General features: G+C 45.3%; 2 protein-coding genes across 18 annotated transcripts in view; both read left to right on the forward strand.

The window, feature by feature from the left end:
* The first annotated feature begins 780 nt into the window (after positions 1–780).
* Positions 781–43,084, forward strand: CNGA3 (cyclic nucleotide gated channel subunit alpha 3). 3 transcript variants are annotated; one of them, XM_045980186.1, is made up of 9 exons: positions 781–888; positions 14,722–14,843; positions 22,265–22,378; positions 24,855–25,034; positions 28,213–28,263; positions 34,379–34,447; positions 35,732–35,839; positions 37,543–37,649; positions 40,395–43,084. In XM_045980186.1, the coding sequence occupies exons 2-9, from the start codon at positions 14,758–14,760 to the stop codon at positions 41,804–41,806; spliced, it is 2,127 nt and encodes a 708-aa protein (XP_045836142.1). In that variant the 5' UTR covers positions 781–888; positions 14,722–14,757; the 3' UTR covers positions 41,807–43,084. The 3 variants fall into 3 exon arrangements, with proteins under 3 accessions (XP_045836142.1, XP_045836139.1, XP_045836140.1); XM_045980183.1 differs by lacking the exons at positions 28,213–28,263; positions 34,379–34,447; XM_045980184.1 differs by lacking the exons at positions 781–888; positions 14,722–14,843; positions 22,265–22,378; positions 28,213–28,263; positions 34,379–34,447 and adding an exon at positions 22,958–23,018.
* A 12,642-nt stretch (positions 43,085–55,726) lies between these two features.
* INPP4A (inositol polyphosphate-4-phosphatase type I A) overlaps positions 55,727–71,083 on the forward strand; it is a 130,900-nt gene continuing 115,543 nt past the window's right edge. For 14 of the 15 annotated variants that reach the window (XM_045980623.1, XM_045980629.1, XM_045980632.1 and 11 more), the window contains exon 1: positions 55,727–55,967. The gene's annotated coding sequence lies outside the window, so the exon portion shown is untranslated. Of the gene's footprint in view, positions 55,968–56,487; positions 56,604–71,083 lie in introns of all 15 variants that reach the window. The other variant, XM_045980618.1, reaches the window with a different exon arrangement.

A 71,083-nucleotide genomic window follows, 5' to 3' on the forward strand; every position in this document is an offset into this window, starting at 1 on the left:
GGATCTGCTCCTGCAGTTTCTTCCCATAAGGGTGTCAGCTATGGGGACCTGGAATCCAAAAGGCTTCCAGATATCATCCCAGACAAGAAGGCTAGGTTCCTTCTGGGACCTGTTCCTGCAATCCAGAACCAAAGAGTGAGGGGGAAGTGAGTTTAGGTTTTCATCCTTGATGAAGAGGTGTGTACTTGGAAATATGGTTTCTGTGGGGAAATTGAGTCTGGAGAAATGTGGAGGATTTGTTAAGTTCTTTTCTCCAACAGGAGTTTAAGTTCCTTTGGCTGGATTGGTGGGTTTTAATGTTTAGGTCAGGGAATAGGGTGGTGTCCGTTCCGGCAGAAGGGAACAAACCTCTGTAAGGAGAATACACAATATCTATAAGAGAGATTTGTTTCTAAAACCCTCCCTAAATTGCAAGCGAGTTAAAAGATACATATTCCCACCTTTAAACTTCAGACTCCCAGATCTCCGCAGGGTCCTCATCCAGTGTAGATTACATTACTGGTAAAAACGTCCCAGGAAGAGTCCAAGGTGGCCGCTCCCGGTTAGGAGAGAGTCCAGAGTTGACAGGCAGACTTTCCTGTTTTGTTGCTCCTGGCTCGCCCCCTTTTCCCCTGGAAGGGATGCTGATAGGAATGGGCAGCTTCTGCCTCTTCCGGGACCGCCTTTGAGACTAGAGCCTCACCTGACTTCCCAGAGAGAGAGAGAGAGAGAGAGAGAGAGAGAGAGAGGAAGGCAACAGACTCCTTCCGCCATCCGCAGAGGAGGGTCCTGGGGCCAGAGCGCTGGGGCTGAGAGTGAGACCAGAGCTGTTGCCCAGAACCCGGAGGGAGCGAGGAGGAGACGCTTTGCCAGACAGAGGCGCGTCGCAGAGAACTCAAACTTTAGCGGGTAAGGATTGTAGGGGCTCTTGAGCTGGGAGTTTTGGGGGGCGCTGGGAGATGTACTGGGTCTCTGATTCCATCCAGACAAAAGGTGGATTTAAAAATTCCCGGCTGGGCCGTGGGGTTGGCAAAGCACTAGTGCGGTAGTGGCGCTGTCCGCAGCCCCCGGTGCTGAAACGGGTCACGTCTCCGTGAGTTAAAGGGGCAGAGCAAAGGGCCCGCTCAGGGCATATGTTCCCATCCCCGACACACCCCGCCCCCTCCAGCCTAGATCACAGGACAAAGCCGCCCCTGTGCCCAAGTCCATCGCACCCCTTATACTCACGTCTGGCAACCGCACTGGGCCAAGCCGGGCTGAGCCCTCGGAGCAGGAGGCAGAAGGAGTTGGACTGGCTCCCACTGGGTACAGGTAGGGGGTCTGGGAATGGCGCCAACCCGGGAACACCTCCTTAAGACAACCTGTAACCCAGAGGCCGGGCCCCACGCCTCCATCACGGCTTGTCCTGGAAGAGGCTCTTTGGCCACTGCCTCATTTCTGTGGTTTCAGGTCAGGGATTTGCAGAGTCTCCTCCAGTCCACACTGCGTGTGGGGAAGTTGTGTCTGTGGTTTGGAAGCAGCAGGAGCTAGGGAGATCAGTGGACCAGGGTTGAGGGACTGCCTCTGCTAGACCCTACTCAGCGTTGGGGATCCAGAGATTGGTGGGCTGAGGAGGAGGTAAAGAGTTCAAATTATTTAGGGAAGCGAGAAATCACAATTTTCTTTCTTTCTTCCTTTACTTCTTTTTTTAAATGATAAAAATCATAATCTGTGATCTTGGCCACACTGGGCCTCTGGGCTTAGTGCTTAGGTATTGAGGAGAAGGGCAGCAGGCCCTCTGATCCTTTGCAATCCCCTAACCCGATAATCATACGGGCTTTCTGTCCAAGTCCTCAGGCTTTTCTCTCCCCACTCAGTATTCCCAAGGGAGCTGGGCCAGCCTTTCCTCACACTCTGGCTGTCCTGGGGATTCCCGGCAATCCCCAACAAAAGCTGGAGCTGGATGACTAGGGAGATAGAGGGTTGTTTCATTTTTCTCCCTTTGTAATTCCTCAATTCACAACTGTCCTACTTTATGCTGTTGCTGAGCTTTTATACTTTGTCATTCTAAAGTGGGTATCTCCAGCTAGACAAGAACTGTGGCTGAGGTTGAAGGGAGGGACGAACAGAAAGGACCCGAAGTCCTCTGTCCATGGGTCAGGTGCCTCCAACAAGCACTTTGCTTGCTCAGGACTCCCAGTGTGAGCTCTGCAACCTCTTGCCTGGAAACCAGAGAGCCTGACAGTGGACACTCCTCATCAAATCTTCCAAAGGGGAAACGGGTTGATATGGTCCTTAGTACCCCCAAACTACAGGGCAGTGGTGCTCCCACCTGGTTTGGGCTCTTGCCCCGACTGGGCTGTCCAGACCCCTAACTTTTTCTAAGGACCATCCACCAGTACCACTTCCCTCCCCCGCCTTCCACACAACACACACACACACACACACACACGCTTTCCTTCATAAAACCCAGTAATAATATAATTGTCTGGAACAAAGTCACATACTCCCTCGGTGAGAAATCATTGGAAATGGCAGTGAAAAGTTGGGCAAAGAGAGGGAAGGTGACTACTGTGGCTCTGTTCTCCATACCAGGTCTTGTGTGCCAAAGTCTTGGATTCTTGAAAATTCTGCCAGGCTAGGGAACCCAGCTGGGATTTCACTGAGCTGGTGGGAGCTCCTTTGGTAGGAGTGGGAGTAGGGAAGACACAAACTGCCCTTACTTCACATGAATGCCCAAGCACATGCTCTTTTCCTCTTCAGCCTCTGTTCAGCTATAAATGAGGTCCCTGCTGGGCGCAGGATGCGAGGAGAAGCTGAATGTTCACTCTGTGGGTAACTGACTGGTCAGAGCAAGATCTCATTCTCTTTAGTGGGGACTTTGGCCAGGACTACGTGTGCCCCTTGTCTTTGGTGTACCAGTTTTTATGCCTTTTCTGTCTTCATTCACTATCTGCCAGCGGTTGCTGCGTCTGGTTAATAATGGGGTTGCCATGGTGACCAATCTCCCGTCGCCATGGTACCCAGGAGGTAAATAGTTGGAAGCTGCAGAGGCTCTTTGCTAGTTCCCCCAGATTGTGCACAGGCTTTGGATTTCCTGGGGGAGTTGGGGAGGGATGCAATGATGAGGCTCTGTGAACAGCAACCTCCCAACACACACACCTTGCCTAGAAACCTGTTCACCTGAAACCTTCTCTAATCCTTGCCAACGACTGTGCCCTCCAGGCTCAGATGGGTCAAGCTTTTGTTTTCCACCCCCAGTTGCATACACCGAGGTAAAGGGGTAAATACTTTTCCACAGACTCAATTAATATTAGGTGCACACTAACTACTTCTAAGTACAAATCACAAGGCTAAGTCCAGTGGGAGACAGAATTAATTAAACAAATGCAGTCCATGCTCTCTAAACCTCACAGTGTTGTGTGATAGACAAGCCTTTATATTTCTTGTCAGCTGAGCTCTGCTCTGCGCTGAAATAGAGGTAACGATAGTGCTCTGAGAGTAAAGAGAGGTGGGAGTGACTGACTCCAAGAGGAGGTCATACTCTAGTTGAAACCTGAAGGATGATAGAAATTTCAACTGGAGAGAAAGAGGAAAAATCTCTCTCTAGACAGACTAGTGGGACCAAAAATGTGTGGAGTGGTCAGGAGAGGATAGATCATACTCTGGTAACATATAGTCTTGGAACCTCTCAGGGACCAACCCATCCATCTCTTCTGCAACATCTCAGGTTAGGAGGAATTGGGGGACCCTGCATCATGGGAGGAGTCCACTGGCCAGAGCCTGCTATTCAGCCTTCACCTGGCCTGGAAGTGAGACTGAGAAATACAAGAAGTCCAACATGAGATTTGGTGTGTCTGTCAAGAGAAGGGACAAGAAAGTTTGCGTCAGCATGAGTAATTTTGTTTGAATGGAGCTTTCCCATTTAGGCTGATGTGATCCGGGTTGTGAAAAGTCTTGAATGTCAGGTTAAGACTGCATGCTGGAGAAAATACATAACCTCTGAAAGTTTCTGAGTGACATGATTCAAACTACCTTTTAGAAAGACCCTGGTGTTAGTGCAGAAGATTCATTCATTCATTCATTCATTCATTCATTCCACACTCCCTGAGCACCTCCTAAGCGCCACACCTTGGATGCATTAAAGAGATGAGGCAATTATTTTAAAAATACTAGAGAGGGAGTCCAGGACCACTGCCCTCACTCCTTTTCTGAATTAATGAATAAATGGTGGAAGGGGAAAGAGGGGATAGATAGTTGGCAGTGTAACTAAGAGAACTTGGGGATTTTCGATCTGGGGAGGTGAGGGAGAAGTAGGAGCAGAGGCTCATCCTTGGTGATCTGTTGGCTTGGGTGTTCATGGTGTTAACCAAGACAGGGCTCCAGGGAGGAAGAGCCTATTTGGGAGTAGCTGAGGTGCTGCCATTCTGAATAGTTTTGTACCAGTGATGCTCTTAGCTGCCTATGCTGTATCCTCATACATTGCACCCTGGACATCATCTAGTCCCCACACTCTTCGGTTGCCCTTCTCTGCAGGATATCACACATTCCCTTTTGCGTTATAACAATGCAGTGTAGGGGTTAAACTCAAACAGGGTTTTGTTCCCTAGTACTGCCATGGGGTGACTTTGAACAAGTTATTCAGCCATTCTGAGTCTCAGTTTCTTCATGTGTAAATTGGAAGTAATAGTTATAATACCTGCTTCAGTGGGTTGTTGGGATGAGTAAGTGAAGTCATTGGAGTGAATTCATGAGCACAGCTCCTGACGCACCAAGTGCTTGAAGTCAGATATGAACATCTTTTTACTTTTCATAATGACAGTGCATGACTGTTGTAATCACATCCCCAAAATTAATTTAAAAAAACAACAACAAAACACATTACCTCTGTGCTAGCAGCTAGGCTAGGTGAAACACTTCCTTGGCTTGGGGAAGGAAGCCTGGCCTTGTTAGTCCCGTGTGTGTGTGTGTGTGTGTGTGTGTGTGTGTGTGTGTGTTTGGGGTTGGGGGGGAAAGATGGAATTCTGAGGAGAGCATCTATAGGGCTGGCTACAGAGATCTGGGTTCTCTGACTCTAGCAACATCTGGAAAGCAATTTCATCCTCTTGGAATCTCAACCTGAGCAGCTGAACCTTATTGTAAAGCAGTCACTTAGAAATTGAGTGCACTTAGAGCAGAGGAAACCAGAGTCCCATTAATTCTGAGTCATCTCCAAGGAAGACCAAGACACTTTCTAGGCATGAGACAGGTCTCTGTCTGGTGGTTGAGTAACATAATTGATAACCTAGTTACACTTTCAGTGCATTCTCTTTCACCCCAAACCTCTTCCTGTTCTTGGGAACAATGTTAATTTTTTCTCAGACAGGAATTGAAAAACTGCTGCTGGCATACCCAAATTTCTCTTTGCTTGTGTTATAAAAATGCATAGAGTTCAGAAGAGAGGGAACTCTACCTCACAGCCATTCAAAGTTTCCTTGGGAAACCAGACATAACAACTCTATCTTGGACTTCTCTCTGTCTTGGTGTGGGAACATTTCTGGGTTTGCTTATCCACCTTTATCACAGAAAAGGGAGAAAGGGAGAACATGAATTCTGACCTCCATTTCCCCTCATCACCTCAAAGCTCAATCTGAGCACAACTGGACACACCCTCATGGTCTAAGACCTGAGCTGCCCTTTTGGACTTTTACTGGGCAGATGGAGACAGCTTTGAATACCTACTAGTCCCAGAAGTTGACCTTGTTTCTTGAAAGGCAAGGGATTGACTTTGTGGGCTCTACAACTAAATTGCCTGCCATAGTGCTGGCTGTGTGAAATGTGTGTCTTGGTTTGCCAACTATAAAATAGGGATAATAACTTACCTCATAGGGTTATTGTGAAGATTAAATGAGTTCTGACTTGTGAAAAGCTGTAGAGCAGGACCTGGCGTAGTGCAAGCCCTCCAAAATGTGATCAATATCATTATTAATGTGATATTTTGACATTTGTTCCCTTTAGTAGACTTATATTTTGTGAGTTTCTTGTAGCAGATACAGCTAGTTTTGCATTTTAAAAGAAGTTTTGGTGGGAATGCAAGCTGGTATAGACACTCTGGAAAACAGTATGGAGGTTCCTTAAGAAGGTAAAAATTGAGCTACCCTATGACCCAGTAATTGCACTACTAGGTATTTGCCCCAAAGATACAAATGTAGTGAAAAGAAGGGGCAACTGCATCCCAATGTTTATAGCAGCAATGTCCACAATAGCCAAACTATGGAAAGAGCTTAGATGTCCATCGACAGATGAATGGGTAAAGAAGATGTGGTCCATATGTACAATGGAATATTATTCATCCACCAAAAAGGATAAATACTTACCATTTGCATCGACATGGATGGAACTGGAGGGTATTATGCTGAGCAAAATAAGTCAATCAGAGAAAGATAATTATCATACAGTTTCACTCGTATGTGGAATTAAAGAAACAAAACAGAAGATCATAGGGGAAGGGAGGGAAAACTGAATGGGAATAAATCAGAAATGGAGACAAACCACAAGAGACTCTTAACTTTAGGGAATAAAACAAGGGTTGCTGAAGGGAAAGTGGGTGGGAGGATGTGGTAATTGGATGATGGGCATTAAGGAGGGCACATGATGTGATGAGCACTGGGTGTTAAATGCAACTGATAAGTTATTGAACTCTACATCTGAAACTGATAATGTACTGTATGTTGGCTAACTGAATTTACATTAAAAAATAAATACATAAAAGAAGTTTTTATAGCAGATTTAACATGACTTCCTTAGATATAATTCATATGTCATAAAAGTCATCCATCTAAAGTCACCATTTCAACCCTTTTTAGTGATATGCACAGTTGTGCCATCATCACCACAACATAATTTTAAAACTTTCAATATTTTTTTCATCTGGAGAATGGGGCTGATGTATTTATCTTATAAGTTTGTTTTAAAGTTTAAATAAAATAAAAAAGAAACCCTCTAGCAGTCACTCTTTGCTGGCCACCCCCAACTTGAGCCCTTTCCCCCAGCAACCACTAATCTATTTTCTCTCTCAAAGGATTTGCCTTTTCCAGACATTTTATATAAATGGAATCATGTAACATGTGGCTTTTTTGCATCTTACTTCTTCCACTCAGCATGATGTTTTCAAGGTTCATCCATGTTGTAGCACGAGTCAGTAGTTTCTTCATTTTCATTGTCAAATAACATTTCACTATGTAGATATCCCAGTTTTGTTTATTCAGTTCTCAGCTGATGGACATTTAGGTTGTTCCACTTTTTGGCTATTACAGATAATATTGCTACGAATACTCATGTACAAGTTGTTAGGTAGATGTATGTTTTCATTTCTCTTATGTATATACTCAAAAGCAAAATTGCTGGGTCATATGACAATTATCTTTAGCATTTTGAAGAACTGCCCAACTGTCTTCCAACATGGCAGCTTCATTTGCATTCCTACCAGTAGCGTGTGGAGTTTCCAGTTTTTCCATATCCTTGCCAATGCTTGTTACTATCTGTATTTTTATTATAGCCATTGTAGTTGGTATGCAGTGGTATGTCATCATGATTTTGATTTGCATTTCCCCATGACTAAATATGTTTATATTCATGTGCTTGTTGACTATATATCTTCTTCAAAGACAGGTTCTACTCAAATCCTCTCCCCACTATTTAATTGGGTTGTCTTTTCTTTATTAAGTTGTAAATATTCTTTATATATTCTGAATACAAGACCCTTACCAATATATGATCTTAAAATATTTTCTCCCATTCTGTTGTTGCCTTTTTACTTTCTTGATGGTATTGTTTGATGCAGAGATTTTTTTTTTATTTTGATGAAGTGACCTTTATTTTTCTCTTTTAGTTTATGTTTTTGGTGTCATATCTAAGAAACCATTGCCTAACCCAAGGCCATAAAGATTTACTCCTGTGTTTTCTTCTAGGAATTCTATAGTTTTAGCCCTTTCATGTAAGTCTATGACCCATTTTGAGTTCCTGTTTGTATATGGTGTATCATACTTTATGAGGATATCAGTTTTCTTAGTAACATTTGTTGAGAAGACTATTCTTTCTTCCATTAAAGTATCTTGTTATCCTTGTCAAAAATCAGTTGATCATAAAGGTGGGGGTATATTTCTGGACTCTGAATTCTATTCCATTAATCTATATATTTAACTTTATGCCAGTACCATACCATCCTGATTACTGGAAGTTTGTAATAAGATTTTGAAATCAGAATGGGAGAGTTCTCCAACTTTGTTTTTGTTTTTCAAGATTTCAGGATTGTTTTGGCTATTTGGGGTTCCTTGAATTTCTATGTAAATTAGGATCATCTTGTCAATTTCTGCAAAAATTCCAGCAGGGATTTTGATAAGGATTGCATTGAATCTGTAGATGATTTGAGGAGTATTGCCATATTAATAATATTAATCCTTCCAATCTATGAGCAAGAAATATCTCATTTGTTTATATCTTCAATTTATTTCAATAATGTCTTATAGTTTCCAGTATACAAATCTTCAGTTTCCTTGGTTAAATTTCCTAGGTGTTTAATTCTCTTTTGCTGCTATTAAAAATGGGATTGTTTTCTTAATTTCACTTTCCTATAATACAATTGATTTCTGTAAGCTGATCTTGTATCCTGCCACACCACTAAACTCATTTATTAGTTCTAATAGATTTTTAGTGGATTCCTTTCCTATATCCTTAAATCATGTCATCTGCAAAGAGAGATAGTTTTACTTTTTCTTTCCAATCTGCATGCTTTTGTTTTTCTTGTCTAATTGCCCTGTCTGGCTGTACAATGTTGCATGGAGGTGATAAGAGTGAATACCGTTGTCTTGTTCCTGATCTTAGGGGAAGGTATTCAGTCTTTCATCATCAAGTATGATATTAACTGTGGTTTTTTCATAGGTGCCCTTTATCAGTTTAAGGAATTTCTATTCTTATTTTGTTGATTGTTTTTATTCTGAAAACATGTTGGGTTTTGTCATATGATTTTCTCGTGTCTATTGCATTCATCATATGCTTTTGCCACTTGATTAATATGGTGTATTATATTGATTGATTTTGGATATTAAATCAAGTTTGCATTCTTTTTTTTTTAAAGATTTTATTTATTTATTTGACAGAGAGAGATACAAGTAGGCAGAGAGGCAGGCAGAGAGAGTGAGAGGGAAGCAGGCTCCCTGCCGAGCAGAGAGCCCGATGCGGGACTTGATCCCAGGACCCTGAGATCATGACCTGAGCTGAAGGCAGCGGCTTAAACCACTGAGCCACCCAGGCGCCCCTCAAGTTTGCATTCTTGGGAAGGATTATAATTATAATGTAATTTTCAAAGTGCCCTCTCATGTAAGTTCTGATCCTCAAATTCTTGTTTTTTTATTTTACTTATTTACCTGAGAGAAAGAGAGGGCGAGAGAGAGAGAACAAGTTGGGGAGAGGGGCAGAGGAAGAAGGAGAAGCAGACTCTGCACTGAGCAGGGAGCCCAACATGGGGCTGGAGCCCAAAATAGGGCTCAATCCCAGGACCCTGAGACCATGACCTGAGCCAAAGGCAGATACTTAATCAACTGAGCCACCTAGGCACCCCTCAAGTTGTTTTTATGCTCAGAGAATTTTAACATTATATAGCTTTTTCCTTTCCATTTTTGAAGCTCTGAAATATTTTTATGTCTTCCAGTAGGATCACATTCACACGTAAACTATGAGAGGACTGTCAGGCACAATATTTGCATTCTACAGTTTTGTTCCATCATGAAACTTTTGAAATGGAAGGACCTTTAATAATCAACTGAGCCTTGGTTTTCAGCTCTGTTTCACAGAGTTCCCTAAGGCATTCTGTGCACTTTAAGATTTTTTAATGTGTTTTTTTTCCAAATTTTAATATACCAAACACCGTGGTCAAAATTAACTTATGTCCCACTGATTTTTTTTAACTGAAGGATAGTTGATACACAATGTTACATTAGTTTCAGGTATACAACTAGTGATTTGACAACTATACATTTTGCTATGCTCACCACAAGTGTAGTACCATCTGTCACCATACTACACTATCACAGCCCTATTGACCATATTCCCTGTGCTTTACCTTTTATCCTCATGACTTACTCATTCCATAACCGAAAGCCTATATTTCCCACTCCCCTTCACCCATTTGGCTCCCCACCACAACCAACAGTTTTTCTCTGCATTTATGGATTTATTCCCTTTTTTTAAAATTTGTTTTTGATTCCACATATAAGTGAAATCATATGATATTTGTCTCTCTCTGTCTTATTTCATTTAGCATAATACCCTGTAGGTCCATCCATGTTGCCACAAATGGCAAGATCTCTTTTTTTATGGCTGAGTATCTATTGATGGACACTTAGGTTATTTTTGTTATCTTAGCCATTGTAAATAATGCTGCAATGAACATGGGGTGCACATATATTTTTGAATTAGTATTCACTTTAGGGAGGAGGTAAATACCCACTAATTATCTTTCTAAATTTATAAAGTAAATAAATACAATATTGAATATTGTATTCAATAATGAGTACATTATTGAAATGTATTCAAATACATTTAAATAAAGTACTAAAAGTAAGTGTTTTATTCCTTGGGTTTCTGTGGAAGATTCATTTGCAATAAGTCCGTGCCCGTCATTGGATGAAGAAACCAAAATGCTAGGTCACTTGCCCAAATTGGAGGCTGAGCTAAGAAGAGAATCCAGCCTTCCTTTCTCTCAGTACAGTGCCCTTGGCCACCTATATGTCTTTCCAATGCCATTTGTCCCAAACAAAAGATATTTTATTAGTGTCTTCCCTCTATATAAGCCTAGAGCTCCTTGAAAACACACAGCCTTCATCATTGCCTATAGTAATGTCTGTTCTATTCCTTGTGTTTGTTCTGTGGGCTGGTTCACAGCTCTCAGAGTGATTAAGTGGCTTAACATTGGATAGTTTCCTTTCATCCTGCAGTTTCCAGATGGGATAGGGGAAGAAGGGAAAGGCAATTTGAAGTGTGCTTTAGAAAAAGTTCCAAGGCATGTACACCATGTGGGAGTTGTTGACTTATCTTTGGAGTTTAGTTTGACAAAGCAAGGCTGTCCAACCTCACATTTACTGAGAATTTGCTGAGTGCTTTTGCCCAAAGTGATGCTGAGAAACTTGAGCTGTAGAGACGAGAAAAGGATGAAACTCATCTCGGAAATCTTTCTGAGAAGAATGTAGACCCCAAGTGGTAAAAGTGATCTGTCTCAGCTGGAGAAAATAAAGACCTGCGCCCAGGGTGCCTGTCTCTCAGACTGTGGCGATCTCCTCTGACTGGGGTTTCAGTTTTTTTGGCATAACTTTGTGTCTAAACTTGGTGCCTCACTAATGGGACCTGCCAGCCTCTGGCTGCTTAGGAGTCATAACCAAAGGCAATGATAATTCAGAATGTCTTCTAGTGGGTCAGAAGAGTATGCATCTAGGACTCTTGGCACCTCTTTATTGTCTCAGCTACATTTAGGGTTTGGAAAATGATAATGTTTCAAATGACACAAATTCAACCAGGACTGTTTTTCATATTTAAGTCATAATTTAAAAAGGACAAAGCACGAACAATATTTTTTTAGTATAAAGAGCTAGTCATCATAAGTAGGGACTAATATTTTTTTTTTATCAGAAGCACATTTTAGTTTAGAAGAAAGAGCTTTACATGTTTTGACCTCCTTTGTTGCTTACTTGCTCTCTCCCTTATAAAGTTCCAAGGTTTTTAAGGAAGATAAGGACCTTCAGTGTGACTCATTCATGGAGCATTGTGAGAATCAAATGAGCTAATACTCATATGAAGTTATTGGAACAGTACCAGGCAGAGAGTAAATGTTCAGTAAATACACTGTTATTATTAGAGTCATCATTGCAGTTACTCACCTGTCCCTCCTCCATTTATGCCACCATGCATAGAATAAATTCTATTACACACCATGTGTATATATGCTTGTGTTTAGGAGGATATTTTTTAAATAAGAGGAAAGAGTTCTTGTCTTTTTTGGAGTTAATAAAGGAATGAGAAAAGGATGAGAAAAACTGGAGTGCAGGTAAGCTGTGTTAGATTCCTGGCCTTCTTAGGTGTCCAAGCCAAGAATGGTGGAGAAAGTTAAAGATATGCAGAGAGTACAGAAGTCACAATCATAAACAATGAATCTTGGAACACTGAAAAAAATAAAGCTTAAAAAAAAAAAGGAAGCCACAATCAAATCCTTAAAGGTGCACAGCACAGTGGTTAACACATGGTAAATGTTGAATAATGTCAAGTAAATTGTGTGATCGCCACTCACCCAAGAAGCCTCCTCTGACTTCTGTGGTCCTTGAGGCAAAATTAGTGCCTACCCCCTTCCATATTGCTCCCTACCCTGCCTCTACCTCTATCTCAGTACCTTTGTATGCTCCCCAGGCCCCATTTCCATTCTTGTTTCCCTCCACAGTTTTGTGCTTTCAAAGACTGAGACTTATCTTCTTCATCTTCATAATCTTCAGGGCCAGGCATGATGCCTGGGGCATGGAAGGAGTGGGGGGCGGAGGAAGAAAATATTCGGGATTTAGTAACGATGTAAAGAAAATGGGAATTGTCTGAAATTATGTGTCGTTTGTTCCCCAGTCAAGCCCTGAAAATGAAGACTCACGTTCAACTGGGACATGTTCACAAACCACTCTTAGACTCATGCTTAGGCTCCACTTCAAGGTCACCCTGGTAGTTGACAGGATACATCTTCTTCCTGTGCTCGATAATTAAAATTATATATATGCATTTCTAATCTCCTACGGTGGGTGTGATAAACAAAACACACCACCTTGTGGACTTCAGGGTCAGTCCGACCCAAGCCTGCAAAACCAGCTTCACTATTATCTCTTGGGGCTCCTGAGGCATAATGAGTAATGGATATGCAAGTGCCTCACACTCCTGGGGCCCTGGCTGGATGGCAGGTTTCATTCTCAACAGCCACCTCAGGAACATTGACTATAATTTCATGATCTCATTTGTGAGCTGTCCCAGAGTTTGTCTGAGCTAGGAAATGTGAAAATTCACAGGGCAGTTGGGGAATCACTTAGGATGTCAGGACTTAAAAACTGGTAAATAAGAGGAAAGAATTATTTATTCTGCCTTTCCTGTATGAACAGTACCACTGAAGAGACAAATAATAAGTTAAATTTTCTTTAAGATTATGTCAGCTAGGGCACCTGGGTGGCTCAGTGGGTTAAAGCTCAGATGGTTTCTCTTACATGTGGAACATAAGGAATAACATGGAGGACATTAGGAGAAAGAAGGAAAAAATGGAAGGAGTGGATAATCAGAGAGGGAGACGAACCATGAGAGACTATAGACTCCGGGAAACAAACTAAGGGTTTTAGAGGGGAGAGAGGTGGGTAATGTATTAGCCTGGTTATGGATATTAAGGAGGGCATGTATTGCATGGAGCACTAGGTGTTACAAGGAAATAATGAATCATGGAACTCTACATCAAAAACTAATGAAATACTGTATGGTGACTAATGTAATAAAAACATAAAAATAAAATCAAATTTTATTTATTTAAAACAAAAAATTGTTTTAAAATCAAAACAATTTTTGATCTATTGAGAAAAGTATAAAATTTAAGCCATAGACTTAAATTATCAAACATCAGAGATAAACCAAGACTGATGAGCAAACAACTTCCCTTGAGTAAACTCATGCTGGGTTGACCATGGTGAGCAGGAACTACTTCTATGCTTCAGTGCAGTATTCTAGGCTCCTTGCACTCCCCTTCCTTTGGATATGGAACTAATTTAGTCTTGGAGTGAGTCACTGGACTATTTCTAGAAATTGCCATCTTTCTCTAGAGTGGTCTTTACTGACATTTGACATACTTAAGCCATGTGACTGCTCCAGAGAGCCTGTGTTTGTCTGTTTAAGAGAAACTGTCCTCAGGGACTTATCTGCCTAGGAGGTTTTGATCAAGGATAAGGGAACTGGCCAATCTTTGTGTTCCTCACACCAGCCCTATGTTTAAATCAGCTTTCTTTTCTCATCAGTCATAGGAGCACTTTCCAATGTTTGCTGAAGGGAGTACTCATGGTCTGATTTCTAGCACTAGGATCATGGCATCAACTGTTTTTACCTATTTCTTTGCTTGAACAAGATGCTTAACATCTCTGAGTCTCAATTTAGTCATCTTTAAGTAGGGATAAAAATTGTAAATACCCAATGAGGTTATTATGAGGATTAAATGAGATGAAGTGTGTTTTGAGTATAACATCACATTGTAAAGGTTTTATGAATGTCAAGTATTGTTTGTTTTTATGCTTTGTTTTTGAAATGGGATTTGGGGGAGCTACTAAAACATGTGCAAAGTTATGAAATAGAAATAAGCCAGTGAGAAAACCAGAGTCACGGGGAACATCACATCATTCCATAGAATCATGAGGATGTTAGTTTTCTTATATCAGATACCAACTTGGCCAATCATTCATTCATCGGCTGGATCAGCATTTAACTTTGACCAGCTCGTTGGCATGGCAGCATACACAAAGAAGTGAAAGACCTTGCTTTTGCTTCAGACCTTGCTCCTTTTGAAGAAGAGTCCAAAGTTACCCAACTAAAACACAGTGTAGCTGGAACTATGGGAGAAATGGAAGAGGGTATGTGTGCCAGGGCTTGTCCTGGGAAATAGCCCTTACCTACAACAAGCTGGGTTTGCAGCTCATTCCCTGTCCTGATGTGATCTGCTTTGTATTCATGTTTCAGTAACCACCTTGGAGCTGAACGTGACTAAACAAGAAGATGGCCAAGATTAACACCCAATTCTCCCACTCTGCGGTAAGGACCACACACAGAGATCTCAACCATGTTGAAAATGGCCTCAGCAGGTAAGATGGGCTTTCCAGTGCATGCCCACAAAATGAGTTGTTTCCACAGCTGATCTTGCCTGTGGGGTGAAGAATGCCTTAGCCCGCGGCCAACAGCAGGCTGAAGTGCGCAGGCTATTTACAGTGCTCCTTCGGACTTCACTACTTCATCTCACCTAAGCCTCACAACCCACTGAAGTAGTTTTTAGTCTCATTTTAGAGAGGTAGAAAATGAGACTCAAAAGATTATGTAACTTCTAAAAGGTAACAAACTGAAGATTCAAATGGAGCAAATTAACTTTTATTGTAAAAACTTCTCCAAACTGGCATACTTTTCCATGTATACTTCAGACATTTATTGGACTCTCTGCACCAGTCATTGTGCTGGGCGGTAGGGATGAGTACGAATCAGATGCCCTGTCCCTCGCATTCAGTGGAAGGGCAGTATTCATGCTGTGCTCATGGTCTGCAGGGAGTGGGCTGTGCCTTACCAGTAAAGCCATTAGCCCCATCAATGACATCCCCACACAGGCAGCCATAAAGAAATCTGGGCCTTGTGTTCTACTTCTACCCCTATTCATAGCTTACTAGTAGACTAGGGAAAATCCAGGAAAATCCACTTAATTTCTCCATGCTTCAGTTTCTTCAACTGCAAAATGGAGCAGCATCTTTTCCAAGCTCCTGGCACAAGGGTGAGGAAGTGGGAGTGTACCTATTTGGTGCAAATGGACTTACATTTTTATGTTTCTTAAATTCTCAATGAGTTGATTGAGTTGAACCATGAGAAACTTTATTTCCAAAATTTGTGTTATTGTTGTCCTATATATATAATACTGAAAACTTCTCCCTCCCATGAAAACTTCTCCCTCCCATGAGAACTGCGTATTATCCAATGAGCATGAACTGCAATGGCAGTCCATCAGTGTTCACATCCCTGGTGCTGGGCCTTCATCCACCATTTCTCCTCTGTTACTAAAGTATATCACTTCTTTTAGATGCACATTTGGTTTTTTTCTGTGTAGATTCTTGGTCCTACTCCTTAGTAACTCTGCTCATGAGTGATGGACAATAATTTCCAAAGAGATTGAGTCCCTGTCACTACGAATTCATGTAGTCGTAGAACCCAACCTTTGGGGATTCCGGCAAAGGGAGGAATGTCTCAGAGCATCCCCACAGCTATTGATTGCCTCCAACCATTTTAACATAGTGTTGGAGCCCCAGGAATTTTTGATATGACTCAGGGCCATCAGAAGTTCTCATTCTACTCAAATTTCTCCTTCCTAACTGGCCTACAGTCAATACCAGTGTCTCACCACTGGGGACTTACTCCTGTAGGTTAAGTCATGGCCCCTAATTTAAAAGAAAAAAAAAGAGCACTCTTAGGACAGATATCTGCTATTAAAACTTTGGTATGCATGAATAGCTTCTTTTTCACACCTGTGCTAATTAACCTCTTGGGGCTGGGTGTTCAAAGATGACTGGGGTGGAGGGGAGAACAGGTCCAAGCATGGGGCACAGCAGTAAAGTGAAGCTCCTTGGGCAGCACTGGGCTCCTGGGACCTTGGGCCCAATGGGAGAAGGACAGAAGCTGTTAGGGTCAAGAAGAATTTGAAGCAGAATGGACCTCTCCCCCATTGCTCCCTTTTGTCTTGTGGGGGACATCATCAGATAATCTCATGGACCTTCTAGACTCCTTGGGGCTGAGAACAACAGGGTCTTCATCTGGCTTTTTATGATTAGATACTCAAGAATAAGCAGGCCTAGTTAACAGGCTGGGGCTCCTGCCCAGAATACCTGCTTGACCAGACACTGCCATGGCCCACCTCTGCCTGATTTGTCCTGGCTCTGCCTCAGCCAGTGGCCTACAAGCCCAGCTGGAGGCATGGGCTGTTCAAGAGAGCTCACTGGGTCTCCTGGAAGATGACCCTTTGCAAAATAAGTTGCTAGCTCAATTTAAGCCACATGGACCTCAGCGATGGGCCTCTGGGGGCTCATGCTGGGTTTGTGCACACTCAAAGGCTGGGTCAGCCACACAGTCAGCGGCTCTGAATTGATGTCCTTCAAAAATACTGTTTACCCTCTTCATGGATGGGGGAAAAGTCCTTCATTCTCCTTCCTATCCCCCATTCTGTGACCAGCGTGATGACTTAACAGGCTCAGGGTCAGACTGGCTGAGTTTGAATATTGGCTCTGCAACTGACCAGCTCTGAAAAGTGGTGCAGCTGCTCCGGACTGCACTTTCCTCACCTGCATAGTGGACTAGTACTGACCTCAGAGGGCTGTAGTGAGGTTAGAACAGGTCAGTGCTCTCAGCACAGTCCCTCCTGTGTAGAAAGTGTTCAGTCAGTGCTGTTAGTCTTGGCAACGAGTCCCCCTCCTGTGGGCCTTCCCTGGTATTCCAAGCTGGAAGCCTTCTTCTCCTCTGACCTCAGACAGCTCCAGCTGGCCTGACATCTGGATCTGGCCATTTCCTGCCTGTGACTAAGTCATGCTTCCTCAGGCTGACCACTAGTCTGGTCTCACTGAGCCTCCCTTGGGACCTTGCCTAACCACTCCTGTGGTAAAAGCTTGTTGACAGATTAATACAGAATCCCATGGAGATAGTATGGAGATTTTAAAAGGAGAGAGAAAAATAATGCTTTCTTCATGAGGCAGATGTTTGCTTTATCTCATGGAGACAGGACTGAGTCAACAGATGGAAGTTTCTAGAATGGGTTCCTTGGCGTTACCAAGGATTGAGCATGTGTGCTCAGGCTGGAGGGTGGAACAGTCTTGGGCCAGAGGCTGGGTCCAGGCCCCTCCTCTGCTTCCCAGCACAGCCTAGCATCTGTCTAAATACAGACTAGTTTTCCCTGTATGAGTCATTTGAACGGGGACTCTAGCACGTACACGTAAAAATTTTCAAGTTTCAAATCACTATTTTAGAGGTCGAAATGGTGTTTGAATAAACCATAGATCCTTGCTTTAAAATTCAAACCCTTTTAGGAGCACCTGGCTGGCTCAGTTTGTAGAACACGTGATTCTTGACCTCAGGGTCATGAGTTCGAGCCCTGTGTTGGGTGTAGAGATTAGTTAAATAAATAAATTTTTAAAAAATAATAAAAAACAAAATTCAAATCCTTTTAGAAAGCTTTTGGGAGATGTAATTGTGTTTTTCCTTAAATACTAATCATTCTTTGTCCTCAATGATATCGAGAAACTGTGCTGGGAACCTGTGTGTCACTGTGACTCTTTACCCAACGCCCCCAGGAGGGAGGAGCTATTATGTCCCCATTCCCTGAAACATCCTTGTCCCCAAATCTTTCACCAAACTGGAGAGCCAGGTTTCTGTTTCTCCTTTTTTAAACTATTGGGATCACTTTCCTAGTGACAAACCATAAGGAAGGATGAAAACATGTCATTTGAAGAACAAAGTCAAAACACTGAAAATACCAGAAATAAAAATGTCTTGAATTTTCCTCTTCTATTTCGAGCTGTTTAGTTGACTTGATTATTTAAGAGAAGTCTGGCATATTTGAAAAGATAATGCAGTAAGGAAAGACTTCAGAATCTGCAACAGAGAATTAACATGAGGACCAAGGGTACCGCAAATCTCAGATCAATCTCCTGGTGTAGCTATTTTAGGCAAGCTTTGGGGCATAGGGGTTTGTGTCCTACCGAAGAGAAGCCTTTTTTGTGCTGCTCTCTGAGCAGAGCCCAAAGCAATTATCACCAAAGAACACCATTTTCAGGCCGCTTCCCCAGGACTGAAGACAAAAATGCACTCACTTCAGTTCCCTGGTCACAAGTGGCCAATGGCAGGGCATGTGGGTCATTCCAGTTCCTCAGGGCTGGAGAGGAGGAAAAGAAAAACAAAGTATCATCTTCACCAGGTGCTCCGCCAAGAGCAAGAGCTGATAACATGTTGCAGCTCTGATGAGCATCCCCATCTTCTCCCAGTGACAAGGGAAACATTTACCTCACAGACAGGAAGTTCCTCTTTGTAAGAAAACTTAGAAGATGAACATCACAAGTTGAAAATTACCTTCTCTTTCAAAACAGCCCCATCATTGTGTTGTGCTGGCTGCTCTTGTTCTCGCTAATCACCAGCTTCCCAGAGATCCTTCCTGCGAAGTCATCATCGCTGTCATTGCTGCCTACAGTCAGCATCTGCAAATGGGAGGGTAGCTTCTGGATTGTCCTGGGACAAGGCCCCATCAAGTCCCTTGCCCCAGACCCTTCCGCCAGCTCTGGCAGGATGGGGCCTGGCCCCCGGTTTCTCCTGCTTCTGTATATCTCTGGGAGGTTCTGGATCCCCATTCATCTATTGGTTGCCTTTTTCTCAGTACCTGTGTGTCCTCAGGGACTCAAAGTGTCACCTCAGATATCTGGCTCTTCTCTCTTCCCATCTCCTCTCCCATCTGCTTGGTAAAATCAGTTTCTCTGAGGAATAACTAAGTGGGTTGACTATTTAAATACCCCCGTGCATTGAACAAGGGTGGAGACTCAGGAGCTAGAAGACATCACAGAATTTCAAGCATCAAAAAACAAGCGGGGAGACATGTCAAGAAGAAAAGACCCCTTTGGGTCCCTTGAACTTACTTCCTAGAAGGCTTTCCCTACTCTTCATGGTAAAATATGCCTTTTCTGGACTTGGCTACTTGAACAATACTTAAATTGATAAAAAATCACCAATTTTTCATTTAGTTCCCTTTTGAAGACTACAAAACACCAAGGAGGGTAAGTGAGCAGCCCACAGAACACCTAGCTAATAGGCCTCTCAGCTCCCCACTCTGCCACCACCCTTCAAGCAAGTGTCCTAGATCCAGCCCCACATGGGAGCCCTCACTGCTGCCAAGAACAGGCCTGGTTTGGAATCTGGGGTGGGTTTTGCCCTCCTCACATCCTCATCAGCTCTGATGTCATTGATTCCTTTGCTACTAATGCAAATAAATCTGTTCTCAGGATGTGCCCTCATGTAATTAACAGAAAGCAGGCTGGGCAGAAATGCTGGGCCGACTCCTTGGTGCCCAGAGCTCCCTGAGGAGCGGCTGGTGGGGACAGAACACCTTCACCCTTGGGATTGCCTCCGGATCTTCCGGGCACACATACAGGGACGGAGCTGCAGCCCAAGCTGTCAGTTGCTGCACACCCAACCCCACCATGTGGCAGCTGCTAGGGAGGGATTAGAGATATGGACTCACTCACTCGTCCCACTCTCCCTCCTCCAGGGACTGCCCCGGGTGCCTTGGAATGTGCATTCCACCTTTGTAGTACGCAGATTATTAGAAGGGCAAGGGGATCAGAGCTTCCTAACTATAGCAAGACTTCTGGCAGGGTTCCCCGTGTGTCTAAGGACAAAAAGATATGAGTGGTCTTTTAGGGATCGAGAGGGAGAATTCAATTAGATGGCTTTGAAAATAAAGAGCCGTGCCCACATTGTATAACCTGCTGGACCAGAGCCGGGTCTCTAGTGGTATGCCACAGGGCTCAGTCCGTCTTTTATCGGTGTCATATGTGAAAATACAGAGAGTAGCTTCTTAAGAGTGGATGAAAGCACGCTTTGACATAGCATGGAATGACATTCAAACCTTGGCTTTGCTACTTGACTGTATGATCTTGGGGAAGTTATTTAACCTAACCTCTCGGAACCTCAGTTTTCTCTCTTATTGGGTGGTTATGTGGATTAAATTATAAGATCTATGTGTCTGGCATACAGTAAACAGTCCATAAGTGGCCTATGGTTTGTGTATTGCATGTGAATGAGATGAGTTGGGAAGAAAGGCTACATGGAGCCCAAGGGTCCCAAAACCTCGAGTGGCTCAGATCAATGGAACTGTCCAGAACTTACTTCCAACAAATCAATTGTATGTGCACAAGATAGGGCCTTCTGGCTTAGCAGCAGCCCATGTTATGGGACTTTGGGTTTTGGCTGATGGTAGTTGCCCGTGGGGACACCAAAAGCACACAAACTCACAAACCTGCAATGACCTCTGGCTTGGGGTCCAGTAACAGCAGAATGGGCTCTGTCTCCATGCCCAGCCAGGCAGGAATGCAGGAACCTGCTCCAGGAGCATGACTATGACTGGGAAGAGCCTTGAACCTGATGAGGCATGGCTGGGTAAGCTGGGGGGGGTCCAGCCTGCAGAAACAGATGTGGCACAGGTGTGACAGCTGTCCCTTCATGTCCCATCTCCATGAAGGTAGTCATGGAGAAGATGAAGTAGCCTGCCTCTGTGTGGTTCCAGCACAAAAAAAAAAAAAAAAGAAGAAGAAGAAGAAGAAGAAGAAGTAGACTTGGTCTGAGGAAGCTGAGGGAGGGAAGAACGCGCTACAAAGATGGCCAGTCTGGGCCACGGGACAGAAGGGAGTGCCCTGCAGCTGGAGATGGCGGGGGTATTGTAGAAAGAGGAGTCAGCCGATTGGAAGCTGGGATTCCAGACTCTGCCTGCTAATTCCTTACCGAGGAGAAAGAGAGAGCCTTTTCCTGACATTAATTATTGCTTACATCGTCAACTGTGTTGCCGCCTTGTTAAGAAGGCTGATTAGGTTGGAATAGGTCACGTGATGGAATTAATTTGTTCTGCCTGGGCTCTTCAAGACTCATAGAATGAAGTGTAAATCTCTAGGGTCCAATGCCTGGATGGCTTTTAATCAAGCTGATCAAATTTTCAGCCCTAGGAGATTTTAAAAGACAGGGAACGAAAGGAAAATATGCCCAAACACATTGGTCTTATTCTGGGCAGTTCAACAAACACTGGGGCTCTGCTGTGGGCACGTGTCCTATTTGTGCTCACGCTTTTCGGCACAAATTGGGCAGGTGAGGTCACTTGTCCGGTCCCCCACTGCAGGGGGTTTGACAAAGGGGCACAGTGGAAATGTATTTTCATGCAAAAGCACTGTACAAATGTGCATGGAGGCCCACGCCATTCCCATTCAATATTCCAGGACACCCCTCTTAACCAAATACCAAAAGCGCTCCTGGGAAGGCTGCTGGCCGAGCACTAAGTACATGCCCAGGGAGTGTTGTGACGTACACACAGTCTGGCCTTAGCAGATAGGATTTCAGTATACAGAGTTGTGTTTGAACCAGAATTCTTGCTCTAGAATCACTGTGTAGAGACAGCTGCTGTGGCTCCCGATGGTGGGCCCTGGCCCTGGCCCTGGGACACACCCACCCGGCGCTCAGATGAGGACCATGTCCTGCCGTCCTGCCCCCTTAAGTCCACGGGCTGCGGCTGAACAAGTTGCCTTCTGGGGTCCGGCTTGCTGTAAAGGAAAGGCCACATCTATCCTAAAAGCTGGGGTCTGCTGGATCCTGCTGGAGCATGGACTGACAGAGTGAAGACCGGGGCCAGTGGCTTTCCTCATTAAGCAGGACATCTGGCCAGCTCATCCCTGAGTGTGTCCAGGAGGGGATGAGCTTGAAATCAATTTAGCCTGCTGCATATTTGATTTCCTAGGGTCCACTTGCCGAGCGAGGAGACTTCGTCAGAACCGCAGCAGGAGATCGCCATGGAGACCAGAGGACTGGCAGAGTCCAGGCGAAGCTCCTACACCAGCCAGGGGCCCGCCAGGTAACCGCCCAGGCTCAGCGCTCACCTTGGGAAGAGGGAAACCGAGGCAGGAAGATTGTAGATGAGTCTCAGGAAGGAGTGGGGGCGGGAGGCGGGGGGCGGTGGTGGAGGTGGAGCTGAAGATTTGGAGAAGAGAAAGGGACAGAAGAGCAGTCAGAAGTCTACCCCTGAGGAATATCCTCTCAGGTCAAGCGTTCTGAGCTGAGAAAAATGTAAGAAAAACTGCTGTTATCGGAAATTGCTTTCATATAAAGTGATATTGAGGTACTTGCTCAAGTCTGGAAGAATTTAGAAAAAAGCCAACCAGGAGGGGTTCCGAGAAGAATTGGGAAGCGAGACCAGCCAGCCACAGGAGAGCCCTGGTGTACCTCAGTGGCGCGCAGATGGCCCTAGGGAGCACTGTCCGCGATAGCCTCTGGCAGGCCCTCTTGGGTGCCTGTCCAGACTTCATGGCTCACGTCCTTGCGAAAGGATTAGAAAGATGGTCCCGGCTCTGAGCCGATGACATCTGCACTCAGGCTGCGAGAGCTGTGCCACCTTGAAGAAGTCACCGTCCCTTTCCAGATCTCATCCGGACAACTGATCTCATGCATCAAACAGCGTGAGGCCCGCATCAGAGCCAAGTGCTGACTCACAACAGGTGCTCAACAAACGTGGGGATTATTTGTTTCCACCACTTTTTTTTTAACCAATGCTTTGTTTTATATAGTCATGTGTTCTACAGTTTTCGCTTAAGATTATTGCAAAAATGAATTCCTCTAGTAATTCTTCATATATTTAATTGTGGAGGAACGTTTCTTTCACTAGCCCCTTGTGGCTGGGCATTTCCATGATTTCCGGTGTTTTCGTCTTACTAATCAAATGCTGTCTGAAGGCTCACTGACTGCAAAGACACTTTCACATCAGTCGATATTGAAAGGCCTGGGGGAGGGCCGAGGCAGGAGGTTGGTATAAGCTCAGACCAACCACCTCATGGAAAGGAAGCCATTGGGGGCTCATGAGAGGGGAGCTGGGGGCAGGGGTGTGGCACCTGTCCTTTCCCTTTCATTTTCTCCTGGAGTGTCATGATCTTTGTGATTTTTTTTTTCCTGCATGTCTCCTCTGTTACTGGCTTTCTCTGTTCACACATCAGCAGGCACAGGCTGAAAATGGCTTTTGCTATACAATCCTTAGTTCAAACACCCAACCCCGACTTGGAGTGGTTTTTAGTTCAGAGGCTTGAGTGACTCTCTGTGGGTGTCTTGTCCATTCCTGGACCTGTCGGCTGAAGCTGGAGTGGGGAGCATGACCTTGTTTCCAGCCCCTCAGCAGAGGGAGGATGGAGGCGGGAGGAGTGTCCAGAGCAGAGAGGCTGGGCTCGGCTGGGCAGGCACCTCCACGTCTGTCTGCAGCAGCGGCTGTCTACATCTCTGGGTGTCGTTGTCTTCTTGCTTTAACTCATTCTCCTAGGCAAAGTTCCCAAGTGTGTGATTAGGGTGAAGGCATGCAACAGCTCATGATCTCGTTCTAGGTTGTTCAGAACTCATTTGATTAAGAACAGGGGTGTGGGGGCCCCTGGGTGGCTCAGTGGGTTAAAACCTCTGCCTTCGGCTCAGGTCATGACCTCAGGGTCCTGGGATCGAGCCCCGCGTCAGGCTCTCTGCTCAGCAGGGAACCTGCTTCCTCCTCTCTGTCTCTGCCTGCCTCTCTGCATACTTGTGATCTCTATCTGTCAAATAAATAAATAAAATCTTAAAAAAAAAAAGAAGAAGAAGAACAGGGGTGTGCACCCATTTGTGCCAAGTCAGGGCAACCAGATACCAAGAAACAGAGGTCAGGCTCTCTTCTCATTCTCCTTTGGAAGAGACAGGGGAGCCAACAGACAGGGCTGAGGGAGAGCTTCTCATGGAAAGCTGAAGCTAAGATGGGCTCTGGGGACTTGGGCTGACTGGTCTCAGGTGCTTGTGGTCTGGCAGGGTCTGGCTCTAGGAGACGGTCAAGGCAACTTGCAAAGAAACTTATGCACAAGCCTGGGGAGGGAACAAGAGTCAGTATAACAAATAAGACAAGGGTTAGGAAAAGAATCTAAATTGTAGGTGGGCATTTGTTCCATTAAAGCTTGTTCCGAATTTTATCACCATTTGCAAATTGGATTCTTTTCTATTCCTATGCTTACCAGTCATTACAAAGAACTCTACAAAAGGAATGATAAACAGAAAGGCTTCTGACGCCCCATTTGAAGGATCATGCCTTTGGCAGAGCCCTAGTATTAAAAGGACAAAGTTATAATGAAGACAATGTCCCTTTAGCTCTGTCCCAGACTGCAGGTGATGGAGGAGAAGGGAATAAGTCCCCAACAGAGTGGAGATGCACACCTGAGCCCAGGGCCCCCAGGACCCATGTCCTGCCAGTCATCCCTGCTTCTACCCCAGCCCAGGAAAACAGGGCTTTCTGTCTCCTTCCTCTCTGCACTGGCTGCCTGTCCATGTCCTTCCAGGATGTCTCGCCTGATCATTTCACTGCGAGCATGGGCCACCAGGCACGTACACCATGAGGCCCAGAGAACGGACTCATTCCTGGAACGCTTCCGTGGAGCTGAGCTAAAGGAGGTGTCCAGCCAAGAAAGCAATGCCCAGTCAAATACTGGCAGCCAGGAGCCACCAGACAGAGGGAGAAGGTAAGGAGCCAAAAGGATGAGCCACCAGCACCACACGGGGGGAGCAGAAAGCACCGATTCACTCCTGCCGCTAAATCCACTCTGTGGGTGGCCTGGGGCACCAGCCTCATGACCTGGATGTTGAAGATGGTGTCTGGGGTTGGGGAGTCCTGCATGCTCTAACAGTCGCAGCCCTGAGTCCAAGAAGGACTGCAGGAGAGGAAACCCTCTCACCAGGGACCCCAGTGTCATTTGACCCTGCACTCCAACACGCCCTGGAGTCGGTGCTCTCCAATGCATCTGGGGGTGCTGCCCCCCACCTCTCTCCATCAAAGGACCCTCATCCTAGATTGCACTGTGACCCACCTTACTAAAAACCGAGGACTTTAATCCATAAATCTTGGGAGTACCTAAATGGTACCCACAATTCTATGCTTAGGTTTACATAGAGTCTTCTGGGGGGAAAGTCTTGCAGGTTGGTCAGAATGTTCAAGAGGAGGCATCCGTATCTCAGATCAGGATAAGAACAGGGGGTGGGGAGTGTAGGTGGGGCTAGGGTGGGGCGTGGGGAGAGTGTTTGCTTTTTGGTAGGAGAAGGGTCTACAGAACAAAGGCTCTGAGCAACTTTGTGCATGGCCCACTGCCTGACTGGGGGCTGTGGCTGGTACAGATATTTGAGAGAAATTTGCAGGTGCTGACTTCACCCCCCCCACATCCCCCCCCACATCCCCCCCCCACAGCTGCTGCCTCCCCTCCTCTCTTGTTCTTGGGAAGTCTCCCCAGTCTGTGGTCAGCAGGGAGACCACTGGGCCACCACAGGTTGAATCCAGGGACACTGAGCAGCAGAAGGTCTCTTTAGGATGCTCTGGGCAATTAGAGAGGAGGAGAGGAGAGGTAAGATATGGAGAAGGAGGCTGAGCACCTTGGAGCCTCTCAGACAGGAAGCCTCTTGCTCAGAATCTGCTTTCTGAAAAAGGGGCCTTAGGAAGATCTTTTGGCTGAATTCTCTAGGTAATGCCAAGATTTGTAAGGTGCAAAGGTGAAAACAAGTACAGTTGTTGCAGAACAGATAGTCCCTAAAAAATCACTAGAGCAAATCCTGCGTGTTTTTGTGTCAAATGAGCTGAAGAAGGGCTCAGGTGTGAGCAACTCAAACAGGCATCGCAGGGCCTCTGGGGAGGGAAGGTCATGCAGCCTCAGAGGAAGCAGGATGGATCTTTCTGGTGCTTCCATTTTTCTTCCATGTTTGTATGTTTGTGTCATAGGTTTATTATAGATTATGCACCAGATTGCAAAATATACAAGCACATTTAAGAGGAAATGTGAGGGTTCAAGGAAAGTTCTTGCTAGCAGCCACTCTAGGACAGCCACCTTTAGTCTCCCTGTCAGGAAGGGCATGAGAATTGCTGGCTGAGATACAAAGGCCTGGCATTCTCAGGCTCATGTTTTCACCTGGGTTTGGACCACAAACCCTCAGCTTTCTGGGCTTGGGAAGGGATGGTGGAGGGCCTGGGTGCTGGTGGGGAGGTGTGCCAAGCCATCCCAGGTTCCCAGAGCCAGGCATCCTAGACTGAGAGGGAGCTTCATGACGATAAGGCCTACGTGCTGTTGGCTGCTGAACCAGAAAGAAAGGAGGGATGGCAGATAAGGAAGGAAAGAAGGCAGAGGAGGAGGAGGGGAGAGGGGTTTGCTACTGAGCTAGGCAGACTGCTTCAGTTCCTGGTGGGCAAGCAAAGACTTCCTTTGCTAACTTGATCAAATTGTCTTCTCTACAAGCTTAGCCTAATGAAGATGAACATTGGCCTCTTTGTCCCTTTCCCAATGTTACCAGATAAGCAAAGGGTTGGGCTAGGACCCTCTCAGAGCCAGGTCCCAACTGTACCTCAGATGTCTGATCACTCATTGGAGGGTTCAGAGTTGGTAGGTGCATGCGATGGTACAGAATGACGGCTGATCAATCAGGGAGGCTTCCTGGGGGAGGAAGACTTTGGATTTTCCAGGCAAATCCCATTGGCAAAGCAGAAAGTATGCAAAGACTGGTCTTGGTTATTCTGTTGGTTTGGCCTTAAGAGACCCCCAGACACAGAGATGTGGTGAACACAGGCCACTGCACTGGAGGGAGCTACACTTTCTTTTCCAATTTCACATGGGTTGCAAAATTCTTTGGGAGACTTTCCAATTATCAGAACCTCTCCCCAAACAAGCAGTTAGAGCCATATCCTGATCGGTGAGAGGGAGGAAGAATTGAGCAGGAGTGAGCAAAAGTACCAGAAAGGCATTTGGCTCTATATTCAGCATCACAGAAGAGAAGAGGTGCCCTGAGAGCCAGGCAGGAGTATCACTGGCCACGACTTTGGTCCCGGCTGTCCTCTGTGAATGGTCCACAGGGACAACAGACAGACGGCTGTGAGGCCACGCTGGCTTTCTTAAACGAGCTGTGTCACAAACATCTGTATGAGCAATTGAGTGCTAGGAGATAATGCCTTTTCCTAGAGAACACCAGGAAGGACTGTGCAACTCAGCCTTAAATAAACGTGCAGCTGGGTGCAAAACCAGCCTCCACTCTCTACCCAGTTCTCATGTAGATCAGGGCTGGCACGCCCGGAAGTGTTAAGATTAGTGTGGGGACAAGGGCCCAGGGCAGGATAGACTCAAAACTGGGACAGTTCCGCCCACGGTCTATTTCTTGCTCTGCAAGTCGGAAGCAGCTGCTGTGATTACGTTTTCAAGGTGCAGGGAGGGCGCTTCTGAGAGCCCCGCCCGCACAGATGAGTGGAGCAGGTTGCTGCTGCCCGTGCATTCTGAAGGCGCTCAGCCCGCCTCACCTGAGTGCACCCCTGAGGGCAGGTGCCCCTCAGATTCATGTCTGGGCCCCCTGTGGCTCCTGGTACACTGCCCGGCATGGGGTTGAACTGAATGAAACTGAGGGGACCACGAGGCCAGGTTTGGGTGGGACTCACAAAGCAACTCTCACTTATTCAGAAGACTCAGTTCAGCCAAAAGTTCATCCTTTCTTTTCACAAGGCTTTACTAGAGCCAACCAGTCACCAAAAATTTTTGTTCCGGATGCTTCAAGCTGTGTGGAAAGAACCAGGGGATTGGGGATGCAGGTACTGAAATAACCACCCGGGACAGATGGCCCCCAGCCGTTGGCACTGAGCTCAGATTCCCATGCTGCATTCTCTTTACTTCCCTGCAGTGGCTGGCCCCTGGCCAGAAACAACACCAACACCTGCAACAACTCAGAGGAGTGAGTACCTCTGCTCCCCAGCAGAGCCCCTCGCCTTCCCTGGTCCCACCGGCCGCCTTCTTCCCAGTAGGTGCCCCAGCTCCGCCCACCCTGCTTAAACGCGTCCACTTCCCACCCTTCCAGAACACCATTAGACTAGAACCCTGTTCCTTTCATACAGATTCCATCCCTGTGGACAAATGGGGAAGGGACCTAGTCCGTATGACTTCTTGGCGCAAGTCATGTTCTGTCCTTCCCTCACTTTTCCCATCTATAATGCAGAGAGGTTGAATTGCATCAATGTTTTAAGCCTTGACATCCTCTCTCGCTACGGATTTGAGGGTACAGTCTCTGAGTTCCTTTACAGGATATCCTCCTTCATCATGAGAATGCATTTTCCATTCTCCAACCTCAAGTTCCAGGGTGCCCCAGTGAAATGCTCTTGTCCTAAGGCTATCCGGGCCAATTTGGAGGGTGTGATCTGGATGGTGGGAAGAGGAAATGTAAATATTTCCAGAGGACAGCCTCTTGAAATGCTGACCTGCTATAATTACTTTTTCTCACTAGATGCTGATCTGGCAGATCAGTTTGAGGTGTGATTCTGGCAAGTGCCCCTCAGGAGTTCAGGGAGGGTCTGTGCGTGTGTATGATCATACATGCGTGTTAGCACATGTGTGTATGTGTGTGCGCGCACACCATTCTCCAGCCTTCTTTATGGAGTACCATGGGGATAGGCACTGGAGAAAGTCTCATTTGGAGCTTGCGGGGGGGGGGGGTGGGGGGGGGTGGGGGGGGGAATCTATCATATCAGCAAGAAATCTGAATTTCCTGATTTCCATTTGAAAGAGAAATGTGTCAAGGCTTTTTTCTTATTTCCCTTTGTTCCTTGGATAGAAGTTTTTCCCATTTCCCTCCATGAAACCTAAATGCATTTTGTTTGCATAAATGTAGATATCCAATCCAAAGAACCAAATACAAGATAAATGAAATTATTTAATCTGTGAAACAGCAGCTATTTGATATGTGCTAGATCTAAAGCCAAACTTGATATTAAACACCCTTGAAACCCCAGTGTTGCATCTCTCAGTCAGAGAAAGGCCCAGGGCGCCGGTAACCACGGACAGAGGTCCTGCAGTTCTCTAGCCTTCTCTGTTCTGGGGCTGGGATGTAGGCGAGGATGGAGAGAGATGGTGTTGGCTGAACCAGGCTCTTATAAATCTTTGGAGTTGGTTTCGAATCCTGGATCCACACAGCAGGCCGAGGACCGAGAGACAAAATTGGGGACTGTTCCAAAATGGGACCATCTGGACACAGAGTTACAGAAATAATTTGTATGGACATCCTTCCCCATTCTTTCACCACGTTTCTAGCATTTTCACTTAGCCCCATGGGTCCTGAATCATTTTTCTCTCTCCTGGAGCAAACGGCTCCCAGCCCAAACTGGCATTCTTTTGCGGCTCTGTATAGGGCAGTGCTGGGTGGATTCAGGGATGTGGTTGGATGGCGCTGGGTCTTTCATAGGGCCACAGCAGGTTGATAAGCAGGGGAAAGGCCAAGTCCTATAACCTCCAGCCACACACTCACATTTTCGCCTGGTGGTAAACTTCCGCAGAGCTGAGCTGCCTGATAAGCTTGTGGGCAGCGCTCTCTGCTGGTTTCTTGGCATTAAGACGCCAGTGGCAGAAAACCCTTCAAGGGACAATGCATGGTAGATTCAAGAGGGCAGAGGATGGGTTGACCGTCCTTACTCTTCACACAAGTTGAATAATTTTTAAATTTTTTATTCAATTTATTCATGTACTCACTTTCAAAAACTTGGAAAACACAGAAAAGCACCCATGAGCATACACCCTCCAAAAATATACTTCATTTTAGTAGTGGAATCCCATTATCAGAGATGACCCCTCTTAACATGTTGGGAAATATCCCTCCAAGTTTTCTATATTTACTGAATAGATAGATAGATAGATAGAAATAAAGAATATATTATATAAAATATGTAATGTATATACTGGTATATGCTATAATATACAGAATATATAATTTTTATTAGAATTATACGTAATTACATATATAGATATATATTGTGATCAATATATATCCTCTCTCTAATATAATATTATCAATGTATATATATGCCGGTTAAGCTCATTTGTATCCCAGTTCAGCCACAAAGAGCTTTGTGACCTTGGGCAAGTTACCTGACCTCTCTGTGCATCAGTTTCCTGACTTGTAAGTTAGGGTTTGTATTAATGTCTTACTTACAGGGTTGTGTGAAGACTAAATATGTGAATCCATGTGCAGTGCTTAGTACAGTGCCTAGTACATAGTAAGTGCCCAATAAATACTGACTAGCAAGGTGGGCAGAACAATTTCACCACCCCCTCCCTAAGGATGGCTACATCCTAATCTCCGGAACGTGGAGAAATTACTTTATATGGCAAAGTGGACTTTGCAAGTGTGATTAAATTTGAAGACCTTGGAGATTATCCTGGATTATCAAGTGGGCCCAGTGTAATCACAGGAGTCCTAAAAAGCAGAAAGGGGGAAAGAGTGGGTCCACAAGATGAGATGGAAGGAGAAGGAAGAGGATTTTCAATGTGAGATGGTAACTGCTGGCTTTGAAGAAGGAGAAAGGGGGACACAAGGCAAGGCATACAGCAGCCTCACAAAGCTGGCCAGCCCCCCATTTTCAGCAGCAAGAACACGGGGACTTTGGTCCTACAGCTTTAAGGAAAGAAACACTGCCAACAACCTGGTGAGCAGGAAACAGATTCTGCCCTAGGGCCTCCAAAAAGAAGCGCCACTTGCCCGCCCCTTGAATTTTGTCCAGTCAGACTTATACCAGACTTCTGATCTACAGAATTATAAGATAACACATGTGGGTTGTTTTAAGCCTCTACGTTCATGGTAATTTGTTATCGCAGCAATAGAAAACTAGTAAGGCAGCTTTTTGATGGGGCTACCGCTGAAACAAATACCGAACAATGTGGGAGTGGCTTCGGAGCAGGCTCCAGAAGAATCCTGAGGAGCATAACTTAAAAAAAAAAAAAAAAAAAAAAAAAAAAAGTCTAGATTGCTTCAAATAGGTTGGTGGTAGAAATATGGATATTAAAGACTACCAGTGAGGGCTTGGAAGAAAATGAGGAGCATTACAGAGAAAACTTAAATTGCCCAAGCACCTTGTTGCATGGATGGTTATAAATGGACTATTAGTAGGGACCCAGGGCTTTAAGGACGCTGCTGGTGAGGGCTCGCAAAAAATGAGCAGGCTTTTGGAAACTGGAGAAAGGGGACTCTTGCTTTATGGTGGCAGGAAGCGTAGTGCAATTCTGTCCCACACCCGCAGGAAGGGTGGGAAGCAGAAATTGTAGGCAATGAGCTTGAATGTTTAGCTGAGGGTATTTCCAACCAAAGGTGTTGACGGTCCAGCCTGGTGACTTCTTGCTGCTTATGGTAAAACCCAAGAGGAAAGAGATACATTGAGGGAAGAATTGTAAACAATAAGGAAACAGGACTTCATGATTTTGGAAATTCGCAGCCTACTCAAATGCAAAAGATACTAAATTTTTTAAAACTGTCAGGAAATTGTGCTTTGAGAAAAAGTTGAAGGTGTGGCTGAGCAACCTTTTGCTATTACCTCAGAAAGATAAAAAATACTGAGTAGTGAACAAAGGATTCCCTGAAGAGATTAAGGGTGTGACTCACAGCTCCCCTCCGCCTGCACGCCCACAGAAGCCAAAAATAGAGAAGGGATTTCTCAGACAGATCTGTAGATGAGCCATTTGTCTAGCCCAGTGAATCCCTCTGATAAACATGACCTGAAATGTTCTGGAAGTTTTCCTACCAGCAGAAAACACTGCCAGCTTAGACCAGAAGGGGCAGAAATGGAGGCAGACTCTGGGACCCCTAAATTCTAGATGCAGGAAACAGGTCGATTTGAATATTCAGCTACAAATAGACAGGTGCTCCCTTTAAGGAGGAAGAAAGGATTGCTCGGAGGGCAGAGCCGTGAGCCCAGAGGGTAGAGGCTTGAAAACCACAGAGGATTATTCTCAGGCCTTGAGACAGAATGGAGGTTGCCCCGCTGGATTTTATCACTTGGGACCAGTAACTCTCTTGTCCTTTGATATTCTCCCTTTTTGAACTGGAGTATCTAGAACTGATATCCTATACCTGCCCTCCCACGGTATCTTTGGAGCAGATGTTTTGTTTTAGTCTCACAGGTTCACAAGGAGAGGGGCCCAGAGTCCTGAGACTGGTTTAGATGATAAAATTTGGCACTTTATAGCTGAGGAGACTTTTGGATTCTGAGTTGATACTATCATGGGGTGAAACTTGGGGGGGGGGGTCTTGGAATGAGGGTGAATGCATTTAGCCCATGGGGTGGATATAAATCTTTGGGGGCTGAGGGACAGACTGTGGTAGGGGGCATAATGGCTCCCCCAAAAGTCCAGGCCTTAATCCTCACCTCCTGTGACTACGTTACCTCACAACAGCAACAGGGACTTTGCAGATGTGATAAAATTTCAGGAGCCTGAGCTTATGCTGGATTATCAAGGTGAGCCCGGTCTAATCACAAGCATCCTTAAAAGTGGAGATTTCCAGCTGCAGAGAGACTGGCATCTCGAGATGGGCTCCACCTGCTGTTGCTGGCTTTGCGCACAGAAGAAGGATGCCAGGAACCAAGGTCCCAACAGCCTCTGAACACTGAGGATGCCCTTGGCTTACAGCCAGCAAGAAAAAGAGGATTGATTTCCAGCAAGGAATTAAATTCCACCAACAATCCAAATAAGCGGGAAACAGATTCTCTCCTGGAATCCTCAGAAAGGATCACAGCCCTGCCAACCCCTCAATTTCAGAACAGGGAGACCCAGACCAGACTTCCGACCTACAGATCTGAAGTGTGGGTTGTTTTAAGCCATAACTGGTGACAGTTTGTTCTGGCAGCAATAGAAAACTCACACAGCTATTATTCTGTTCTGTTTTTGCAGTCTGCTTTTAACTTGGCAAAATACTAGAGAGGTTTTTCCGTGTCACCAAATACTCTTCCCCAACATCATTTTGAGGGGCCTCGTAGAGTTCCACTGTGGACGAATCTCCTCCTGTTGTGGGGTTAGATTGCTTATGCTGCTCACTGTTAGAAATCGTGGCAGGTTATTTTCCTGTACGCATGTTTGTGTGCATCTTTGATCCCTTAGGTCGTGCTGTGTAAAGTGTGTTGGGCTTTTTCAGTGAGTGCTTATTTCTCAACTCTGGGCCTTCCTCCAGGATGTGGAATAGGGGGATCAGAGAAGTCTGTGGGTGATTCTGGTGGGTTCCCCAGAGGCGGGCAGGGTCTTTTACCTTTCCACTTGGTTTCTTCAATGGTTCCCTGGGCAGTAATGCCTGCCTTCCAGACCGGGTGTGACTATGAACGGACAACCTTTTTAACAGCGCTAAGGCATAAAGATATGCCATAAAGGAGAGGAAGCAGAGTAAAGCCATGTGTTCTGGAGACACCTGCCCTCACAGGACCTCCCTGCAGATGTGGACAGCTGCCTCACCATCTGCCACCATCTGGATAGGTGTCTGAACATGGTGGCCTTTGCCTCAGGCGACTCTAACTAAATTTGCCATTGCCTCTGCGTATTTTGCTTCCCTTTTCCTCCCTGGCTTCCTCATCAAGGACCAGGCTTTCATTTGATACACAGGTGGGTTTGAGACCAGCCAACAAGCCATACCCCTCCCTTCAGGACGAAGAACCTTACATGTGACTTTGAAACTCCGGGGGACTTTTCCGCCCGCCGTGTGTGGATGTGGGTTCCTTTCCTGTTACCTCAAAATGTCTCTGGTCTCAAGCTCTTTGTGTCTTCCTAGGGACTCATGAAAGTCGGTCAGAAACTGTAGACCATTAGCCCAGAACTCTATGCATACTTTAACGTGTACAGTGTATTCTTTAATGGGTTGGTTTACCTCCAACCTCAGGAATAGTAATAGGGATAAAATCAGTAACCTCGTTTCATCCCCGTGAGCCAGAAGTATCCGTTTCCTACACCACACCCTCTCCTCCTTGTGACTGTTGCCCACCCTCTCCACTGTGGTAGTAGTGTCCTTGGCCTATGAACATTGCTCAATGTCCCCCTGTATCATCCAGTGACAAGGCGAAAAAGGAGGAGAAGGAGAAAAAGGAAGAGAAAGAGAAAAACTCCACAAAACAAGAGGAGTAAGTACTGAGAAGAGCTGCCTCCAACGAGGGGGTGCAGAGGTCAGGCCTGGGCCCCCTCCCACCACCCACCCGGGTCCTGGGAGTCTGAGAACCATGTCACCAGGCCCTGGTGTCGGCCCTAGAGAGGGGCTGCTTAGCGCTGTGGGAGCAGAGTTGGTCCCAGGTGGGGCTTGGGCTTCCTGAGATGGTGTGAGGGGCCCACTCTGCAGGGAGAGTCCTGCCCCAGCTCTGAGCGCCCAGAGGGGGATTAGAGGTGGAGAGGACTGTCTGCAACCTTGGGTGAGCAATCAGGGGCTGTCCCTGTGAGCCTGCCCCTGTGCACTCCCACCCTACATTCTGTTCATCTGTCTGTACAGTCGGGGTAAGCTGAGGCGTACTCCTGGGCACTAGGAAATACTATATTCTCAAACTTCACTCCAAACCCCGCAGTGATGTGCATCAGGAACATTCCAAAGCCCTGTCAGTGAGCTGTTCATCTTGCACCTGGTGAGGCAAGGCAAAGAAGGAAAGGCATCCTGAGGTCTCCCCTGGGGCATGGGAGCAGCCCTGCAGGCCCGGGCCAGCTTGTAGGGCATAGGGGGTGGGGGGGACAAGGCTCATGGACCCGAAGGAAAAGGAGAATCTCCACTGCCACCTATAACCTCTAATCCTTAGAAAAATCCTGAAAATAAAAACAGAAAGCACCTTAAACTATTGCTTCCTTCAGTGTTGGTCCATGTAACCTAGAGGATTCCCAGGCGAGGTGATTTTGACGGAGAGGCAGGATCCAAGCCCTTGGGCATGAGTCTTTAGATCACCTGCACCAATGCAGTTAGCTCCCAAATGCTATTCCGAGAGGAGTTGTTTCAGAACCTCTGGGCAGTGTCTAAATGCACATCTCCAGCCCTGGCCCTGGAAGGGTTCTGGGTGGACCCTGGGAATCAGCATTTCCACAGAGCTCCCCCAAATGGTTCCAGCATTACCATACGCTGTAGTTGCTTCCCAGCATCCTGAAGGACACGGGTGATACCGTGGGCACATGGGAGTGTCATCACCATGATTTTTTGTCAGCTGTGGCTTCCTGAGGAGCTGAGCTAGGAGGGAAGGGCTTCCAGAATCTGCCCTCTCCCTGCCTGTTGCCCCATGCAGGGACACCCCATGTGACCCCTGATACTGACAGGACGTGTCCCTTGAGTTTAGCCTGCAGTTGCCCTATGGCCTGTAAGCTAAACAAGATCTCTAAGACTGTCCAGTGCTGCGATCTTTCAACACACTGCATTGTTTGTGTGTCGGTGTTTCCAGAAACAAGAAGGACAGCATAGTGGTGGATCCCTCCAGCAACATGTACTATAACTGGTTGACTATCATTGCCCTGCCTGTCTTCTACAACTGGTGTCTGCTGGTGTGCAGGTAGGGGCAGTGGGCAGGGTCTCCACATGAGGAGGGGAGAAGGGTGGAGGGGCCAGGAAAGGTGAGAGCCGTCAGGCCTCAAGACGGAGCTCTGGGTCCCAGTCAGGGGGCTGGGTTTCTGGGCCCCACGCAGCCACCATCCAGCTGCGTGTCCCTACTTCTAAAAGGGGACCATCTTCAAGAGTTCTCTGAACCACTGGTGAGGACCTGTGCTGGCTATGGACAGCAAGGGTCCTGTCACCTTGGAATAGTCTTAATCCAGTTGTAGGAGGAAGATGCAGAGTTGAGTAGCTACTCTTCTGAGGGGAAGTGGGTGGGGATTGGGCATTCCTAAGCAGCCGACAGGATGGGGGGTATTGGGGGGCTATGCTCTTTTGAGCATCCCTGAGCAAGCTGCAGGCTGGAGATACAGGGCAGGCCGCTGCTCTCCGTGGACAAGCAGGGCCTTTGGGGCATTTCTGAGAGAGTCTGTAGGAGAGAGATGTAGGGATCCCTTGTCTCACCTCTGATGGGGTTGGTGGGAGTCTGTGCGGCCTGAGGGAGGCACAGGGCAAGGATGCAGGGACGAGAGCCACGCTTCCCAAGTGCTGGGCTTTGGAGCCTTCCTGTGCAAGCCCATGAGACAGACGTGCGGGGCTGAGCAGCTGCCCTTCCACAGTGGCTGAGGCTTTGGGTGCTCTGGAGGTTGGGGGGAGGCTACTCTTCTGAGGGGCAGGGGTTTGGCAAGGTTCTTGAGCAAGCAGTTGGAGGACAGAGGGGCAAGCCGCTGCTCCTCCAGAAGTACACGGGAGACTTTGGGGCTTTTTCCAAGCAAGCTTCAGGGCAGGACGAGGGGTGAGTGGCTACTCTCTGAGAGTAAGTGACAGGGTTCAGGACGAGGATGCAGGACAAGGATGTAGGTTGAGCTGCTGCTCTTTGGGGGCGTGGATGGGGAGGTGCGGGCAAGGCAGGGGGACTCTGGGGGCAATCCTGAGCAAACCAGCAAGACAGACAGCAGCTGCTTCTGTGGGGCTGGGGAGAAGACAAGCTACTGTCTGAGTGTAAGTGGGAGCTTTCGGGATTCTCTGAGCAAGGTGGGGGGATCTCCTGCTCTTCTGAGGGGGAGTGTGGGCCTGAGAAGGGGGGAGGACTTGGGGCAGCTCCTATGTGGGCGAGCTGCTCCTGTGCGAGCCGGGGGTCCTGGAGAAGCTTCGATTCTGAGGCAGCAGGGGGCTCGGGTTGCTGATTGAGCTGCAGGGTGGGGACACAAGCACCAGCTGCTGCTTTTTTGAGGTGAAGAGCGTATTTGAGGGGTACTCTCTGTATGAGAAATAGTAAGCATACGGACCTAGAAAGCAGAAAATATTTACTGGCTTGTTCAGCTGTGAATTTCTGAGAAATTCCTCTAGTTTGTTGGCATCTGACCCCAGAGGGGGCAGGTGCTCCATCTCTGCCCCCATCAGCGACTCCATCAGTGAGGCCTGGAAGAACTGCCCGCTCCTGGGATCCCAGAGCTCACTGTCGAGAGGCCACAGGGCTCTCTCTTTGGGGCAGCAAAGCTGCTCAGAGCTGGGTCTCCTCATCAGAGCCTGGGATGGTAACGCTGGGGCAAAAACCCTGCTGGCAGGGCTGATACCAGGCTGAACACTGCCATGCTCAGCCCAGAGCTGGTGCCTGCTTGGGACTGGCCGGGGAAACGTGCACTCCTTCCCTCGCTTGCCTAGGGCCTGTTTCGACGAGCTGCAGTCCGAGCACGTGATGCTGTGGCTGGTCCTGGACTACTCGTCCGATGTCCTCTACGGCTTGGATATGCTGGTGCGAGCCCGGACAGGTGAGTGGGGCCAGGCCCAGGCCAGGCCACGGACCCACCTCGTGCCTCAGGAGGGGGACCGTGGGGACTGGCGACAGGTTCAGGAGATCCAGAGTGGTAGGCATTACCTCCCCGTGTCCATGAGAGCCCAGGTGGGTCTACGGAAGCCCCAACAGTGAGGGTGTGGTACTGCCTCTGGTTCCCTCTACAGTGGCCTTTTAGCAGAGGTCAGGATACCGGGGTTCTGGTCCCTGCTGTCCCAACAACCTGTGGGACCTTGAGCAAATCAAGTTGTCTCTCTGGGCCTCATTTGTATCACCTGTGAAATAAGAAGGCCAAACTGTCATCTGTCAAAGGACCTCTCTGGCAGCGACAGTTCAGTATGGCAGGAGAAAGGAGGAAGAGCTCCCTCAATCTTGGAGCTCCTTTTCCCAGATAGCCAGAGGATCCAGGACAGGTTACAATGTGGTTTTAGATGTATGGAGGCATAAAATCAGAAGCAGGGCCCAGGTGCATGATGACTTCCCTCAGATCACCTCTGGTTGTGAGTGGCGGCTAAATTAACCCCCCATGTCTGAGGGTCCAAGCTATGTATCCTTGGGGCACCTTTTTCTAATCTGCACAAAGACATCCCATCAGCTGGCAGGGACCTGGCTTGTCACTTTCAAGCTTTTTGAGCTGAAAACCATGCCATAGCTGTCACTGTAAAGAACAGCACCATATCGCAGCAAGCCTCCATGTGGCTTCCCGGTGTAGAAAGCATTTTAAGCACCTCTTGGTTTCTCATGAGATCTGCTGCATGAGACAGGAAGCACAGGCATGATTATCTCCATCTTCAGAGACTGAGGCCCAGAGACACTAATGACTGGCCCAAAGTCTGCAGTCACTACCCGGCAGGGCCAGACCAGCACCCCTTGCTTCCACTCAGTGCCCAGCATCATAAGTAGAAGACCTCTGGAGCGCCTGGGCAGCTCAGTCGGTTAAGCATCTGACTCTTGATTTCGGCTCAGGTCGTGGTGTGCTCTCAGGGTCCTGGGATCAAGTTCTGCATCAGGCTCCTTGCTCTGCCTGCAGCTCCCCCTGCTTGTGCGTGCTCTCCCTTTCTTAAACAAATAAATAAGTCTTTAAGAAAAAAAAAAAAAAGAAGAAGACCTCAAGTATGCAGCTTGAAGGTTGCATGAGTAACTTAGTCCCGGTGTTCTGCCACTTCGTGGTGACATAAGCCTACTGAGACATGAGAGCTCCACGGGGTGCCCGACTCATGGAGCCAGCTATCCCTGTTTCAACCAAGCTTCAGTGGGAGACAGGGATCCCACTTAGACAGGGATCCCACCCCTTTCTGTGCTTGGGTGCTATCACTGGCAATCTAAGATTCAGCAGGAAGCCTTATGGGGAAGGCAGTTAGGCACAGAAACCAAGTGGCCATGGGTCATACTCAAAAGAAAAAAAAGTCTTCAGAATTGAGAGAGGATGTTATTAAGGAAGTAGGGAGGAGCCCCATGGCCTAGGAGTGCCGTGGAATGATCTAGGCACTCAATAAACACAAAGGTAACCAAAGAATGAAACATGGAATTGGGGCCTGGGAGGCAGGGTGTCCCTACCATGTGATCACAAACTTGATGTTTGCTTTTCACAAAAGGGGCAGTCCGGCCTCCATCTAGCCCTCAAAGTGTGGCCCTGGATCAGCAGCAGCCTCACCCAGACCTTGTTAGAAGTAGACCCCAGACCTATGGAACCAACGGTGGGGACAGCCCGGACGCTGGGTTTCACAGAACCCTCAGTATGAGTCTGATGCCAAAATCTAAAAGACATTCTTCAGATCTCTACTTTCGTGCATGTTTGAAGGAAAAGAAAAGAAAAAGAAGAATGAAAGTCTCAGCCTACTTGACTGAGTTTACCAGTAATAACACCTCATGAGTCTTCCACGCCCAGCTCGGCTCCAGACCAGACCAGTCTGAATGCTGCAAAGGTTTTCAGAGCCCTTGGGATGACAGCAAGGTGCAGCCCCAAAGGGGAGCTACTGCGTCCGTAGGCAATGTTGTTAAAAGGGAGCTCATGCCCCATTGGTGGCTGGTGAAATTGGTTTGAAGGGCCATGTGCTTCTACAATTTTTAATCATTAATATTTTCAAACAAATATAAAGTCGGAGACCGTAGTATTACGAATTCCCATGTACCTTCACCCAGTTTCAGCAGTTACCAACATTTTGCTAACGTTTCATCTCTCCCTGCCCACGCCCTTTTCTTGGTTGGAGTAGTTGAAAGCCAATCTCAGACAGTGAGCACTTTAATATGTATCTCTAACTTTAAAGGATGCATTTTAAAAATATAACGTCCAGCGTCTCCTGGCTGGCTCACTCAGAAGAACGTGAGGCTCTTGATCTTGGAGTCGTGGGTTTAAGCCCCACATTGGGTGTAGAGATTATGTAAACAAATGTAAATATATATATTCAACACGTCCATTTATCTTTTAAAAATTTAATAATCATTCCTTGATATCTTCTAACAGGAGTTCGCATTCACATTTACCCAATTAATCTACATTTTTAACTGAGTAAGACAGGTTGGAACATCATAGATGAGAAAATATCAGAGTGCATTTTCATAGTAAGAGGTAAATGTGGCTTTTGAAATTGTTTCTGTCATGTGTGTTTAACTACGTCTTCTTTAGTTACAGTGTAAAATATTTTTCTGTGGGCCACAGTCAAAAAAAAAAAAAAAAAGGCAGCCACTTTAATGCCCAAGTGACCTCCTTCTTTTTCTTCAGGCTTCCTTGAACAAGGCTTGATGGTCAAGGATGCCCCAAGACTGTGGAAGCATTACACAAAGACTGTGCACTTCAAACTGGACATATTATCCCTGGTCCCCACAGACCTGGCTTATTTTAAGTTGGGCATAAACTACCCAGAACTGAGGTTCAACCGCCTCCTGAAGTTTGCCCGGCTCTTTGAGTTCTTCGACCGCACAGAGACAAGGACCAACTACCCCAATTTGTTCAGGATCGGGAACTTGGTCTTGTACATCCTCATCATCATCCATTGGAATGCCTGCATCTACTTTGCCATTTCCAAGTTCATTGGTTTTGGGACAGATTCCTGGGTCTATCCAAACGTCTCAAACCCAGAGTATGGACGTCTCTCCAGGAAGTACATTTATAGTCTCTATTGGTCCACCTTGACCTTGACCACCATCGGGGAGACCCCACCCCCTGTGAAAGACGAGGAGTATCTGTTTGTGGTCATAGACTTCCTCGTGGGTGTCCTGATTTTTGCCACCATTGTTGGCAACGTGGGCTCCATGATCTCGAACATGAATGCTTCACGGGCTGAGTTCCAGGCCAAGATTGACTCTATCAAGCAGTACATGCAATTCCGCAAGGTGACCAAGGACTTGGAGACTCGGGTGATCCGGTGGTTTGACTACCTGTGGGCCAACAAGAAGACGGTGGATGAGAAGGAGGTGCTCAAGAGTCTCCCAGACAAACTGAAGGCCGAGATCGCCATCAACGTGCACCTGGACACTCTGAAGAAGGTCCGCATCTTCCAAGACTGTGAGGCAGGGCTGCTGGTAGAACTTGTGCTCAAGCTGCGGCCTGCAGTGTTCAGCCCAGGGGATTACATCTGCAAGAAGGGGGACATCGGGAGGGAGATGTACATCATCAAGGAGGGCAAGCTGGCTGTGGTGGCCGATGACGGGATCACCCAGTTCGTGGTCCTCAGTGATGGGAGTTACTTTGGGGAGATCAGCATCTTGAACATCAAGGGGAGCAAGTCAGGGAACCGCAGGACAGCCAATATCAGGAGCATCGGCTACTCGGACCTGTTCTGCCTTTCCAAGGATGATCTGATGGAGGCTCTCACCGAATACCCAGAGGCCAAGAAGGCCCTGGAGGAGAAGGGACGGCAGATCCTGATGAAGGACAACCTGATTGATGAGGACGTGGCCAGGGCCGGGGCGGACCCCAAGGATATTGAGGAGAAGGTGGAGCACCTGGAGTCCTCCCTTGATACCCTGCAGACAAGGTTTGCACGGCTCCTGGCCGAGTACAACGCCACCCAGATGAAAGTGAAGCAACGTCTCAGTCACCTGGAAAGCCAGGTGAAGATCGGTACAAGTGACCCTCTGGCTGACGGAGCCACTCCTGGGGAGGCTGAGAAAACAGAGACCAAACAACAGTGAAAGGCAGAGGTCCATGTCCTGCTTCGCAGAGTCTGTCATTGGCGTGATGCCCTGTGGCCGTGGCTGAATGGCCCAGGACTCGGCAAGGCTGCATTTCCGTTCTCCCTCCCCTTTGCAAGCCATGTGGGACTGCAGGAGAGCCTCAGTTTCCTCATTTAGGAAAGAGGGGAGCTCATCAGTTTGGCCCCAGTTATGCAGCGGGTTATTGTGATATCCCCATGGGACACTGCATGGGGCAGGGCTTCGTACAGTGTGAGGTGTCCCCAACCCACGCATACGAAAGTGTGGGCACAGAACACTTATTTTTTTAATCCATGGGGAATTTTTAGACTTTTGAACTTTATTTTCCTGTAAATGGAAGATCATTTAGTCATCCACCCCCTGGCACACCCCATGCCACCACCCTCCAATAAGGGAGATGTAACAGAAGCTAGAAGGGCAATCTGAAGATCTCAGATTCAACCTCACACAAGATAGTATGGGGCATGTTTCTGAATCTGGTTTCTCCTTGTGTGATCTTTGGGATTCTGGCCTTTGGTTGTCCTGTGATAAGAAATCGTGGCCTTTGGTCGTCCTGTGATAAGCACAAGGGATGAAGCCAAGTTGGCCCATTTGGGGTCACTTTGAGCCTTGGAAGCAAATGCAAACTCCCTGACATCCAGCCCCCAAGAACATCTCGATGAGGGAAAGAAACATTTTCTAACTCACCAAAGGGGTTTGAAGACAGCCTCTCCCGTCGTTCCCGAGTCAGGAACAGGGGCAGCCTGTTCTGGCTTGAGGAGGAGAGTTATGTTCGGGGAAGAGCCTTTCAGGTTGGAGGTTGGGATAGAGTCCTGACTCAAGCAAAGCTGACAACTAGACATTTTAGAAGATCAGACATTTAGGCCGTGTCTTTTCAAACTGCTCCTCCACTCAAGGAGGAAGCCTCACCCTCCCTTGGAATTATATCCAGTGGCAAAGCTCTCATCTAGGCAGAAGTGTGCCCAGGACAGGACCTATAGCTTTTTTCTTTTTTTAATCCAGTAAATAGAATTCCATTACCATTGTATAAGATATTACTATATTTAAGTTCTGTGATTATGAATTATATCCTTAATTGACCCTCCTTCACTTAAATACACATTGCAAGTTACCCAAAGGTGAGTTATTCTTCTCATGCAGAGAAGCCATATGTACAGGTTCCCTTCCCTTTTCTCTCTCTCCTTCCTTCCCTCCTCCCTTCCTCCTTCCCTCATTGCTTCCTTTCTTCCCTCCCTCCTTCCCTTCCTCCTTTCTTCCTTCCCTCCTCCCATCTTTCCTTCCTTCTTTCCCTCCTTCTGTCATTCCTCCCCTCCCTCCCATCCTTCTTCCTTCCTTCCCTCCCTCCCCCTCCCTCCTTCCTTCCTTCCTTCCTTCCTCACTCCCTTCTTTCTCTTCTCTTCTCTTCTTTCTCTTCTCTTCTGACTTCCCCTCTTCTTCCTCTTCCTCTTTCTTTTCAGAAAAAATGCCCCATTTTGCTTCAGGGACTTTGAAGTCTCTGTGGTCTGAAGTTATAATCCATATGCTACACAACTGGGCTCTAATGTAATTCATACAAAAGGTGCTGCATTTTCAAGTATGTATTTTGGATTCAAATGGGTCTCTTCTGGTTTTTATTATGGATCATTTAAACCATTTTAACTTTCTAAAATGAATTTAAAAGGACTATTAAAGGAAGATAAGATCCAAGCTCATATCATCAGCAAACTGTAACTAGCAATGTATACTCAAAATGCATATATTTTAAAGGCCTTAACTATTAATTATGCCTATGTTTATATTTGCACGGGAAAAATAGACACCTGGATTTAAAAAAATATTAAATGACTCCTGCTTCATATTTTGTCAAAGGGGAGATTCAGTTCTGGGATCTGTGTCTAAGGCAGTGAGCCTGCCTTCCCAAGTATAAAAGCGGAGAATAGGGCAAGGCACTATCCCCCATGTGAGGGGATATGCACAGCCAGAAGTAGGTGAGGAAAAGCAACCAAAGCTGCCACATTTGTCAGAGCAAGTAAGTCAAACTATTTAAATATGTAAGAAGTGGGTCTCAAGAGGGATGCTAAATGTCCCAGTATCATTTGCCCCCGGTTGCCATGGGGGTGTTCAGGCAGTTGGAAAATCATGAGTGGATAGGAAGCTGGAGGCAGACTAGCAAGCATGTCTCCAGAATCTTCCGCTGCTCGTGCCGAAGGAGTTTGGGTGGTAAGTTAGAATGTGGGCTTTGGGGAGTCAGGCCTGAGCTTGTTCAAGTCCCACCACTGCCACTTGGGCAAGTTACTCTTCTTTTCTGGGCCTCACTTTTCTCCCCTGAGAAATGGGAATGATCCTGCCCACCTCCCCTCATGGGAGTGATACTGTGAGTAAATTTTCAAACAGCACAATATAATGGGGATGGCCTGTGATGCCCCTTGGGTGCAGAAAACATCAAATTTTCTCCTTGAGGGATAAATGAATATGGTTTCATCTAGTTAGTCTCCTCTAGCTGCCAAGATTGCTGGGAGAATGGGTCCCTGGCTGTTTTCAGGACTCGTATTCACTGCCTTGGAACCTGAGACAAGGTTTGCATTCTCGCAGCCACTGTGGCTGCCCACAGGAGGCCAGGTTTAGCCACAAAGAGCCATGCTTGGAGACAATGAGACAGCTTCTCTTTGTGCCTTTTGTGGGAGTCTGAGCTCATGGAAGTGTGTGTGTCTGTGTGTGTGTCTGTGTATCAAGAGAGAAAATCCCTGAGACAGGAAGGGAAGAAAATATTGGTGAGCACCTCTCCAGGTGTGGACGGATGCAGGGTCCCTGGCAGAACCCCAGGGAGGTGGGAGGTGGAAGGACCTCAGAAGAGAAGACTGGACTTTGGCTCTGGGAAACCCAGGCTGGCAAAGATCCCAGTGCCTCAATCTTGGGAAGTCCCAAAGCTGTTAGACAGCAAAGAACGACACAGAGCTGGACAAAGGGTATCTTGTCAGTAATCAGTATGAGAAGGGTCTGAAAATATTTGTAACTCGGTTGATTCCTCAAGAGAGATGTGTGCTCCATTCCCCTGGACCACTGGCCCTCTGAGATCTGATGCTACCAACCATCAAAGTTAAACAGGACCAGGGATCTCTATTTATCAGGAAAACTCTGGTCCATCTCAGACCCTTCTTCTAGGATGTTACGAAATAGAAGCCAAGACAGTTCCCTCTTGGTCTTGGGGCCATTAGTAATACCCTGAGGAAGGGAAGGTGAAATGAAAGCTGTAATGAACAAAATGGAAAATAAAAATGCTTCTTTGAAGTGCAGGTCATGAATTTTGTCTAGTAAAGTTGAAGATTCTCTAACAACCCTAATTCTGGATCCTTATTATAGGAAGAAATTTCAGATATATGTACCCAGAGGCATGTACAAATATTTACTGCAGCATTGCTTTTAATAGCAAAAAGGAAATAACCTACAGACCAAAATCTAAGAACAAATTAGGAAAATGTATAATATGTTAGGTGTTTCGCCAAAGAGAATTTAATAGAGGGAATTAATTGAATGGATGTCAGAGGGCTGAGAGAGTAGAAAGGGAGTGCTGAGGTCATCCAAAGAGAATAACTCCAGAAAGCAGCTGTTACCCTTAGGGCTGGGAGAGCAAAGGAGAAGGAGTGCTCAGATGAGAGCCCCTCAGAGCTGTAACTCAGACTTCTGAAGGTGGGGAACTGCTGGCCCTTACTGGTAATGTAGGAACTCAGAGGAGTTTGGAAAAGGTAGGACCTTGGATCTTATCTGAAAAGGTGCATTGTGTGGTAAGACTGGCTCTGGGGAGTCCCAAAAGAAGTTGACAAAGGACACTGGATCCAAGGGCCACCGCCAGGACAATCTGATGCTGTTCCAGCCATATAACCAGGACGGGCCAGCAAACAGGAAAAAAAGAAAGTCCCTTCTCCCCGCCCCCTTTCCTTCCAGTCATCCTCCGGGGTTGCCTAGTAGAGTCCTAGGAAAGGGAAGACAGAGAGGAAGGAGGATGTAGACTTCAGGGACAGAATGTCTGCCGCAGACAGGATCTCCTACCTCAGAGGTACGTACGCAGTGAAGTCTGAAAAGCCTACTGTCAACATTTTTTCTGTGTCCTGAAGCTTTTTCCTTCGGAGAATGCAGAAAACCCTGAGAAACGGCGGCATGGGAACAAGGGAAAGGATTATTCCTCAGGCATCTCCTGTGTGAGGGCATTGCTCTTCTAGCTCAAGTATGGATTACTTCAGTTAATAATCGCTAATTTCCTAGACATTTATTCTTTAAATATAATAAACATCATTCATTAATTGTTTTTTTTTTTTTTTTTTTTTTAAATGTACGCCTACTCGGTGCAAAGCAGAGTTTAAGAATGGCTTTTCTGGGGCACCTGGGTGGCTCAGTCCGTTAAGTGTCTGACTCCTGATTTCAACTCGGGTCATGATCTCAGGGTCATGAGATGGAGCCCTGTGTGGGGCTCCCTACTCAGCACAGAGTCTGCTTGTCCCTCTTCCTTTGCTCCCCCTCCTGCTCTCTCTGTCTCTCAAATAAATAAATAAAATCTTTATAAAAGTAAAAGTATCGCTTTCCTAAATCTTGTCTGTTAGAATGGCTAAATATAAGAAACTGGTGATGCCAAATGTTGTCAAGGTTGCAAAGTGCCAAGAATTCTCATTCATTGTCTGGTACGTATGCAAAATGTTACAGTTTTGGACAACAACTTGGTATATTTTATAAGGTTAAAAATACACTTAACATATGATTACTACTGAGCTGGTGGGTATATGATTCTATGCATCTGTCCAAACTTGGAACCGTACATCACAAAGAATGACCTTTAATGTATGCAAATTTTAAAATGTCAGCCAGGATGTGGGACGATCCCAGGATGGAAGGACGACTGTGACAGTTGAATTTAGCTACATTAAAAAATATGACATAACCTGGGGCGCCTGGGTGGCTCAGTGGGTTAAAGCCTCTGCCTTCGGCTCAGGTCATGATCCCAGGGTCCTGGGATCGAGCCCCACATCGGGCTCTCTGCTCAGCAGGGAGCCTGCTTCCTCCTCTCTCTGCCTGCCTCTCTGCCTACTTGTGATCTCTCTCTGTCTGTCAAATAAATAAATAAAATCTTAAAAAAATATATGACATAACCTCACTAAAGGATTTAGGGTAAAATGATGACCTAAGAGATTTTTGGTCAGGGTAAGTCCTCCAACTTTGTTAATCCTTTCCAAGATTGTTTTGGCTTTGACCCAAGATTGTTTGGGTCCCTTCCATTTTCAGAAACGTTTTAGATCAGCTTGTCCATTTCTGCAAAGAAGGCAGCAGGATTTTGATAGGGATTGCTTTAGATTGTAGATCCATTGGGGAGATACCACCATTTTATAACCGTTAGTTTTCTGCCCATAAATACCAGATGTCTTTCCATTTACTTAGGTTTTCTTTATTTCTTTGAACACTGTTTTGGATTTTCAGCACAAAGTCTTAGAAGTCTTTTGTTAAATATATTCCAGAGTGTTCTATTCCTTTTGATTTGATATTAAATTGAGTTTTCTTTGTTTTTTTTAAGATTTTATTTATTTCTTTGACAGAGAGAGATCACAAGTAGACAGAGAGAGAGAGAGAGAAAGAGAGAGAGAAGCAGTCTCTCCGCTGAGCAGAGAGCCCGATGCGGGACTCGATCCCAGGACCCTGAGATCATGACCTGAGCTGAAGGCAGCGGCTTAACCCACTGAGCCACCCAGACGCCCCTGAGTTGTTTTCTTAATTTCACGTTCAGATTGTTCATTGCTAGTTTATTAAAAAAAAAAAAAAAGTACTGGTCTTATATCCCCCATCCTTGCTGATCTGGTTTACTCTAAATCTTTTAAATGGATTTCTTAAGCTTTTCTATATATAAGATCATGTTATCTGCAAATAGAGATGGTTTCACTTTTCCTTGTCAGTGTGAATGCCTTTATTTTTTTCCCTTGCTTTCTTGCTCTAGCTAGCATCTCCAATAAAATGTTGCATGTATATGGTAGGAGACATCCTTGTCTTCTTGTTCCTGGTCTAGGAGCAAAGCACAAATACAATGTCAGCTGTGGGTTTTCGAAAGTGCTCTTTGTCAGCCTGAGGAAACTCTCTTCTATACCTTGTTTGTTGAGTTTTGGGTGTTGAATTGGGTCAAATGATTTTTCTGCCTCTAATACATAATCATGTGTGGGGTTTTGTGTCTTTTATTAATATACTATTACCTATACTGTTTTTTAGATGTTAAACTAAGCTTTTATTCCTGGGATAAATCCCACTTGGTCACAGTGTATAACCTTTTCCATATGTTACTAGGGTCAGTGTGCTAGAGTATTTTTTTGGAGGATTTTAAAAATCTATATTCATAAGAGATATTGGGCTGTAGTTTTTATTATTATTCTGATATTTATGACTGGTTTTTGTTTTAGCAATACCGGCTTCATAGAAAGAATTTGGAAATTTCTTCTCCTCTTCTAACTTCAGTAAGAGTTTGTAAAGGAGTCTTTAGATATAGTTAAAATTCCTTAGTGGAGACATCTGGGTCTGAGGATTTTTTTTTTAAAAGATTTTATTTATTTGAGAGAGAGGGATCACAAGTAGGCAGAGAGGCAGGCAGAGAGAGAGGGGGAAGCAGGCTCCCTGCCGAGCAGAGAGCCCGATGTGGGGCTCGATCCCAGGACCCTGAGATCATGACCTGAGCCAAAGGCAGAGGCTTAACTCACTGAGACACCTAGGCGCCCGGTCTGAGGATTTTTTTTAAATTAAATTAAATTAAATGTTTTTAATTTGAATTCAATTAGCCAAGGTATACAGTATATCACTGGTTTTTGATAGAATGTTTAATGATTCTCAGTATATATATCCAGATATTATATCAGTATAATATCCAGTGCTCATTCATATCATGTGCCCTCTTTAAAGCCCATTATCCAGTTGCCCCATCTCCCACCTACCTCACTTTCTACAACCCTCATTTTGTTTCAGGAGTTAAGAGTCTCATATGGTTTGTCTCTCTCCTTGATTTCTTCCCATTTAGTTTCCCCCACCCACGCCTATTGTCCTCTGCACTATTCCTTATATTCCACATATGAGTGAAACCACATTATAATTGTGTTTCTCTGACTGACTTATTTCACTCAGCGTAATTTCCTCCAGTTCCATCCATGTTGATGTAAATGACAGATATTCAGCCTTATAACTCAGCGATCAGAAAGGATTCTTTTTTTTTTGATGGAATGTTTTAAAAAGTTACTAATTCTTCTTCTTCCTCTTCCTCTTCTCCCCCTTCTCCTCCTCTTCCTCCTCCTCCTCCATTATAGGTCTATGCAAATTTTCTGTTTCTTTAGGGTTTGTTTCATTTGTTTGTTGTTTTTCCAGGAATTTCTCCATATCGCCCAAGTTATGTAGTTTGTTGAAATAAAGTTGTTCAGAGTTTCCTTTGTAATCCTTATTATTTATGTAAGGTCAGAAATGAGGTCTCCTTTCTCATTCATAATTTTATTTTATTTTAAGATTTTATTTGTTTGAGAAAGAAAGAGAGAGACAGAGTGAGAGAGCAAGGGGGAAGGGCAGAGGCAAAGGGAGAAGCAGACTTGATCCCAGGACACTGATCATGACCTGAGCGGAAGGCAAATGCTTAACTGGCTGAACCACCCAGGAACCCCTCTCATTCCCGTTTTAGTAATTTTAATCTTCTCTCTCCCCTTTTCTTGGTCAGTCCAGCTAAAGGTTTGTCAAAATTGTTAGTACTTTTAAAGAACCACCTTTTGGTTTTATTGATTTTTCTTTCCATTCTAATCTTTATTATTTCCTTCTGCTGCTTTTCATTTTATTTCTCTAGTTTCTAAAGGATGAAAATTAGGTTACTGATTTTAGTTCTTTCTTCTTTTTTAATATAGGTGTTTCCAGCCATAAAATTTTCTCAAAGTACTGCTTTAGTTGCATCCCAAAAGTTTTGGTATGTTGAGTTTTTATTTTTAATTTTTCTTCAAATATTTTTTCACTTTCCATGTTGGGCTCCACGCTGAGCATGGAGCTTACTTTAAAATAAAATAGAATAAAATACAAAGTAAGAAAAGGTACTCGGGTGGCTCAGTCAGTTAAGCATCCATCCGACTCTTGATCTCAACTCAGGTCTTGATCTCAGGGTCGTGAGTTCAAGTCATGCTCTGGGCTCCATGCTGGGTATGGAGCCTACTTAAAAAAAAAAAAGTAGAATAAAATAAGATATTTTCTCACTTTCCTTTTGAGTTCTCTTTTGATCCTTAGTTATTTAGGGTGCTGGTGTTTAATTTACCTCTACCTGTCATTTCCTTCTGTTGTTGATTTTTATTTTAGCACCATTGTGATTAAAGAACATATTTTGTATCACTTCAATCCTTTTTAATATATTGAATTTTCTTAATACTCAATTATCTTGGTATAAATTTCTCTTGTATCAAGAATCAATTCTTGATATCAATATATATTGATTTACCAATACTCAATTATACTTAATCCTAAAAAAATACTTTTCTTAATACTTGCCACATACTGTATGCTGGAGAATGTTTCATGTATAACTGAATAGTATGTATGTGTGTTCTGATACTGTTAATGGAGTATTGTATAGACACCTGTATCTATAGGTATCTATAGGTAGGCTAGTTAATTTATAATGTTGTTCATGTCTTCTATTTCCTTGTTGATCTGCCTCATGGTTTTATCCATTACAAAAAGTGAAGTATTGATGTCTGCAATTACAATTATCACATTGTCCACTTCTTAGTTAAATTCTGTCAGTTTTGCCTCATGTGTTTGGATGCATGATCCTTATAGTCATATCTTCCTAATGGATTGACCCTCTTATGAAATGTTCCTCTTTGTTTAAAGTTTTTGGTTTGTTTTAAGGTTTATTTTGCCTGATATCAGTGTAATCACTGCAACACTCTGTTGGTTAGTGTTTCCATGATACACTTTTGTCTATTATTTTACCTTCAACCTATTTATACTTGAATTTTATATTTGATTCTGTAGACAGCACATGGTTGGATTTTTAAAAAATACACCTGCCAATCTCTGCCTTTTGATTGGAATGTTTAGTTTATTTACACTTAATACGACTTGTAATAAGTAGGAATTATGTCTGCCATTTTGCTATTTGTTTTTATATATCTTACATCTCTTTCTTCCTTTATTACTGTCTTTTTTTGTAGTAAATAACTATGTTCTAGTATACTATTTTAATTCCCTTCTTTCTTTTAATCTGTAGCTTTATCTATATCTATCTATATCTATGCCTAGTGTTTGTCTTGAGAATTATAATTATCATCTTAATTTGAAACAATCTAGTTTGTATTAATACTAACCTAATTTCAATGGTGTACACAGAATTTGCTCCAATCAAACAGTTTTATTCACACTGCCTTATCCTATTATTGCCATACACATTATACCTTTTCAAATTATACCAGCCAATCAAATCATATTGTTGTCTTGTGTCATTGTCTTTTAAATCAGAAAAAAGGGTCACAAACCTTTACCTTATATTTGCCTTTAGTTGTTATTCCTTCGTGTGAATTGAGTTACTCTCCAGTGACCTTTCATTTCAGCCTGAAGGACTCCCTTTAGTATTTCCTATAGGATTACTCTGCTGGCAATGAATTACCAGTTTTTTAATTATTTGGGAATATCTTAATTTCACCTTTTTTGAAACACTTTTGCTGACTGAGTTTTGCTGAATATAGAATTCTGTATTTACAGCCTTTTTCTTTCAGTACTGTGTGTATATGATTTTACTACCTTCTGGCCTCCATGGTTTCTGGTGTGAAGACGGCTCTTAATTTTTTTGAGGATCCCTTGTACATAATGAGTTGCTTCTTTCAGTGCTTTTAAGATTCTCTCCAACTCTGGCTTCTGATAGTTTGATTGTGATGTATCTAGGTGTGACTCTCTTTGCATTTATCCTAATTGGAGTTTATTGAACTTCTTGGCTAAATAGATTAGTGTTTTTCATCAGATTGGGATTTTTTAGTCATTATTTCTTCAGATATTCTTCATGTACCTTTCTGTGTCCTTCTGGGACTTCCAGTATGTCTATGTTGATATGCTAGATGGTGTCCCACAAAACCTCTGAGGCTCTGTTCAGACTTTTCCTTCTTTTTATGTTCCTCAGACTAGGCAATATCAATTGACCTATCCTAAAGTATAAATTCTTTCTTCTGCGAGCTCAGTCCTGCTGTTGTACTTCTCTGAGATAATTCTTACTTCAGTTATTACATCTTTTAATTTTAGGATTTTTGTGTGCTTCCTTTTTTTTAATAATTCCTATTTCTTTATTAATATTTTTGTTGCTCTTATACTTTCTGAGATATATATTTCTTTAATTCTTTGAACATATTTTCTTTCTTTGGATATATTTATAATAAGTGATTTAAAGCCTTTGTCTCGTAAATCCAACATTTGTGTTTTCTTATGGACTTTCTATTCAGTAATTTTTACCTTGGGTCCTTTCCCATTTCTTTAGATATCTCATAAATTTTTGTTTAGAACTGGACACTTTAAATAATATAATATGACAATTCTAGAAATCATATTTCCTTCTACCCCAAAGTTTGTTGTTACTTTGTTTAGTGACTCTATTGGAATAATTCTGTAAAGTCTGTATTCTTTGTCATTTTTAACCACTGAAACCCTGGCTTGGTTAGCTTAATGAGTTGCTAATGATCAGACAAAGATATTCTCAAATGCTGGAACCAATATGTCTTTCTGCCTTTATGAGTGTATATGTTGAGTCTTGTCTTCAATGCTTAGGTAGGCAGTTTACAATTCTGCCTGAGTCTTCACCTCTACTTTGCTCAAAACCTTGAAGTTAGCCAAAAGTGAAAGATTATGGTCTTCTCAAATCTTTCCTGAGCATTGTGCACATGTGTGTGTCCTTTAATTTTTATTATTTTTTTAAGATTTTGTTTATTTGGTGTGCCTGGGTGGCTCAGATGATTAAGCATTTGCCTTCAGCTCAGGCCATGATCCCAGGGTCCTGGGATGAGTCCCACATCAGGCTCCCTGCTCCTTGGGGAGCCTGCTTCTCCCTCTGCCTTGCCTCTCTCTCTCTGTCTCTTATGAATAAATAAATAAAATATATTTTTAAAAGACTTTGTTTGACAGAGAGACAGACAGACACAAGAGAGCACAGCAGCAGAGGGAGAAGCAATCTCTCCACTAAGCAGTGAGCCTGCTGTAGGGCTTGATCCCAGGACTCTGAGATCATGACCTGAGCCAAAGGAAGACACTTAACAATGGAGCCACCCAGGTGCCCTGTATGTGTGTGTCCTTTTAGATTCCCAGAATCTAAAGATTCTAGAATCTTCCCAGAAGTGTGTCAGATCTTTCCAAAGTCCACTAAGGGATAGCAATTCTTGATTATTTCCTGTTATTTGGTCAGTCTCTTGTTGATTCCACCTGGTATCACTACTTTAGGCAGCTGCAGTGTTAGACAATTACCACTGATTGCTTTTCCCAAATGCTCTGGGGATAGGACCATTCGCCAAGAGTAAGCTCTGAGTCAAGTCGGTTAAAATCAAGCCCCAAAGAACAGAGCTGTTCCAGTGAGCTGTCATATGAGTGAATCCAATAGTGACATTTCTCTGGGGATAGAGCTTTTTGAGGGGCTCCAAATCCCTTTCCTCCTCTGGTAGCTGCACGGCCACTGTTTTTCACAGCCATTATGGCAGCAGGGCTGTTGTTTTTCAAGGCTACATATATTCTCTAGTGAAAACACATATAAACATAAATATATCATATTTAATGACCCAAAAAGAAATTCTCAAGTTGGTTGGTTCTAGTCCCCCAAATAACACTGCTCAGCTCTCAGTTACTGTATGTAGATTATCTTAATCAGCTTATTGATTGTGTAGTGATTATTTAGGTCCATTATTTAGGTCCATATTGAAATACAGATTGCTTGGTTCCACTTTCGTTCGCAGCTTCTGACTTAGCTAGTCTAGCAGGTGGCCCAGGAATTTGCATTTCTAGTAAGTACTGAAGAGGATGGTAATGCTGGTGTTTGGGGACCTCATGTTGAGAGCTTCTAAAGGATGCTTTCCCCCCAGCACATTTCTAGGATACTTTCTTCTGTCACATTGTGATGCTTCAAGAATGCATAGCATCATATATACTAACAAGCTTGGTTTCCTTTTCTCTTGATAATATTCACTCTACAGTGGAATTGGGGCCCCATTCCTCGTTACTGAAATGTGATTATTCTTTTTTTAAATTAAATTAAATTAAATTTATTTTTTTATAAACATATAATGTATTATTAGCCCCAGGGGTACAGGTCTGTGAATCGCCAGGTTTATACACTTCACAGCACTCACCATAGCGCATATCCTCCACAATGTCCATAACCCCACCACCCTCTCCCTACCCCGCTATTCCTGGCCACCCTCAGTTTGTTTTGTGACAGTAAGAGTCTCTTTGAAACGTGATTATTCTTTTAGGAGTATCCTGAATTACATGCCAGTCAATTGACAAATGTTTATTGGACGCCTGATCGTCGTTCAGTGCTCACTATTATGGTAAAAGAATTTCTGAAATTGGACTATTGTTTATTTTTTCTATTGTTTATTTTTATGTTTGTGAATTTGTTTTTTTTTTTAAAGCTTATGATTTAAAAACACTCTTGGCTTGATTATCACTAGTATGGCCATAGGATCATCTGAACATTTTGAGAACACTTTTGAGATGTAAAGAGGATCTTATTAACACTTTTGCTAGAAAAAAGGTATGAATTGGATCTGTCCCAGGCAAATCAGGTATATTGGTCATCCTAATTTTAGAAAATAAGATATAAAAACATTTTTGGATTTCCACAAGTTTGATTTTCTTGGCTTTAATTTTATGTCAGGCTTAAGTCAATCTTTCTATTTATCTAAACTCTGATAAGTGTTCTGGCTTATAGAATTTAAAAAGTTTTTGTTTAAGAATTTTTAAGGAGCGGGACGCCTGGGTGGCTCAGTGGGTTAGGCCTCTGCCTTCAGCTCCGGTCATGATCTCAGGGTCCTGGGATCAAGTCCCGCATCCATCGTCCATCAGGCTCTCTGCTCAGCAGGGAGCCTGCTTCCCCTTCTCTCTCTGCTTGCCTCTCTGCCTACTTGTGATCTCTCTCTCTCTCTGTCAAATAAATTAAATAAAATCTTTTTAAAAAAGAATTTTTAAGAACTTTTTTCTAATAAAATTTAGACTTCAAAATAAAATGCCTGCTTATTGTCGGTCCAGTATTTATCCTTGCTCAAGCAGAAATATTAAGGTTTAAAGTCATATTAAAATGAAAAGTTTCCTCCAAAACTTTATTATATATTTCTTTCCCATGAAAAAACAGAGCGGACTGTGGGGGAGAAGTGCAAGGAATTGATATGCGGTGACAGTCTATAATTGCATATTTATATAGTTATGCCAGAAAAGGTCTGCAAGGCTGTTACTGGTTTTTTCTTTTTGCTTGTCTGTATTTTCAAAGTATGATTTTAATTTTGTTCTTGTTTATGGGTTCAGTGTTCCGTTTCCCAAACGTCTGCTAGGGATTGCGTGCACCTGCACCACGGGAAGCACGCTCACCGTGGGGGCAAAGGGCCGGAACGTTTCACCCGGGGACCACTCTTCTATGGAACCTTCTTAGGGGATACGTTCGAGCCTCACAAGACTCAGTATATGTGAGGGCGAAAATGCCATCGTCCGATTAAGTCCAGATGTTCAAGAACTCCTTGCAGGACACTCAGTAGAGGATCAGAGCGAGGTCTTGCAGTAACCTAGGAGTAGAAGCCGGCGCGGGAGTCTCAGCAGCCCTGCTCCGCCGCCAGGGAGGCGGACCCGGAGGGGTGGGGCGGCCCGGCTCGGGCTCGCTGAGTGAGCATGCGCAGAGAAGGGGCGGGGCCGGGGCGGGGCTGAGCGCGACCTCCAGAGCAGCGGCGGCGGCGGCGGTAGCGGCCGCGGAGTTCGGATTGCTGCGCGGGCGGTAGGTTCGCGGCCGGCCGTCGCAGGAGAACCAGCACGTAGAGCCTGGCCAAGGCCCGTGACTTGGTGACCAAGCGGCGGCGCTGCTGCTGCGGGGCTCGGGCGCGCTGCCCGGCGGGACCTAGGACGGCGGGGCAGCAGGGCGCGGGCGCTGCGGGCCGGGGCGCGCCAGGTAGGTGGGCCAAGCTGGGCGCGGGGGCGACGCGGCGCCGGCGAGGAGCGGGGCGCAAGGATGCACCCGGCGGGGTGGGGCGGGGCGCGGCGCGGCGCGCATCTCGGTACCGGGTGCGCCTGAAGGAGACGGCGCCCGCGGTTGTCATGGAAATCCTACAGCCTAGCGGTTCGCGGGCGGTTGCGTCTTTGGAGAACAATCCGAGCCAGGCCGACCCCTAAGCCAGTAGGAGACCCGAGCCATCTCGCGCTGAGGGGAGTGCGGAGCTGGAGCGGGCGATGGGGCCAGGATGCAGGACGCGTCGACCCCGAGGCCACATCTTGGCTCTTGCTTGGATCTAGTGACTCCAGACGCTGAAGGCCTCGCTGTGTCTCGGGTGTAAACATAACCGGGTAAAAATAAGCATGTATCTCAGTGTAGGACCTCTGGTCTCCATCCTCTCAACTCTTCCCTTTTCTGCCGGGCCATAGCCCCCCGACATATCTGGCATCTTGGCTTTTTGTATATTATTTCTTTCTAGTTGTGCTGGTCAGTTAATTGAGGCCTGAGAAATTTGCAGGGATCTGTGACCATCTCTTCAAAACCCAGTCATGAATGTGTAGGCCATAGAAGATTGAAACACTCAAAATGTCAAAGGTAAATTTATGTCTTTGTGGGCGAAGGGATCCGGGATGGGCTTGCTTTCCCTCCCCCCACCCCACCCCCCTTGTCGCCTGCCCTCTGACATTACATAATGTTGTGTTTCTCCTGCCCCGAGTTCATCCATAATGACAGATCATGAAAATACTCCACTGGCCGAAAAGGAAGTATAAACAATTGTAAAGCCCCTTTTCTTGTTTTTTGCTTTGCCAACTGAAAGTGTTCAGTTGGGAGGCTGCTTAAGAGTAGAATGACCTAGGGGAATCTAAATCTAGGGAATAGGGGGTGGGGTGACAGCTGGAATGTTGCAGTGAAATTCTGCCTGATTCATCTTGGTTCACAGTGGATTGGGTGGACTGTGGGCAAGCCAGTGGGATTGGGGCCTGAACAGGCTGACTTGGGTGTGAATCCTGGATCTGCCACTTGCCAACGCTGGTTCTCAATGTTCTCAACTCTAAAAGGTGAGAACAGAACCTGCTTTGCCATTTGTTTTGGGATGTAGGTGCTGTTGGCGTTGGTAAATGCATATAGAATAGGTCGTCCTAGAATTAAACTTAGTTTTTCTTTGGTTGAAATGGCCTTTCTTTAAGAGAAATTTTGATTCTGGATCTAGGCTAGGGCCTTTGTTTGGGGGAATTTTTGTTAACATGTTTACTCCTGGAAGGTTCGATTCCTTGATTTCTCTGAGGAAAGATGAATGATGGTGCCAATGCCGGGAGGCTGGTGTGGTTGCTCTGTTGGAGGGTTGCTGTCGGAAGACCATGATGCTGTCTCAGGGGTGGTTGTTGCTTGTGAATGGAAACCCAACAAGGCCTTATTCCCTGTGGTGTCTTGTAAACACACCTCTGTAACAACCAGCCAAAGTTCCTGGCAGAGTGTGCCCTGAAGACAGGACTTAAAAGAAAGGAAGCTAGCCGGTTGCAGAGGGAAAGTGGGGCTGTAGTTCTCCTGGGCTCAGCAATAGAATTTGCTCTGCTGAGTCTAGTGGCTGCTTCACTTCTCGGTTTTTCATGAGGCTTACGCTATCTGAGTGTTTATCTGCTTTAGATTTGAAGTCAAGGGGAGACAGTATAGTTCATTACATTGTTTGGGAAACGGGATATTTTCTTGTATTCTGTTAAACTGAGTATTAGGATTTTTTTTTTAAACTTGCTGTAAAGAAAGGATGAAGTAAAATAATATACACAAGAGCTTGTTGTGAGCTGTTAAACACCAGAGAGTTGGGGTGTATACGACTGAGAGGACCACTGACCCTGCAAGTCCTTTTAGCCAGCGGCCTACCTTGGAACATTCTGCTCAGCCAGCAGATCTGTGAATGCTCCCGAGGAATGGAACAGAAAGGCACAGGGGACCAACTGACCGGTGACCCCCCCGACCTGCAGCATCTCAAGAATCCAGTAAGACAGAGGGGTGGGCAGATTTTGGACCAAGGTTGGTACCTGTTTCTCATGAAAAACTCCTTTATGGATTACATATTCCAGCAAAGTTCTCAGCATCATTAGCTACTCATGGTGTCAGGATGCTTTGGCTTTCACTGAGGAAAAAAAGAGTGCCAGGTCTGCAGGGAAGAAGGCTTGATTATGTGGTTGCTTCTTTTGTAGAACCTGATTAATGAGCTGGTCTTGAGAGATCCTTCAAAACATATTTTTCTGGCTTTCTTGAAGAGAAACTCTGTGAGGAGAGCGTATTCTGGGGAGACCAGTATTAACACCATTTTGCTTAAAAGCAGAATGCCATCATGAACGAAATCCCCAGGAATTTACCCATATTTCTGTACATATGCACACCTTGCTCTTTTTAAGTTGTTAAAAAATATTATTTCGATTTTACTGAAAAGTTGCAAGAATAATCCAGAGAATTTCTGGCTGTCCTTTACCCACATTCTCCAAATTGTAATTTGCGTTATCCTTCTCTCGTATTTGTTCATGTGTCATTACTTTTTTCTGAACTGTTTAGTGGTAACCTAGAGACACGATTTCCTTTTACCTCTAAGTACTTTATTGTGTGTATCTTAAAAACAAGGACATTCTCTTACATAACAACAGTATAGTTATTAAAAATCAGGAAATCGAACGTTGATACAACACTCTTATTTAATATATAAGTCTTTTCCAGATTTTGCCAGTAGCTCCCGTAATGTCCTTTGGAGCAAAAGAAAATCCAATATTATACATTGTGTCAGATTGTCCTCCTTATTATCCTTTCATCTGGAATAGTTACTGAGTCTTTGTGTTTCATGACATTGACATTTTTGCCACTTTGTTTGTTTGTTGTTTTTTTTTTTTGGATGATGTCTCCCAGTTTGGGTTTGCCTGCAGTTTCCTCCTGATTAGATTAAGATTACCCACTTTTGGCAAGAGTAGCACCGGGGTGATCCTGCAGCCATCTCAGCATGCCCCAACAGGACGAGGCATATGCTGTTGATCAGTCTCAGTCACTGGTCAGGTTAACTTTGATCACTTGAGTAAGGTGGTGCCTTCCAGGTTCCCTTACAGAGAAGTTACCATTTTCCCTTTGTAACTAATATGTATCTTTTAGTAAGATTAACTCCAGACTCTGTAAATACACTGTTACTCCCCATACTTTGTCTAATTTTAGAATCCGTTGGTGAATCTTACCTGAACCAGTTATTATGCTGGCTGACAGATGGTGATTTTCCAATTCAATATTTCTTTCTATACCTACCAACTGGAATTGTACTGAAAAGAAGAGAATTTCTTTCTCCCGTGTTTATTCTTCCATTTACACCACTGCATTCACGAATTCCTGATTTACGCAATAGATAATAGTCTCTTACTCTTGTTGTTCATTTTATTGCTAAAATTGTCCCAGACTTGGCCTGCAGGAGACCCTTGTGTCCTTTTGACACATCCTCATCATTCTTGGAGGACTTCTTTACTCCGTGGCACAAAACCTTCAACACTTGGCTTGTACTTTCCAGTCCTGCATTTTGCCATTTCTCCAAAGAGTCTTTGTTCCTTGTCATAGAGAATGGTATTTAAAAAACTAAGGTTGGGATGCTATGTGCTCATTGCTACTGAGGTGTTGCTGCTTCTAGGCCTTTTTAGGGACATGCACACTCATTCACACAGTCCACAAAATTTTCTCTGGTTTGCATTTTAAATTTAATGCTGTATTCTGGAGATCTGTATGTACTGACATGAAAAGGCCTTTGTTTTGTTTTGTTTTGTTTTTGGTCTGTATTCCAGACTATGGGTTTATCATAATTTATTTAACTGTCCTTTATCAATGGATATTTCAGTTATTTCCAATTTCCTACTCTAAAAATAGTGGAGAATCTGTGAATCAACTTATTGTTAATACTCACAAATATCGCAGTCTTCTAGATCCCTAGAAGTAGAGTTTCTGGGTCAAAGAGTAATTTTAAATGGATAGCTCTGCCAGATTGCCCCCACTTATAAGAGGCTTTGACTTTGTACTCCTTCCATTAGGATGTGAAACTGCCTGTTTCTTTTTAACTCTGCCAACACTGAGGAGTATAAATCTTGTCAATTTTTGCCAATCTAATGGATAAAGAAGGCATTATTATTTTAATTACATCTCCCAAATTACCAAAAATATTGAAAACCTTTTTGTGCTCATTTCTACTTTTGCTTGTGTGAATTACCTGTACATTTCCTTTGCGCATTTTTTCTCATTAAGTTTTCCTTTATATTACTGCATTGTGGAAGTTACTATAACTTTAGACTTTATTCTTGGCAGCCTTAGACGTCTGCTTTAAGCATGATGCATTTTTCATTCTAGAGGAGAAGAAAACTACTGTTTTCTGAGCATCCTGTACATCCCAGACCCTGGGCCAATTGTTTATATGCATCCCCTGCAAGGTCTTATGAGAAGATGAGCTGTGGTATTGAGGAGGAAGCTGGGTGAGGGGTGGCTAAGGTATCTACCTAAGAGTGGTTAGAAAGTCTTGAACTAGGATTCAAACCCAGGGCTGTCTGAATCTAGTACCTTCCATTAAATCACATAGCTTCCTGCACAGTACTTAAAAATAAACATTTTATCGGGCGCCTGGGTGGCTCAGTGGTTTAATCCGCTGCCTTCGGCTCAGGTCATGATCTCAGGGTCCTGGGATCGAGTCCCACATCGGGCTCTCTGCTCGGCAGGGAGCCTGCTTCCCTCTCTCTCTCTCTGACTGCCTCTCTGCCTACTTGTGATCTCTCTCTGTCAAAATAAAAAAAAAATCTTTAAAAAAATAAAAATAAATAAACATTTTATCATATCAGTGTAGGGATGGGCATTAATTACCTGGAGCCCCCAATATCAATCCTATTTCTAGTGTTTTGGTCTGAAAGTAAGGGTCTTTGAACCTACATGTCTTTCAAAACCATTTATTTTATTTCTTGAACTGTTGTGGACTCTGGAGTCAAAGTCCTTGAGAGCTTCTAGCAGCTATGTGACCTTGGGCAAGTAGCTCAGTCTTTCTGTGTCTCGGTTTGCTCCTCTGCAACCCCAGAGGCTCGTTGGGTGGGGGAGGGCTTACATGAGTTAATACACATCAGGTGCTTGGAATGGCACCTCATTCCTGCTAGCTCAGGGACGTGACTCTTGAGTATGAGTTCCAGTGCCCAGCACGAGCAGGCAATATGGAACTTGGAACGAGAGCAGCGTTTTCTCTTCAAGTTTCACCATCCTTTTCATCATAAGCTGACTGGGAAATGGAGAATCAGGGCCCCTGGGTGCTGTGTGCTTGTCTCTTCAATATGGTGTCTGCACACATCCTTTATCATGTTCCTGCCAGCCAGCCCCTAGTGTTGGCTCACAGTCCTTAACCTGGGGCAGGTGAGATGCTGCAGCCCTTTCAAGGTGGAATCCTAAGGTTCACCCAGTGAAGGCCTCGGATGCAAGAAAGGTCCACCTGGGGAGGGTCTATGGTGATGAAGGCATGTCCATTTTCTGGAATGGGGTCAGGAAGACAGAGGGGCTTCCTCTGGGAAGGGAGCTCTTGAGGAGGAAAGCATTCAGCTCCTCGCAGCTCCCTTCCTGGGATGCTGTCAGAGTCTTTCCCTCAGACATCTGGTAATTCTCCTGGCCTAGAGTTTATGTAGTGCCCTTCCTGTTGCGCTTACTAGGTGGAATTCTGAGCTCTCCTGACATCCTCTGACTCTCTTCCTGTTCCCCACACCCCTACTGTAGCTCTTGTACAGCTGGTATCAGCTGCTGTCTGATAAAATTCATTCACTCCAGGATGTTGAACTCCTTTCCTTGTCCTGTGTTGCCTGCATTTCAGATGGTTCATTCTCTAACCCACTATTTAGAATTTTCAAGAAGGATGACCTAGGTGTACAAATTCTGGAAGTGTGAAGGAAATGCATTTAGGCAAGTATATGTTTCTGGAGAACAGGGTCCTTTTATGTAATAGGGATGCCTGGTTCAGGAGTCTCCCTGGATTGTGGGGTGTGTCTGTTGGGGTGCTTTTGCCTGCCAAGCAAACAATAAGGTCATTTACTATCTCATAGAACTGGAGTTCTTCTCTGTCAGCAGCTTTGCAGTTTCATCAAGGACCTAGATTTTTCTCTCTAGTCATCACTGCTAGTATCATCCCAGTGTCAGCCTCCTCAAGATGATGAGATGGTCCTTATGATCAGCTGGACTGTGTGTTTCCCTGCTCTTGACACCAGTCAGTCCCTAGCCACAGTCTACCAGCCCTCCCTCTGGTCTGTGGGAGCAGTGAGGACCACATGGCCTCCCCAGGATCCAGGTCAGGAGGTCTTGAGAATGCTGTGTGCTCATTGGCTTAGGTGTGTTCCTCCATGTCTGGGCCCCAGACCAGTGGCATCAGCATCCCCCGAGACTTATTAGAAGTGCAGGACTACCCCAGTCTACTGAATTAGAAACTCTGGAAGGGGGCCTCGCACCGTGTTTTAGCAAGCCCTCCAGGTGATGCGATGCAAGGTCAAGTCCGAGACTTGCCTCAGTCTAACCAAGACCACCTGCAGCTGGAGGTGGGGCTGGCTTTTCCTGAATCCAGACAGGACTGTTCCCAGAGTAGGAAGAAGGGAGGGTGAGTGTTACACCAGGTCAGCCCCTGGTGTAAATGGAGGAGCCTGTGGGTGTCTTTGCTTTCCATGCCCCATCCCCCCAGCCTGTGCCCCAGTTAACTGGCCCCGCTGTTTCCCAGTCTCCATGCCTGCAGCCACTCCAGCTCCCTTGAGAGTGGCCCACATCCTCCCTTTAGGACTAAAGGAAGCAAGATGACAACCTCCCAGCCCCAGGTTCTATCTCTGGCCTAGCAGGGATGGGAGTCCTCTGGGCCAGCTGCTGAGGATCTGGGCTGGTCCTTATGACTCACTTTTCAGAGCCATTCTGGAAGCAGGCTCTGATGTGTAGGGTTTGCTTGCTTACTCTGCCACTCCTTACTCAGAAAAAAAAAAAAAAAAAAGAAAGAGAGAGAGAGAGCAGTACAGTTAGTAGGGACTTGGGAATGCTTAAGAAGTTGGTATTCCCAATTGGAGAATCTCCAACTGGAGACAGCCTAAGGGAGCACTTCCAATGCCTCTGCCCAGTGTGACCTGCTTTGTTGATCCCTTTTGCAAGTACAGGTCTGGTGTAATTTGTGAGCTCAAAATAGCCTGCTGTTCCAGATTTTTCCAGAAACTGGTAAGCTGAGATAGTTCTAGATTTTCTTGACTTTCCAAGGCTTTGCAAGGTATTTCTAGATTTTCTTGACTTTTCAAAGTTCAGCTTAATCCATGAAATCTCATCACCTGCTGTACTATATTGGTACTAATTTTTGAGGACGGAAGAGAAGCTGAGGAGGAGGCAGGGTGGGAAAGGTCCAGAAAGGTGTTTTTCAAACAGCAGTGGTTTGTGAAATCAATTTGAGATTGTAGCCAGAATTTAAGCCTTTTTTTAAAATAAAATAGAAAATATGCAACTACATGTCTTATAGGAAGGGTAGGCATTTTTGGTAAAAACATGTAGTTATTTGCATGTGGTATGTGTTTGGGTATTGTTACAATGTCAGTGTTTCCTACTGTCAGTTTTGGCAAAAATATGTCAAATATGACAGCGGAGCACAGAGAGCAGGGGGCTACCCTGGCCACGCATGTGTATGTGTGTGTGTGTACACACGCACACACACACACATTGTGTCTTTTCCTGGGGAGAGGGCCTCTGGCCTTCAACCGAATCTTAGAGGTCTGTGACTTCCCACAGATGGAGAACTGCTGATCTAAAGTGTTAAGGGGGCTTTCAGCAGGGTGGGCCAGTGGGAATGGAGCCGGAGCCCAGGGAGACAGCAGCACAAGGGATGTAGATGTTGTGTGTTGTGGTCTTGCTCTGGTTTATTGTCTGTGGTGTTTGACCACCTGGGTTGGAGCCTCCTGACAATGTTGAGGATCCTTAGCTGGACTACCCTGAGCAACTCCGTGAGTCAAGTGAGTCAAGCGACTCAGTGAGAGAATGAGATGAGTAAAAAGGCGGGTATCCAGATCCACCTTGTTTTGAGGCTGGTCCCATCAGAGCCATGGCGACCTGAGATTCCCTCTGCGATCTTCTGTGACTTAACAGTAGTAACAGCTTCCAAGTTACCTCGGTTGCCTTTGGGATGCATGTGTTGTGCATTAATGCAGGTGCTAGTCTGGTTTGTGTCACGAAGCGAAGGCAGTAATCTCTTTGGGGTGTCTGTGTCTGGTTTTGAGGGGGACGAGATAAATTGCTAAATCAGCATTCTCATCTGGGGAAATGGGGAAAGTGCCTGGCCCACAGGGGATTGTGTGAATTAAATAATGTAAACAGATTTGTGCATTGCAGTGCTCTGGGCCAGTAGTTGGGAAGTTACTATTTTGCAGGAGTCTCGGTATCTTTCCTCTCAATTTTATGGGGTGTATAAGCCTGTTTTTCCCATTTTTTGCCCATATTTTAAAAACTATGGTTTGTTTTGTCAATATCCTTCAAGTCATGTCCATGCTTTAGAATGTTTCTCTGTGAAAGAAAAATGGGATTTTTAATGTTTGAAAATTCTCTAGGATGAGATATCTTAGCTATTTTCCAGGCTTGCACATTGTTAAGCCACTCTGCTTGCCTATATGTTATTGGAAATACTTTTTAAAGGTATAAGAATTTTTAAATTGAAATATAATGAACGTAAGTGTTATATTAGCTTCAGGTGTACAACATAATGATTCAGCAATTCTCTGCATTATTCAGTTCTAACCATGATAAGTACCATCACTATCTGTTACCAAGCAACATTACTGCAGTACTTTTAAAGTTTGTGATGTAGTAGTCATCTAGAACTTTCCTTTCGGGGAAAGTTCACTGCCCCATAGTCATTGCCATACCACTCTATTAGAATTCTTGAACTATAGCAGAAAAGAGCCTCCTATTATTTTTTAGTGCTCCCCCCCCCAACCCAGCCAACCCCAGATACTATTTAGAACTTTAATAATAAAGGAGGCAGGTAAAAACATAAGAAGCCTTTTCCATTATCATAGGTTGCAGGAAACTTTTTGAAGTTTAACACACTGTATATTCATAAATTTACATTAATCACTACGCTAATGAGTATGTAAAACATTTTTTTTTAAAGATTTTGTTTATTTGTTTGAAAGAGAGAGAGAGCACACGCACAAGTAGGGGGAGCAGCAGGCAGAGGGAGAAGAAGCAGGCCTCCCAAAGCTCCCAATGCGGGGCTTGATCCCAGGACCCTGGGATCATGACCTGAGCCAAAGGCAGACCCTTAACGACTGAGCCACCCAGGTGCCCCAGAGTATGTAAAACATTCTTTAGCACTGATGCATTTTCTGTTTCCCTCCATTAAAAGCATAACAGCCATATAGAAATGTATCCAAAAGCCTAGAGTACATCCATCTCTGACTACTGCCCAGGGTAGCTCTGAGGGGAAATGTTGCAGAAGAAGAAGGTTTTGCAAGGGGACTGCCAGCAAAGGTCAGAGAAGGATGTGGGCAGAGGGGAAACAGGGAAGTGGGAGGGGCCTCCTAAAGTTTTGTGAGTGGTCACGGACTCAGCTAAGCCTTCTACTGATACTTTTTTGTTGTTGTAAAGCACATAAAAACTTGGATTGTGTGAAATGGATGTTAAGTATTTTCACCTTCTTGCTTTGGCTGTGTTCTGCCTATACAAATGTTAAACAAAGTGATCACATTACATAACTGGGTGATAATCTAATGGCTGATTAAATGCAATAGGAGAGCCCAATTAAGATGGGACTGTGTGCCAAGACATGTCAGGATACCCCAGAATCTTCCAAACATTGTTACTCTTCTGGTTCTGAAGAGGAGAGAGTCACGGGTGAGTGGATTGGCCTTAGGGAAACAGTCTGCTGGTAGACTGTGTCCACCCAGGGCAGAAGAGAAGCCTGTATTTGGATTTTGCCCCTAATCTGCCAAGTGACTTGGTAAAAACCGTGCCGGAAACCGACCTCTTCTCTCCTTCATCTGGTAAAGGTGAGTCCCTCATTTCTTTCTCCCTTGGCCCCTGAGCCAACTCTGAAGCAGAGTTGTTGATGGTGCCTGAGGGCTGCATGGGTAAAGTTAGCATTGGGTGACACCCACATACATTCACAGTATTTAGGGGAAGTGGCCTTGGAAATCAGGCTCCTGCCTCTCCTCTTTTCACTTTCTGGCTTGCTTCTGCAGTGATTCAGCAGCAGCTTCCTAGAATACACATACTTAGTGTCAGGGACCCTGCCGAGCACCGGATATGTCGGTGGAGGGCAAAGCTGTTTGTGTATCATGCAGCCCAGACTCCTCCTGGTCCACCTAGATGCCTGGTGCCTTTCTCTGGCTCTTCCACCCTGCACGCTTTCCCACACCCCGCTTCTGAGGCCCTTTGCATATATTCCCCCAGTATAGCTCTTGGTTGCATGTTGACATCCGAATCCTTACCAGTTTTCATGGACGGATGGAGGCCACTCTACTTCATGATGATTTCCCCAATAATTTATGCACAGCTGTTCAGATCCGGCTTGTCCCTTTCTGGCAGTTCCGTATCCTTCCCTGACTTCTCCATCTCCCTTTCTCTCCCTCCTTTTACTCTATTTTTGGCTTATTTTATTTCCTTTTATCCATTCCTGACATTTTAAAAGGTGTGTGGATTTAAAGTTATTAGTTAAAGCATAAAGTGATGAGAAAGGATTGAAGACAGAGTTTCAGATGAATACAACTGTATGAATGCTGTCCCTCCAAGAAGAGCCCTGAGCACATTTCAGGGATATTTCCTTTGCTAACGGCTGTCACAGTCTTCATTCATGTGTCTTTCTCCTGGGAACACTGCAGAGCCTATGAGAACAGTAACTTGTCTTACTGGATAGTGCAGAATCTTGCACAGAGTTGGCAATGTACCAGCAATGGCCTAAGATACCTTTGGCCATTGTAGGTGCCTTTGAACTGTATGGTATTTTGAAGAACTTTACTGGAGGGAGAAAGATGTTTGCATTTTGAGTCAACTCAATTATTTCATCATTCCTTAATTAGTCAGATATCTCTACCAAGCTTAAGAGTTAACCTTGTGGATCAAAGAGAGGTGAAAAGCCCGCAGACAGTTTGTGGAGCAGGGAGAAGCCTCTTGCAGGTTGGTGGACTGACTCAGAGAGAAGGGTGCCTTTGTGATGGGAGTGCCACTGTTACACCGAGCCGGTGGTTAAGAAGCATCAGGCCAGACCACCCTGTCCGCTGTTCAGGTCTGCCCTCATCACAGCAGCCAGTGCAGCTTCAGCCCCTTCCTAGACCGTCATGGAACAGACTCACTCCTAACAGGATGAGATGAGATACTAGATCCTAGGGTGGTGATTGCCGTGTCATTCCTGGGAACAGGGAATCCCAGGGCCTGACCAGCATCACAGACCCACAGGTTGGCTGCTTTGTAAACTGTTAAGGATTGTACCCATCTTTATCATGGCTCCAAGCAGCCGGTGGCTTAGACCATGAACCGCATTTAATGGACTAACTGTAATGAATAAAAACAGGGCTCTTTTGCCTCATAACCTGCACTAAATATGCAAACCAAGCCATTAAATGGTTGGGGCAGTAAACAGGAATTCAGTCTATTAAAACTTTTTGAGCTTGCTACTCAGGCCTAGAAATAGGATTGGTTGCCCCCCCCTTTTTTTAAAGGATTATAAATGTTGATTATGTGGGGGAGAAACTGTTTTATGAAATAACCCTACAACAAAATGAATCTTATGATGCTTATAAGGTCTAATGAGAATGTTCTCACTCTGGCGTGGAGCTTGGGGTAAATTGAGAATGCTTTATTTAGTCTACGGCCATACCACCCTGAACGCGCCCGATCTCGTCTGATCTCGGAAGCTAAGCAGGGTCGGGCCTGGTTAGTACTTGGATGGGAGAATGCTTTATTTAAAGCATTCCTGACTCCTTCTGGAAAAAGGGAATCTTTCTCCCCAGCTGTCCACATTCCAGGATGGGGGCATTTTCCACCATTGGATATGAGCGGGGCATGATAAAATGGTTAGGGTTAACATTTGGCTGTATAGAACAGGAAACACTGTGAAGGAAAAGAGGCTTCGTCAGGACAGGCAGGATTTCTTGCAGTCATAGTTTGTGCTCTGCCTTCCCTGCATGAGGCCCCACCCCTCCTGTCTAGGGTAGCAGCTAGGGGTAAGGCCAGCTCACAGACCTTCCAGAGACCAGGCGGGAGGAAGGCAGACTTTCTGAGAACTCATCAAATGGGTCTGTACATCTTGTTGGCAAGTACCAAACCCTTGGCCACAGCTAGCTGCAAGGGAGGTGGACAGCCCCTTGCCAACTAAACGTCAGGGTCCTGGGCCCATGACGAAGGAGGGCACGAAGGATACACATTGGAGGCAACTCCCTGTGTCTTTCCTGCAAGTTGTCTTTTTGGGAAAGTGAGTTTTTATGCTTATTGGGAAGATGTTGGCAGAATTTTGGGGAAACCTCTGGGGAGGCTGTAGGCACGGATAGCTAACTAAAAAGTTGAGAGCTTGAGACCCTTCTCACTTCCACATTGCTTTCATACAAGAACCCGAAAGAGGTCACTTGATCCCTTTGTTCCTTCATTTCCTCATTTGAAAAAACAGAAATGGCAGACAAATTCTCAGGGCCAGTACCAAGGGTTATGGCCCAGAGCTGCTTCCCACCAATAGTCCCTCTGGTGCCTCTGAACCCATCGGTGTGTCTAGAGGGAAGGCCCCCTGGGTGGGGGGATTTCAGGCAGCATGTGAGATCAGGCAAGGGCCTCTGGACAAGATGCCCTGAGTGGGAAGAGGCCCTAGAGTACGGGGGCCAAGAGGAGGCAGGCAAGCTTTTCCCTGCCATAGTTTCCAGGGCTGGCTCATCCTTCCCCGCCCTGAATCTCCCATGAACATGTCCCCTCCCCAGGTGTGGGGAGGGCCAGCCTCACTAGCTGAACTGGGGATGGCACCTGGGTCCTGCCTCTTTCTTTCTTTTTTTTCTTTTTTAAGATTTTATTTATTTATTGGACAGACAGATCACAAGTAGGGAGAGAGGCACACAGAGAGAGGAGGAAGCAGGCTCCCTGCTGAACAGAGAGCCCAATGTGGGGCTCAATCCCAAGACCCTGGGATCATGACCGGAGCCGAAGGCAGAGGCTTTAACCTACTGAACCACCCAGGCCCCCCGGGTCCTGCCTCTTTCTTTCCTTATCCTGCTTTTCCTTTCAGAAGAGTGATCCCAAGTGTCTGCTCTTTTGGGTGAAGGGGATGTAGTAGCCAATTTATTCTAGATGTTAGTGAAACTGAATGTTTCTTTCTTTTTGAGGCATTTGGATTTTAAGAAGGATATATGTATTGGCAATTCCTAAACTCCAAAGAGGGCCTCTCCAAAGGTCAGATGTCAAGGAATAGGCATGGGTAGGAGAGGCCTCCCAGCGTCTGGGGCTAAGCATTTGTCTCCTGCACACCTGGGTAAGGCTGGTCGACTTTACCTTTCCTTCCATCCCAGTCCAGTGCATGTGCTTGACACACACACCCATTGTGAGTACTCACACACCACTCATGTGCTCACACTCACTGTTCATGCATGTACTTGCACATATTTTGTGTACACACACACTCAAAAACACACACATCCCTAGCAGGGCAGTAGCTACAGGAAGTTGAGCTCCCCTGAGGAGCCATGCTTTGCTTTCGGTCTGACCAGAATTCCTGGGACTTAGGGGTGTAGACATGCATGTATTCAGGAATCTTTACAGAGGAACACTCTTTGAATTCATGCCTATGAAATAGGGAAATTACTTTTTGTGTTTCCAAAACTACTGATGGAAATTGGCTAATCTGTAGTAATTTTTCTAAACCCCACGTTTTAAAAAGGCAAGGATTATCAGATGGGCCTTTTTCATCTTCCCTACCCCAGGAGTGGCACCTGTAGGCAAGGCATGAGCATGGCATCTTCACTCATATCCCAGCAGGAATCATGGCTGCCTGAGCTCGTGCTTCTCTTCCAGATTCTTTTGCTAGCCAGTTCTTTCTCAGTATGAACACGGGTTTTACGTTTCATCTTCGAGAGTGAAGTGTTTTACTTCAGGAAGTGTCCATCAAACTTTGTAGAACTCTTCTTCTCCCTCCATGGGTGTTCTGGTCCATGTGTTACATGGAACTTGCCTTCCTATTCCACAGGTGCTGATGTGGGTGTCTGGCCCCAGTGAATTAGATGCTGTGCTTTTTCAGGGGAAACAAAGATTGTTGGGACACCCTCAGTCTGCAATATGAATGCAGAAAGTGAGGCCCTGGCCGGGAGGGAAGTGGTTCTGATTTCCATGTTTCATCTCTCACTCTTAAAGGGGAAAGCATCTTCGAGGGAGTCTGGTGCAGGGAGAAAAGTACAGATAAGGCAGAAGTTCTTGAAAGCATTGCTGGCTGTAGAAGGTGGCTGTCAGCATACTTCACGTGGCCACTGGCTTGGGAACCCTTGCCAGAGACATAGCAGGCATTAGGGCAGCAATGGAGTTCAAGATGGCGACCACCACAGGCCTAGAGACACCCGAAGTGGAGAGTTCATGGAACACATACTGAAGTCCTAGGTCAGGATTGTGTAATGCTCAAGCAATGCTTTGTCCAGTGGGAGACAAGACGGGCAGTACAGGTCTAGACTGCCCCAGGGGAAGGAGTGATGCTAAGTGGATCTGGGTCAGGCATTCGCCCCTGATGCTGGGGAACTCAGGATTCCAGCCGACCACATACGCCCCCAAGTTGAGTGATCTGAGAGAGGGTGGGTGCAATTTCCACTAATGGAGTGTAATTTGGGGGTGAGTGCCAGGCCGCCAAAAGAAAAACAGCATCAGAGTAAGCTAACCTAGTACAGGCTCCCTGAAGGGCTGGCATTCATGGGGCTAAGTGCTTGGCTCACCTGCACCCCCGTTTGGGAGCCCCCTACCCTCTCCTTCTTGGTGTATAGCTCCTTGACAATAAATCTTTAGGGATCCAGAGGAAATCATTTAAAATATTAAATTCTGCTTCACTGTGTTTTATTGCGGGTTGGGGGGGGGTTGTCATT

Source organism: Meles meles, chromosome 16 (assembly GCF_922984935.1).
Source record: "Meles meles chromosome 16, mMelMel3.1 paternal haplotype, whole genome shotgun sequence".
Lineage (NCBI taxonomy): Eukaryota > Metazoa > Chordata > Mammalia > Carnivora > Mustelidae > Meles > Meles meles.

Coding starts and splice junctions, on each gene's coding strand:
- CNGA3 (XM_045980186.1), top strand. CDS start 14,758: ATGGCCAAGATTAACACCCAATTCTCCCACTCTGCGGTAAGGACCACA. Junction 14,844..22,264: donor GTTGAAAATGGCCTCAGCAG/GTAAGATGGGCT, acceptor TTGATTTCCTAG/GGTCCACTTGCCGAGCGAGG. Junction 34,448..35,731: donor AACTCCACAAAACAAGAGGA/GTAAGTACTGAG, acceptor CGGTGTTTCCAG/AAACAAGAAGGACAGCATAG.